At 37.0% G+C, this 60,948-nt stretch overlaps 1 protein-coding gene across 2 annotated transcripts; it reads right to left on the reverse strand.

Annotated features, from left to right (window-relative positions):
• Positions 1-2,921: 2,921 nt before the first annotated feature.
• Positions 2,922-53,420, reverse strand: UBR2 (ubiquitin protein ligase E3 component n-recognin 2). Of its 2 annotated transcripts, none has more exons than XM_032184034.1 (47): positions 53,315-53,420; positions 49,388-49,647; positions 47,504-47,582; positions 45,855-45,968; positions 42,771-42,898; positions 41,662-41,800; positions 39,320-39,382; positions 37,990-38,110; positions 35,976-36,083; positions 35,039-35,127; positions 34,109-34,207; positions 31,514-31,677; positions 31,319-31,418; positions 30,169-30,297; positions 29,398-29,581; positions 28,296-28,357; positions 27,382-27,492; positions 25,824-25,889; positions 24,995-25,117; positions 24,567-24,630; positions 24,142-24,266; positions 23,164-23,216; positions 22,816-22,918; positions 22,197-22,245; positions 21,675-21,829; positions 20,803-20,905; positions 19,912-20,021; positions 19,610-19,690; positions 18,642-18,823; positions 17,734-17,933; positions 16,774-16,867; positions 15,266-15,427; positions 14,415-14,512; positions 14,109-14,181; positions 13,184-13,332; positions 13,035-13,090; positions 12,493-12,589; positions 10,554-10,621; positions 10,160-10,295; positions 9,401-9,491; positions 9,000-9,130; positions 8,492-8,600; positions 8,178-8,234; positions 6,600-6,677; positions 6,141-6,311; positions 5,350-5,451; positions 2,922-4,573 (listed from the first exon to the last, which is right to left on the reverse strand). In XM_032184034.1, exons 1-47 carry the CDS (start codon positions 53,390-53,392, stop codon positions 4,432-4,434), a joined length of 5,256 nt encoding a protein of 1,751 aa, XP_032039925.1. In that variant the 5' UTR covers positions 53,393-53,420; the 3' UTR covers positions 2,922-4,431. The 2 variants fall into 2 exon arrangements, with proteins under 2 accessions (XP_032039925.1, XP_032039926.1); XM_032184035.1 differs by lacking the exon at positions 34,109-34,207 and adding an exon at positions 34,282-34,380.
• Positions 53,421-60,948: the final 7,528 nt, after the last annotated feature.

Genomic DNA, 60,948 nt, shown 5'->3' on the forward strand with positions numbered 1-60,948 from the left:
ATTCCTGGCCCGTTAATAGCATCAAATGGATGCCCAAACATTACTGCAGATTTTTTCTTCTAGTATACTCGTACTGAATTGCACGATCTAAAGACATCGATACGACCACTGCAACAAAATGCAGGCTCCTCAGAGCTGCCCTTATGGGGCGCAAACAGCACTTGTTATGCAGGCATCTCTTGTGAGAGGACACCAGTGAATTACATCAGCTAACATATTGCTGATCTCCCTCTCTTCGCTATTTTTAAGCAACACTTTCTCTGACTTATTAATGCATTTTACCATCCTCCACATTCAGAGTGCTGCACATACAGAAATGTTCCACACGTTACTCCTCAAAACCAGGGCTGATTTCAAAGCGACGAACCTTGTTTTCCTAAGTCACTGAAGCACCCCCAGAGGTTGCACAGATGGCCTTCTGAACCCGAGCTCAGCTGTCCCACCCTGCCTAGTGCCCGCTAGCGAGCCTGGCTTTCATTCAAGGATCCTACGCAAAGGACAGGCTGGAAAACTCACCGCCTCCAAGCTCACGCTGTCTGTAAAGAGGCTGTGGAAATGTATATTCACAAACTGATGAAAGTAACATTTAATCGTTGCTGCCATGGAGACGAAGATCAGTACTTGCCATGTCTTAGCTCCTACACCTGGTGCATTGCGGAAACTCTCCTTTTTCTCCTCCAAGAGAAGAGCGTTTGACAAATCTCTCCATTACTCTCCATTAAGACGCAAAGATAAAAGAGTTAGGCATTAACATTTGCGTGCCAGGAAAGGGGAAAAGGTGGCAGAAGAGCAGAAAAACAGGATAAATATGCAGCAGCTTCAAGATAAGAATGTGCAGTTTTTCATACAAAGATTCATAGATGAAATATTTAAATTGCTGTGAATGAAGTATGAATAGAAATGTACACATGCAGAAAGCAGAAGAAATCATCAAGCAAGGGTTAAAAGAATGACCCATAGTGATAAACAGGGATGTGACTAGCAGCAGTAAGTTGGTAAATACTGATCAATGCCTACACGTCCAGACCAGGAAGCCTGAGCTCCAAAAAGGCCACGGTGCAGTTGACTTTCAGAAGCTGATCTGCACTTCAGTTGGAAGAGGGAGAAAATGAGGTTTTAGCATGTTGTGCGTGCTCTATTGTTATATTCTAGCCATAAAATACTTCAAAACAAGTTAACTTGTTTTGAGATGCATCTCCCCTTTAGTAATCTAATCTTCAAAAGTGGAAAACAACTGAGACTTTGTGCTAGAGATACTTTCACAGCTGGTTGAGCATCCAGCTTCTCCTCTAGGCATTCAAGGCCTAGGATAAAATGGTCAGAGCGATGAAGCCTCTAAACAAAACACTAAGTCATTTAGCATAAAATAAAATATACAAAAGTGAGAGGCCAAGCCTGGAGCCTGAGCGCTGGTATGGCTTCACATTGGAAGTACAAGCACAGCAACTAGATCATCTCCCATGGCCAGACTGTTAACATCCACCCTCCTAATGACAAGAGGTTAACCATGTAGCGTGGTGACACCGAGTCCTTCAGCCCTTCCCAGCGCTGGAGTGGAAAAGGAGGCCCAAGTCTGACTTGATCAGTCAGCAGTAGGAAGACCAGGGCGGTGGACACGGACAGAAGCTGGAGGCGACTCGGGGAGAGGTGGAGACGGAAACAGGCTGAGAATCCACCTGCTCGCAGCACTGCACCTCAGCCAACAAATTCCCACTGTAATCACAGGTAAAGTAGTTGGAGAGCTGTGGGGAGCACGGGTTGTTGGCACAAGTCAGAAGGCATCAGCTGTTATCTCAGTCATGTACTTCCACCAGAGTAAGAAAGAGCCTCCTACGGCAGATTAGGGAAAATACCAAGTGTTATCTTCAAGTAAAAAATGCGAATGTGAACCTCAACCTTCATCACTTTATAAAATACAATTTACAATCCTTTAAAGAGATGATTAGACTTTTTGAAAGGTCAAGAAAGGTTTAGCTGACTGAAGCAAATGACACTAATAATATAATCATCTTAATTTTTTAGCCAGGGAATTGCAGATGTTGCACATCCAGGTATTTGTTAGCTTGTGATTAACAAGGTGACACACTTGAAGGAACAAGGTCAGCAAAATTCTAGAAACAACGTTTAAAAATAATTTATTTAATTTCAACGCCAAAAGCATTTATTTGATGCTTTCAGCTTTTTGTTTTCTGTTGTGATTATTTTCTGGTTTGGACTTTGTGTTGTTTTTGTTTTGTTTGGCTGGCTTGGTTTTGTGTTCTCCCTCCCCCAAACACACAATACATTCTAGACTGTACATGGAATCTGCAAATAAAGTTATACCCAATTTATTACAGATATTATTTCCCTGATACTGAAACAATGTTATATATAAATATTTTTACAATTAACAAACACATGCAAAACAAATCAGAAAGTAGAAGTCTTGAGTAAAGAATGACTAAGCTTACAAAAAATTACTGGTGTACTTCGTAATTATTTGCGGTCATAATTTTACCGACCTAATCAATCTCAGTCTGATTCCAAAGAAAAAAAATCCTTCTTGTTGTCACCATTTTGCTTTGCACAGAGAAATTTGTCAGTATCATCAATTATCTTTTCAATATGCTTACAGGGAAAAGGAGTTTTTCAGTGCAGTAACACATTATCTAAAACAGTGGCATACAGCGTAAGACGACTCTCTGCAAAGGAACAGTAACATCACCAAAAAAAAGTGATTTTTAAGTACCACGCGCAGAAAACTGTTGATATATTAACCAGCTTGCAGAGGGGAAGGCAAAAATGAAGCATTAACGCCGTTTTGTTTCATGCAACTTCCACGTGTCTCTTCACAAGAAGTGACAATAGATACAGGATTACATCTACAAACGGCAGTAGGGATGCGAGCAGTCTCTGCTGTTTTGAAGAAAAAGGAATCTGCATTGGCCAAATTTCTTTATTTCATATCTTCATTCAAGACTGTTAGCAAATGTTTGCCCTGTACACCATGAATATACAAAATTTATCTGAAGCATTAAATCTGTAAAAATAGAAACAATCCAGTCAGAGCAAGTGTAACTGAAGACAGAGCAGACAGTAAAGGGGTTGCTTATCTGGGCTGAAGATGTAGTCAGAAAGTGAGACTTACCTAAAAGAACCACAGATTATTAAGGAACAGGACTGTGTGAATTAAGATTTAACTAATTTGTCAGAATATAGGAGAGATAAAGGTAATGAATTTTATTTCAAATCAATAAGCATAATGTCGTCTTTTAGAGACACCTTGGTGGTCTAATTACATACAACTAGAAAACTCACTGCCTTCAGGCACCCTCATATCAAGTGCAAATCTGCGCAGTTATAGAATATATTTATAAAATATACTATATGCAAACATCTTTACAGAGCTTTAAATCAAGCCAAAAAGTAAATATACTTGATGGTACAACAGAAAAAAATGAACAAATGCAAAAATGTGGGCAGTTTGATTGTGGCCCTTCAAAGCTGGAGCAAACCATTCAGCTCATCTGCAACAAAAAGTAGATAGGATTTGCACCTTAAAAGTTGACTCTTAACAAAAGTGAAGAAAATATCCTCTGTGCTTCTGCAAATTAAAAAAATTAGCTTTCATTACATTTTTACGCATTGTCATTATCTTAAAATATCTTCTAAAGCACAATGTCAACCCTTGAATACCTAGAACCAATCACATAATTGACATGAAAGGGTTTCCAAGCTAAATTAAAATTACAAGCTACATAATTCTAAGGAGTGCAATGCTCTGGAAAAAAGCTTTAAATTAAATTATTTTACTCATAAAGCTAGTGTTAGGATCTTTTTTTTTTTGTTAAAAAACAACTGGAAGCAACAAAGCTGCGAGAGTACAAATGACAATCATTTTAGATACATCAAGTGTAAGAGTGAATTATCCATTGATGCAGACAGAAACATCCATTTGCTACATTATTTGCTTCCTTACTTCATTCCATTGCATGTACACACAGCTTAAGTATTAAAATGCAGAATAATAAATAATAAAACGGCTCAGATTACTAGCAAGGGGCAAAACACAATCTGTAATTGTGCTCTATCTAGTTTCTGTTTCAGCAGTCATTTGCTCTTGTAGTTTATAAGAAAAAACATAGTCAGACTTCCAAAAAGAGTCATTCTTTTCTATCAGAAACTCAAGTTCATTTGCCCAGGTTTTATAACCCAAGAGGTTTCTGTGAAGGAAGCACAGTGCAAATTATATGACTAATAAAACTTGCGTACATAGAAAGAAGTTTACTTGGTTAATGTTAACTGGTGTCTTTATGAAATACATTGTAAAACAAAGATTAAATAAAAGGACTGGGTTTATTTTATTTTCTCAGACCTTTTTTCCTAATCCCTCCTTTGAAAAGCTTATTGGGTTACAAAAGTCTTAAAGTTCCAGTCTTCAGCAGTTAACCATTATAAATGCTGCCAATCAATGCCAACTAGTGTTTGATTTGCTTCTTGTGCATGTCCAATTTCCTCTGTGATACTGTGCTGCTGCCAGAGTTTTTGAATCTTTTTAAATCTTTCTTTGCACAGATGTAAGGGATTTCCACGCCTGAAAAAGAGATAATACTTATCAGAAATGACAAAACACTGCAACTAAGCACAAACATTCAGGCATCACACAAAATATTGAGATAACCCTTTAACGCTACTGTCTCGACAGAACAAACCAACAGATATCTTCATTAGTGAACTGGAATGCTACCGGATCTGTTCTGCCACCCTCACTGCTCAAGGGTTCCCTCCAGCTTTTGGAAATCTCACGTACAGTTCACAGAAATCTGAACATAGGCTTTCAGCAATCTTTCCATGCTGAACCAGTTCATATTCTATTATTTTGACAAATTTCAGAAGTAGCAATGTAAACAGTATCATCCCTAAACTATTCTCATGGGAAGCAGAGACAGAAGATGAATCGATGCATTGGTATAAAGTAATCTCACAGTATTTTCACTTAGTATTAAAAGTAGCACAGATGATACAAATAAATACCCTACATATATATATATATATATATATATATATATATATATATATATATATATATATACAGTTTTCAGCTCTATTTTCTAGGCAACTTTATAGATGCTAAAAATTAATTTTTTTACACTTCAAGACAATTGTTTTTAACTTAAGAAAGATCTTCCACCTTTAATATAGAAACACACAGTAGCATTAAAATGTTTGAAAATATTATATGCAGCACATGTCAAAATATAATATCATCTGTAATATTTATTCAAATAAAAAGGTACCAGAGTATATTTTACAAGCCACTTAGCATTAAAACTCCTGTCTTTAAAAGGTATTTTTTAAAATAATATTTACCGGAGTCCCTGGTCTGTCTCTCCATAGTCATCAAGATAAGGAGGAGGATAAAAGCAGCCCTTTGTTTTTCCAGCTAAAAATAGCACCTGACATTCTCGTACTCTAGAGAGAAACACAGACAAGATTTTACCTATTGATTTTTAGGCACATAGTTACTCATACTTTCATAGATACTGTTTTTCTAATTCTCAACTACTTCCATTCTGTGTAGCCTGCATGGGAAGATTCTTAAAGGTACTTTTTTTTTTTTTTTTAAATAAAGATCTTACACTCTTCCTGTTATAACTCTTAACAGTCATGTATTATTAACAATCTGTATGAAGTACTCCACACAACCACAAGAAAACAAAGCAATTTCAATTCTCACTAAGATTTGCCAAAGTGAAAACAGTATTATCCAACCTTCCCTTGTATGCACATAATGACCTGAGACAATTACTGCAATATTACAGTCCAATGCTGCCAAGAGAACTGTAGATTAATTGTACAGGAAGACAACTAGAACAAATTTTAACAACAACAAAAAAAGGGCCAAGGAATTCACCTTGTTTAATACTTGAGTGGAAATTAACACACAGAAAACAAATCCACTTCAACATGAAATATGATTTTTCCATCTTCAAAGAAACAACCTCTGGACATACCAAAGTATAAAGAGGAAAAATATACTCCAATTTGTAGGCAACTCTGTTATTAACAAAAACCACCCCTACGATCAGGTTTATAGTACTATTAATGTCCACACACACTATCTAACCTAGCAATATAAGCAGAGGTATTTGGTTCCTTACCTAAGGAATATGCCCACTCCAGAACCACAAGTGTACGTATGTGCAGTACAGGCTCCAACATCTTCTCCTTCTAATTCAGTTTGACAACAGTAGCTCTGAGAACACAGCATGGTCCCACACACAAGGCACAATGTTGGAGCTCTGCTTTTATCACCACCTGATTTCGGACACCTTTTATTAAGCAAAAAAAAAAATAAATCCTGTTGTATGTATGATCTCTACATCGTAAAAATATTCAAAAGATTTTAAAAACATTTATACAGTTATACACATCCACCCTTGCAATTTCTATATCACTGAAATACAGCGTTTTTGCTGGAAAAGATGACACTCAGTACTTGCCATTAACTCCATGAGTCTATAAAAGCTTCAAAAAAACTGTGTAAGTTAGAGGTTTTCCAGTTCATCAAAAGGAGCAGAAGACTTTAGGGGTTCTCACTATAATTGCATACAACTTACGAGAAATTAGACGCTTGGTTAATGAGGCAGCTGTAGTCATCTGGAAGGTCTATTAACTTGTTGGATTCTCTTGCATAGCTAGAAGAAAACAATCAAATTAACCACTCAAAGTTTAAGAAGCAATACACAGTGATTTCAAGCACAATCTTGTTTTCTTAAGTCACCTAAACAGCATCTGCAATTAAATTATTATTTTTTTAAGTTTTTCTCTTCATCACCATTCAAACACTAAGTGGCATCTCAGAAAAAAGGAACCCACTTCTAATATCAGTTAGACTACCTCCAGTTTTCTTGTACTTTTTTTTTTTTTTTTCCATTTTTTTTTAATTGATTTGAGAATAAATGTAGGCAAAACATGTCATATATGTACTTTTAGGAACACCTCCTGATAAGGTCACTCCAGGTGTTAAAATATTTTTTCTGATCCCTTATCAATTTGCTTTACATTTTCCTGTCACTAATATTGAATGGAAAATAGTCTGGGTCTCCAGCTTAGGCAACTTGCATCCTGAAACATTCATGCAATGAAAAGCACCTACTTAATACCAAATATTAATATCCTTAGAAATAAAGTTCCAATGCCAATTACTTTTTTTGCAGATACTGTACATTTTAATATTCTTTGTCTCTACAAATAATACAAATTAGACTATGAAATGTAAATAGAGATTAGCAATAAGCAATGTACTAGACCATGCTGAGTAGAAAAAACACTAAGTTATATACAACCTGACTTAAGAAACATCAAAAGGAACAAGTAGAAAAAAATCTCAATCACAACAACAGAAAATTATGCAATCAAAAGTATTCTTACTGTTTAAGATATTTTGTTAACAGCCTGGTATTTAACAGCTGAAGTGATTAATTTTTGTCACTTAAACTTATCACACATACAATATTAAAAGTGACTTTATGTAATGTGTAAAATAGAGTGAAACGCAGGGGTATGTTTGTAATGACAGCACTGGGACCTTAATATTCACTTATAATTATTTGGATAACTGATGACCACTATTTTTAACCTTCAAAAATAAAATACTACAAACTCTAGTCCCACTACACTTTGAATTCAGAAAACATTTAATGTAATTGCTTAGCAAAGACATGTGCATGAAAAGCAAACTTTTTTTAAATAAGTAACTTGGTGTTAATTTTACTGAATGATTTGTATTATTTAAACAGATTGTGTAAGATGATCTTCAACAGTTAGTATTTTTCAACAGAAGTTATACACACCTGCTTGCAACAGCATACATTTTAAAATCATGTACAAATCTACTATAGAAAATGAAAGAAGAAATGCCATAGCCTCTGATTACTGTAGATCAGCCTAAATAACTAATATTTCACTTTGACATTAAAATGTACTAACGTAACCTGTATTTCACTTCCCTTACAAAATCTCAGTATTTCTTTGCTTATCCACTAACGTAGTGGATTAGTGTTTCAGCCACTCAATAAAACAGGACTGGTATTATGCTCCTAGAAACATCCTTTCAGAAAAAAAAAAAAAAAAACCACCAAGAAAACTTCAACGTTAAAGTTTCTCCCATCTGCTTAAAATTTCTCCATGTTTACCTGATAGCATGTCTCTTGCCTTCCAGATACCTTTTTACTTCATTGCTACTACACCAACTACAGGAAGAAAAAAAGAGCCTTTAAATTAAAGAGATAATACATTCTGAAAGCAAGTAAAAATTCCAGAGTACATCTATTCCATAATCTCTACAAAATGTTTTTTGTTTTTTTTTTGGTAACAGTTCTTTCACAAATGGTTTTAAAAATCTAATTCACTTCCACTTCAATATACAGACTCCTGGGAGAATACTTACAATATTATCTTGTGCAGAACTCTCTATTATGTTTAAACTAAGCATAAAATCCCACCTTACCTTTCTACCAAGGTGTTCAGAATCTCACTATTTTCTTGAAAAAGACAAGTGAGGTTGTTTGGCAAGGAAAGATAACTACACAAACGTTCAAACTGGCTTGTTCCATTCACTGTAGAAAAAAAAAAAAAAAAGGAAAAATCTCATAATCGAGTTTTTTTGAATGACATTATCTACACTAAATAAAATACAGCCCAAGATGGCACAGCTGTATTTCTTTTTTTTCTTTTTTCTTTTTTTTTTTAAACTGTATTTCTCCATGCCCAAAATGCAGTGTGAAGTATGAAAACTCTGATAATGGCACCAGACAGCAATGATGGAAAACTGCTGTCTGCTCTAACCTCTGCTGTGCACCTTTTCTTATCATACAGATACAGTTTTGCACTGGTTGCAAGCCTTCATTCAATTAGTTTTTCTCAGAAAAAGTTGAAATGTAATTCATTCTGTTAAAATTTTTTTTTGTGTCTTTTGGAAACTTGGTTTAGTACAAAGAGCGTTAAGCAGACAGTACCTTGAAGTTCCGAGGGTGCTGGGACTCCATTTAAGTAATGAAAAAACAAAGCAGAACATCTCAGAAAAGGCATGATTCCAGCTTTTAGATTCCTCCACAGGTGCCAGCCTGAGGAAACTTCTTTCAAGGCACTTAAGAGAACACAGAAAGAAAATTCTTTTATTTAATCATTTCAGTTTAACAGCCGTATTTACTAAGTCTTCAGTCATATTTCATAGTAATTTATTGACTTCAGTTCAAACAAGAATTATGTCTAGTGCTCATTTCCAAGCTGACTCTAAGAACAACGCTAAAATAGATTCATAACATTTTAAGTAACTTGAAGGGTAAATTAAGGAAAATGTTCTTGATATTTCAGATCCCAGCAAGTTTTCTCAAGCACTGAAAGACTGCCTCTTTACCTTCCTGTACACTGGCAAAGAAATTTATAAAGCGTAAGCACAGCTACTTCCTCTTCACTGCTAGTGTCTTCCTGATCCATGCCATTCTCTTCTGAAAAACAAAGGAATAACAACAAAAAAAAGTTACTTCTATAGTTCGGTCAGCAGGAACGTAAATTTTCAAGTTTTGAGAAAAAGACCAAGACTAAGCAAAACACTCCACTGGCCAACTCTTCTGCAGTACACCATAGTTATCCCAAGTTTTCTGCTGTACTTATGATGTGGTAAGTATATGCTACTGTCAACTCCATGAGGTGTTGGTTTACTTGTTCAACTGGTTGGGTTTTTAGCATATTTGCTTGGAGTTCTTGGCTTTTGGCAATCTATACCTTAGCCAGTTCCTCTTGCCAGAAGAGGCATTGATTCCTTATTCACTGCAGCTTATTAATTATGCAAAGCCTAAGCCAAGTCTCTGCAATAAAACTTCCAGGCACAGCTACATTAGCTGGAAAGCAGGACTCATGACTAGCTATGCCACAAAACAAAATAAAAACCTCCAGCATTAAGTAATAAAGAAAAAGAATGAGCTATCATCAGTACAATTAGTACAATTTATCCATACTTTATATGGACTGAACGAGACAGCACCAACGACTTTATTTTCTACAGTACACTGCATGTATTTTAATTTGCGTGCTAATAACTATTAGCACCTGAAGTGTTTTCTAAGTACAGACTCAAGTAATCATTTCAGTAAAAGATGAAAGAAAGTGGCATTACCTGTTGATGAGGTAAGTAAAATCTGTATTATGTGTGCCATTGTGACAAGATGAAACAGGTGAAGATCTCCAGTGCCAAGACTAACCCCTGAAAAATCCTGACAATGTATGGCAGGGAAAGAGAGCACCAAGCTTACCTGTAAAAATTAAAAATAAATAAATAGACAAACAAGAAAAAAAAGATATATTCCATTTCCTTTTGAATCTTTCCATTTTTGTTACTTATGCTGCAGCTATACCCTTTTAAGGCAGCATACACTCATAAGGCTAATTCTGAAGCTAAGCAGCCATTACTTAATGGAATGATCTTTTTTTTTTTTTTAAGAAGGTCCAAAGAGTATACATTTCTGTTTGTTTTAACCCTGCTTTATTAATATATATTATGGAATACTTACCAATAAATGAAACATGTCGATATCAAGTATGCATGGAAGATTTCCATTTTTTTCATTAGGCACCAGTGCTAAATATTTTAAAGAGAAAAATAAGTTTTACCAATTAAAAACTTATGTATACGAAAACATTTTAGTGTACGTCAGTTATGAGAGCCATCTCCTTGGTTAATATGCTTAAGGTACTTAATATACAGATGCATCATTTTTGTCCAGAAGTGTGAGAATTCAAGAGTCGTTCAACATTATTGAACAAGATTTCTGTCTACTTGACTACACTGTATTGAAATGAATGAAACAAAACCAAACTAACTACCATAAAGTTAGTGCTGCCATTAATAATACAACAGTGACTGTCCTTAATTGGTACTGTTTCCAGCGGGAGACAAAGTGCAATATTATTTCAAGTTCTGACCCATGAATAAGCTCAACTATGAGTGACTGAACAAAAACACGAATCACTGTCACAGAACATTAATAGCTTAAGATCTGACATATTTTTAAACTATTTCTATTAACAAACATTTCACCACTGCTCAGATTTTAAATGTCTTTACTTTCATAAGCTTATAGGCACAGACCTCAGCCCAAAATCCTGAAATGTACTTCCATAAGAAAAACATGACCGGAACAAGGGACTTCCAATAAACAAGCTTTTGTTTAGATAGGTTATCTTTATGAATAGCTCACAGAATTCTGACAGATCAAAGGATAATGATAGTTCTCCTTATTCTTAACTTTGTAAAATAAAAAACTAGAAAACATTTTCTCCATAAAAACAAAAGCAGTATCTGTACTGTATAGAGGGACTGAAGGGAAATAGAACTTCAAAGAAAAATTGGTTCAAGATTTAAATACAAAGAAAAAACACCAAACCATGCAGAATAGTGTACTACAAAGTTCCAGTCAAAGAGCTGGCAATATTTTTTGTTCAGCTATGCATACAAAATGGCTCAATCAATTATACTGCTATGAACTGATATGAAATAATTTCTCTCTCACAAAGCTGTCAACTGTTTGCTGAAGTAGGTGGTATTAATTCCACTGGTAATATCAGTGTATGCGTGCATTTTAGAAATTTTTCTGCTCTACTGATGGTAAATATTAGAAGTATCCTATTTCAGAATACTCCACTTGTTGCTCCTCTTCTCTCAACTTAACTATAATTTCCCTTTAGAAAAGCGATTCCACCATGGAACTTAACATTTTACACTAGAATCCCACTAATGTTCAAACTACTCTATTTAATTCTCAGTACTGTTATTAACCAGTAAAAAAAATTACTGTGCTATTTAGATAGCATAAGTCTGATTTCAGAAGTGTCAATCACCTGGAGCCTTTAAAAAAGACATCATGTACTGAGCCAACTTCAACATTAGGCTGAGCTTCAGACCTTTCAGCTGTGTTTATAAACAATTCAAACTTGGAACACTTTGGATGTTCTCAAAATTTTCATGCTACTGTAATAAGAACCATCTTATCACAGATCGTACATTTCAAAGGTAGAAAAGTTTGTAGATATATTACAGACCTCCACAAACATCCAATTTCCTTTCAATCCTATATTAACCTTAATTTCTTCCTTTTTAAAATTCCAGTGCATCATTTTTCATTTAAGTGTAGAAGACCACACTTTCTTTTCTTTTGTTCGAGGCACCATTCTAAAAGTAGCAATAAAAAAGCTGGGGAAAAAAATCAGTAGAATTCCTTCACAGTGAGATACCCATACTTCATCTTAGAACTACAGACTAACAGAAACGCAATTTTTTTTTATCCCACAGTACAACTAAATATACGGGTACACCTGTGAAAATTCTGGCTTTTGGTCTGTTACTTAAAACCTCTACATACAAAACAATCTTTGTGTAATAAAGACTAACAATCTTTAGGCATCTTTCTGTATCTTTCTGTTAAAAAAAATAGAATAAAGTGGTGAACTTACATGCTAAGAGAGTACAAAAGTGAGCCTGTACAGCTGAAAGAGATGAAACTGTCCAATGAGCTGCTGCAAATCTTGTTAATGATTTAAGGCAGTCATCCTTTAAACACAAAGAAAAGGAGACACTGCAACAGTTATTCAACTTCTTTAAGATGAAAACAGCCTTTTATCTTACAGCATTTTTTCAGGCCCCTCAGCTGTAGCTTATTGGAGCTGTCTGAGCATCTTTAAGCACACAGCAAAGATACCGATGTTCACGCAAATATACAAGTTCCCTTTAGTATTATTTTCGCTGCTACCATGAGAACCCTGGCCTTACTGAACAGTGCTTTTATGAAAATAGATAATAGCTTTGATAGATAATAGATTGATAATCAGATATTGATTTTGAATAGATTAATAATCAGATCACGATTGACTAAATAGTGGGATTCAACAAAGAAAACTATCAAATAACCACAACTTAGAAGTTAGACATTCTGCATTAAAGAAGCACAATTCTCTTTCTTCACTAATTCAGAGAAGAATTGCTACTTAATCCTTACCTGTCGACAAGGTAAATGACCAAACAATGGTTTATCTTCATCAGCTAAAATTCGTTCTGGAAAAGACAAGACACCAAAATATATTAGCACTATTAATCTAACTGAATTCCAAAATACATAAATAAGGAGCAGAACGAACACATTAGTACCTATGGTCTGTATCGTGTAAGCGCAGCTTCCCCAGCACATTATCGGTACACGTGGATCTTCTTCATTTGGATGAACCTTCAAACCTACTTTGTATGTTGCTGTACCAAAAGTTGTCAACATCTCTTTTATACTCTCAGAATATGGATTCCTAAGACAAAAGAAAACAGTATTACTAATTCATCATTTACCCTGCTGTCAGCATAGTATTTTTAATGATTATCGTTCATCCTGTAGATTTGTAATATTTAACTAAGAACTATGGTGTCTGTCTCTGAGTCTTTGGATTCTTTAACCTCTTTTCTGTGCTAGATACACTCCCCATTATTTTTTGATTGGACCCAGTTTCATTTTTTAGTGTTAAAAATATCCAGTGTTCAAAGATAATAGTCAAGACTAAATTGTGGGTTACTGATGACAACATCCATCATCAGCTGGGATAAGTGTCTTGCATTTTTGTGTGCAATTGGCAGATGCGTGTCCATACCATATAAATAATTAACATTTTCTTCCTAAGTCAAGAAGTGGTAGACTGAAATACAAACATAACATAATAGCTGAAATTACATATTAACATGCTTTGTTTTCCAGTCCTTCTTAATGTTTTACTTCTTGTGCTGAGCTATAACAATGACTCCTGTGTTACACGTAATACAGAAAAAAACACTAATCCTTGTGCTGAAATTTATACAAGTACAGGGTCTTCTCTGCACACTCGCACTTCACATCAAATTCTAATAAGTCATCTACTACTTGTGATTTGAAGTCCAATACCATCATAATAATAGGATCAACTTTACTAACTGGAGCAAAATTACTATTTTCACCTCAATTATCGAGCTCATAGCTTACACAAGTCACATACTATTTTCACTTTATCATTTTGAGAGGAAACTTTAATGTTTTTTTAAGACATAAAATACATACTTCGGTTTGTAATCTGGTCTAAAACCTTCAGGCAATTGCAGTTGATCCATTTTTTCTGAACTACTAGAATTACCTGTCCAAAAAAAAAAAAAAAAGAAAGAAAACACTGATTATTCATCTATATGTAGTTTGCACATTATAAGAAGTTGCAGAAGCACATCACCGGAAACTGAAATTCCAGGCTATTCTTGCCACTTTTCTAGCATCTCTCAACTCCACAGTGGTAGAACTGTACGTAATACTGGGTCTTTTTCATGAGTATAGTAACATTTTCACATATAGATATACACAGTTCTTCAGACTTACTTGAATGGTCTTCATCTCGAAGTAAATACAGTGCTTTCATTTGCTGGGATATTGTTTTGATCCACTGAGAGAGGTTTGGTTGGCCTGAAAAGTCTAACCTGTCCAAAAATATATATAAACAGAACACACATTATTTAAAGACAAATTATATATAGAATATTTCATAGGTATTCCACAATTTTGTTTCTAAAAGATTTGTCCACATTTTTTTTCTTTTTTTTATCTTCAGTTGTTTTCCTGCAGGTCCTACACTTTTTTTTGTCCTCTCATACCATTACAAATCATAAAATAACCAAGAATGATCCATAAACCAAAAGAAGGGAAGCAATCCACTTGAGATGATTAAAAAAAATGAAACACTAAACATTTTGGAAGACAAAAGTAACTGAAAGAGAATTTGCTATTCCTGAGATTATAACAGCCTTTGGTTCAGGTAGGAGGGTTTGGGGGTTGCTGGTTTTGGTCTTAAACTGTGCAGAATCCTAGAAATTGCTCTAACAGTGAAAGACTCAATCTGTACTTTATAGTGTTTGTGACTCCTGTTACAGTTTCCACTAGTGCTAAATTTGTTAAAAATTACAATATTCGCATCTCAAACGTAAAAGCCGATGCCACAACATAAAAGCAGAACTCATGAAATAAGTTTACAACAAATAAGAATTAATTTTGAAGGTAACTTTCATAGACAAAATACTGAATTTAGTTAGGGATTGTCTGGAGTTTTGGGATTCTTAAGTGGTTTGGGAAGTTTGTGTTCCTGTGTTTTTTTTGTTTGTTGGTTGTTTTTTGTATGTGTTTTTTTTTTTTTCCCTTTTTTATTCTTCGTGAAGACATTTATAAAGCAAACAGACCTGTTAAACAAAACTCTTGGTGGAGGAAGCAGAGGAATAACGGTGTTGCTTAAACATTCACAAAGTGGGCAAAGAAATTCACCATTTTCTACATCATAACTTGTATGTACTCGTAATCTTTGTTGTCTTCGTTGCTCTTTTGCTTGAACAGCATCAAAATATCTATAGAGAACAGCAAGATATTAATGACATCAATAAGATAGTACTTTAACATAAAAACATACAAATACTTAAAGACACTGGTTTGCTTTTTCCCAAACCATAACTAAGAGAATTATCTAAAGGAGAAAGCTCTACCCTCTGGCTGATCACTTATTACTGAGTGCAAGCTATCCCCAGTTTTTGGTATCCAAAATCCCCCCAGATCCTGAAGTTTGTTGGACCATCACAATTACATTTTATCCAGAACTTTAGCAATATCCCTTTATGAGAAAGCTGGGGGAGAAAGTCAGAAAGAATGTTGAACAATTAAACAAAAAAAATCCTGTTTCACGCAAAATTAAGGGAGACACCATGAGCATTACTCATGTGCATATTCCACTGAAGACCACAACAGAGCAGCACCTGGAACAACTGGTGGTTTATCTCTGAATCTTCTATGAAAATGAACTGAATATACTACTTTGATATTCAGCTCTGGGGTCCCCAGCACAAGAAGGACACAGAAGTATTAGAACAAGGTCAGAGGAGGGCCATGAGGCTGATCAGAGGGCTGGAGCACCCCTCCTATGAAGACAGGTTAAGAAAATTGGGGTTGTTCAACCTGGAGAAGAGAAGACACCTGGGAGACCTCACTGTGGCCTTCCAGTGCCTAACAGGCCACAGAACAGAACCTCTGCAAGCTCCTAACAGTCCTCACATGAAAGGTAAAACTTGAGATTGGGCACTTCAGAAGCCATGCCAAGGACCAAAGCAAGGACCTAACTGAAGTCAGTGGCATGAATATCTTGCATTAACCACATAGCATCAGCACCACATAGCACAAAGCACCTTTTTATCTTTATCCCCTCCCCTCAAAAGGATAAAAATAACTGAAAAAGGTTAAAAACACAGAGCAAGGCATAACAATGACTTTATGTCAAGGATGAGATTGAACTAGGTCACATATGCTTCTTGTTCTAATGAAACATGATGAACTTAAAATTTCAGTACAGAGCACAAGGAGCAGGAAGATGTCTATTACTGAGTAGCAAAAAAACTAAAACATTTGAACACTGAAGCTCAGATTAGCATGCACCATAGGGGATTATGCACATGGATAAATACCCAAAGGGAATGGAAGCTGTCATGTGCAGCTTCAGATTCTCCATCATTGTGATGTCAGATAGAAAATGAAACTTTTTTTAAAAAATGTTTATAATATTTAATTTTAAAGCAGAAAGCTGCTTTCATTCCTTTAAGACATTCCTTTTTAAGCTTACTATTATGGTATTAGCTTTGCAATTAAACTTAATGCATGCAAATAACATGACATGCTATTTGGACTAAACTTAAACATAGCTTTTTACCTTTGCCAACAATGAGCATGCATGATGTGTCCACAGCTACCTGTGTGTGTTCCACAGGACAGATCTGGGTGCATGAATAGTGGGTCGTATTTTTCTGTATTCAGAATAAAAACAAATAACTTTTAAATTGACATTTATCAAAAAGACTTAACTGCAGATGTTACTCCCTTCACATTAAAGTTTATCACAAAAGTATAGTATATTTGATGAACCATGATGGATATTACTAATTCACAACTGAAACTGTTGATCTCATTTTGAATCTGTGTCATTTTGTTTTGAGTGTGTGTCATGTACTTAGACTTCAAACCAGGTTTTGGGAGCTTCTGGGCCCTGGTAGAAGTGAAAGATTTATCAGCGGTTTTGGTGGTTCAGTACCATTAAATAAGGAGACTGAGAACATTAAACTTCGGGATCAGAATGCAGGATTATTCAGTATTTTTTGCATGTGTTTGCATATATAGAATCCAGAGAAAGCTTTGTAACAATGGCATTAATCAAGAAGTAAGCTGTTTCACAAAGATACCTAAATCCAAGCATTTTTTAAATTATCATTGCTAAAAGGCATTACAGATGATAAACCTTCGAGGAAAGAAAGGTACCATCTTTGTGCTTTTACAGCCATACATCAGTGCTTCTTTCCTCTATAATGCGGTAAGTGTAGTTTAAGAACAAACTTCTGAACTTGGATGTGTTTGTTTTTTTTTAATAGTTACAAATAGTTTGTCATAAATGGCTGCCACAACTTTTTTTAGATAATGTTTTGCAGTTATTTCATATTAAGACTTAGAACACGTACTTCCACATCACTACAAATATGGGAGTTTTGCCACTGATTACAATGAAGTCTTTCACAATTACACATTCAAGAAGATGATACTACTGCCTTAAGAGACAACACGGTCATTACAGTGACTCTGACATTCATTAATATTAAAGAAGACTCTGAATACTACTTACCAGGATCTGGAATAATTCTGTTTCTGTTTTTAGACAACACAGTTGATCTCTGAATAAATGCTGCCAAGACCATAGCTCTGCTGTCCACTTTAACTTCTTGTTCTTCCTGACACAGTATACACATAACAACTTGCCTGTGTTCAGCTACTCTAGTTTGCTCTGGACCCAAGGCTGTGAGTTTTGCATCTGAAATTACAGGGCTAGAACGTTCAAAGAAAACTAGTGAGCACATGATTTGGAAAAGAAAATACAATCAGATTATGCTTTAAATGTGATTAGTAAGCATTCAAAATTTATGTTAAATGCTCTGACAAAACATAGCTTTTTGGAGACATAAGAATACATGCCAAAAAGTTATACAAGAACACTTTTCCAGAAAAAAAAATTACATCCTCTCAATGGTGTATTACCCATTCCAATATAACCAAGAAACTATATTTGTGACCCTCCATTACCATTATATGGTAATCGCCTGACATAAATTCTGAAAGCAGTTTCCACTTCCCCACAAAATCACTAACATGCTTCAGTTTGTATTTCCACCTACAAGCAAATTTTCTTCCAGATCCTCAGAGGCATAATGATCATCTAGTTCCAATTTACTATGTTTAATAACACAGCCTTTTCAGTATTATCAACAAATTATTGGATGACTTTATACAAAACAAAATTATTTGCTTGTTTATGTTGAGTACTGTGAGGATGGGAGAGAAGGGAGAAATCAACATTTTTTCACCATCTTGTCAGTACCTGCAAGGAAAGTGTTCCACTTACTGCTCTTTTTGGTCTCAAAAAACACTTTTGAATAATTTTCCATCAAGACTAAAATAGGCACTTTTTAGTACAGTAACAATAGACCAAGCTGATGTAAAAGTTAAAAGGAAAAAGTTCAAGTAAGATTTCATTACCTATTATCATGTCCTCCAGAAGCTGAAGTATCGAGCTCCTCCAAAGTTTGCTGAAAGAGTTCTTTGTTTTCATTAATGAAGTGCCGTTGCATCTCCGACATCTGAGCCATTATCTTCTCCCTACGCAGTCTGGCAATCTCAGCTTTTCGTTTCCTCTCAGCTTTGTCTTTATCACGTGAACTCTGAAATTGTATCGTTAGATCAGTCATTTAAAAAATCATGTTAAAACGGACTATTTATGTTAACTACTGCTATATGTATCTTACACTAACATGTAAGCAATTAGAATCTGATAGAGACAAGAGAGACTATTGAAGTTTTTGCACCCTCTTTTCTTAGGCTTATAAGCATAAAACAGCTTGGGTTGGAAGGGACCTTAAAGACCATCTAGTTCCAACCCCCATGCCGTGGGCAGGGATGCCACCTACTAGATTAGGATGCCAAAGGCCTCGTCCAACCTGATCTTGAAAACCTCCAGGGATGAGGCATCCACAGCTTCTCTGGGCAACCTGTACCAGTGCCTCGCCACCTCCTGAATGAAGAATTTCCTCCTAATATCTAACCTAAATCTTCCCTTTTTTAGTTTAAGGGCATTCCCCCTTCTCCTATCATTATCTGACTGAGTAAAAAGTTGCTATCTTTTCTATAAGCCCCCTTCAAGAACTGGAAGGCTGCTGTAAGATTTCCCCAGAGGGACCTTTCTCTTCTCCAGGCTGAACATCCCCAGCTCTCCAGCCTTCCTTCATAGGAGAGGTGCTCCAGCCTTCTGATCATCTTTGTGGCCTTCTCTGAGGAGAATCCACATCCTCCTTGCAAACTGGTTTGCCTGATCTACAAGCTGTAAGATAGACTTAAAGATTCCAAAGTGACATTTCCCATATTTGATTCAAAACAGCAATCAGAAGCATAGTCCATGGCTAGTCACAACCTAGACATGTTTCAGATCAGCTGTTACAGCTTGTTTTTACCTCCTCCATAACATTTCCTTCTGTCTCAGCCACAGGACTCGTAGAAGAGCTCTCTCTTAGTTTCTTAATGGTATTAAAAGTCTGTAGAAGAAAAACAAAACCTCAGTTTGCAACATGAATATAACAACTATGCATACTATAATGCTGGCCAGATAATACCTAGTGTTAGATTTCAAAAGAAGAAAAAAAAGAGGTAGGTACAACAAATCAACATGGGAAATAAGGAAACCATTGCAGTACAAATAGGAAAGTTTTAACAAATCTTCTTTCCATAGTTTTGAGGAATTATACAAAAGTTTTACCTTCAATATCCACCTGATCATGTCCTTGTGCACTTCCAGATGAGGTGCATTTTGCAGTGTTTCTAGCATTGCTAGTATACTAGGGGAATTATTGGGTGCCTCTCCTGGTCCTGAGAAAAATGAGAATGACGATTTTATTTTTACCTGACAAACTAATCACTTGCTACTATTAAAGAAAACAGAATACAACCAACACTTGCATATACTCAACACCTAAAGAATTCCTTCAACAAACAGACAAACATGTAAGTTTCATTCCTCCCAATCTTTTTAATTAATACCCTCTACTTCCTGAAAGATTACAGGAATATGCTTTAGAAGCCTTGCCCACTTTTTTTTTTTTTTTTTTTAACAAGGCAGAATGCACTTTATGTACTCCTTGAATGTTTACAACTTGGGAGTTGCCATGTCAAATTCTTGCATCTCCCACCTTTTTCCAATGGAAGCAGCTTTCATATCTTAACTACAGGCACTAATTAGAAGATACAAAGGACAGTAAAGATTAAATGATTAAGAATGCAACTTCTATTTTTGTAGTTGTGACATCTGACCACATACAGCAATCTTTGTTAAGAAATTAATGATGATATTAAGAAGTAAATTTCATGGGAATTACTCTACTTCTGGATTTCTCTTCTCTACTACAGAAGAGATTAGGTATTGCTGCTACCATATCTACCATCACTGCTACAGATATGTGAAGAATATGTATATACTCAACTTCTGTTAAATTTAAGAATTGTTTTGTGTACTTATCTACAATATTGGAAACACTTTTTGATGGATTAACAGACATACTCCTCTCGTAAACACCATTCCAGAAGAAGAGAATATAAGGTACGAGCATTTTCAGTTGCTTAAAATTTGCTATGGAAATGAAGAGAGACATACTTGATATTTTCTGAGTAAAGGTGAATGTTACAACATTCTCCTCACTGAGATTCTCCAGATGTTGTTTTTCTTCTTGTAGTGCCATTCCAATCAAATGCAAAACCTAGAGAAAAGTTAGCAATTTCAGTCCTTTTCTTAAAGCATTCATATAATCTCTTTACATTGTTCGGGTAATTCATTAAAAGACAGGGAAGGCATACAGTAAAATTATATAAGAACACCATAGCTGAAGTTATTTCTATATATGTAGTTTCAAAGCTACATTACACGGGATTAACAGTATGTGTCTACAAATTCTTGAAACTTCGCCAGATATAAACACTTCATACCACTGGTGTCTTTCTGTTTGCTGTGCTGTCTAATCAGTGGGAATTCAGTGGCTTGGGATACGTTTCAGTATTTTCTCATATTCCTTAAGCTTTCTTCCTAACAATTGCACATTACTATTGCAAGTTTCTGGACAGAAGCACGAAGCACTTTTTAAATCCTTTTTATCACGTACAAAATTTAACTGACAAAAAGTTAAAAATTATTTATTTATTTATTTATTTATTCTAAGACTCTAGAAACACTATAAAAATAACAACTTTTAGGTCAATAAAAAGGCGCAATCTACTACAGCTGATCTAAGCAGCATTATTCCCCCATGTGAATTTTGCTAGAAGTTTAGCCTTCTTCCATTCATTCTAGGAACTGAATCAGAGACAGAGGGGTTTTCTCCTAGTCTTCTGTATCACAAAACACCATTTATTTCTCATTCATAGTACTTTGAATACGTTAGTAAGCAACCCAAATCTACAAACCTATGTTAAAATGCTGAAATCCATGTTCCTCTTTTAGCACATGCATAGTTTTAAAACAAGGAAACATACCCTTTGCAGCATGGACTCTGACCAGGCATAGCCATTGTGCTCTACTGCCCACTGTAGTATAGTTCCCATAATACACAGCATGACATCGGACTGCAGAATATTAATCAGACTTGCAAAAAGTGGGCAGAAAGGAGGCAAAGCTGGTGGTGGAAGTGCTGAAAGGGAAATTCATGTTTCGCACTTAGGCATTTAAAATTTGCAACACCCATATAAAACATGAGACCTGCAAAGAGCTTAACATTTTAACCCAGGAAGCCATACAGTTGCTTGATAAATAATACTGCAGGTAACAGGCTGTAACATTCAACATTGCTTGAATGTAACAACAGCTGAAGGAATAAGTGCTTCATTAGGCTGTTTCTACTATGGATCAGATTCCTCTCTGTGACCAGGAAGATAGAAAGGAAACTGCTACATTTTCACAAATTCCTGGCTAACTCAAGAACAGAACGTTAGTCTTAAAATTTCAGGGCAATAAACGGTTTGACAGGTAATTCCTCCCATCTTCTCTCAAAGAAATACCTGTATCTTCTCTGTTCTGTCTTTTCAGCTTTCTCTGTGCTTCTTCAGCCTGAAAGAGAATGATGCCAATACTACTCAAGAACAGTAGAAACATAAAACTAATAAAATAATTTATATTGTCCTTATTATATTGTTGCTGTTTCTTTCCTCTTTTCCGTAGCCTTAAACAAAAGGAACAAGTTTCCATGTCTTTTGAGTTTGTATTACTTTCTACTTGTGAACATTATATAATATCTGCATCTTTGAAATTAATCTTTCATCTTGAAATGGTCTGCATTCTTTATCAGCATAAAGATCATAAGACAAATTTGAACTAGAATGGTAAATGTCCATAAAGGTAAAGTGAAAATATAGACAGTTAAATTCCTTTTAGTTAAATACCATGTAAGAGATCCTGCAGACCAACTCCTAAAGCCCCACTGACTGATTTCAAAAGCTCTGTATAGGACATAAGACCCGATGGCACAGAAATCACTGCAGCATCTCAAATTTTGACAATGCTCTCAAGTAAGTTATCTTTAAAAAAATACCATCTGATAATACGTCCTCACACAGTAAAGCTCCAGGGGAAAAAAAAAATGAAAGGAAACAAATACAAAAGGTTCAAATTGTTAGTTACCTTTGATTGCTCTGCCCTTGAAAAGTGGTAGAAATACAGATTGAAGTTCTTGGTACATTCTGGTTTTAGTTCATACAGCCCTCTGCCAGTTAATCCAGGTTTCCTACCAAGAAAAAGTATTAAAAAAATATGGTTCATTGGTTACTACCATTTGAGCATAAATGGTTAAATAAAACAGCTAGAATACATTGCTCAATAGGCACTCTAAAATGAGTACTAAATTATGCACTTGAGAAAATCATGGGAAAAACACCATAGCCCAGACCTCTCTTTTTTCTTTTCTCTCACTCTCACTAACGTATGTATTTAATTTTAAGAAATAAACCATTAGAATAAAGGGAAACATACTTGAAACAGGCCACTTCTTCAATCACACTTTCCATTCCCGTCTCTCTGTTCTCCTGTGTTGAGTGGAAATACAAGACTGTGTTACTATAGCTCTTGGATTAAACCCATTCAAATACCATATGACACTAGATGAGCGTGCAAAACATATCTAGTACAAGCAATTTTACTGACACTCCAGAGAACACTAAAATATGTAATAAAAGAAATGTTCATGAATGCCGTATTTGCAAAAAGTATTTTGAAAAAGCATCCCAAATTAAGTATTGAATTTTTACTACTTTTCCTTGTCATAATAAACTTAAGATAGAAGAAAATCTTAAATGTTCCTTAAAATTATACTGCTCCTCTAAATTTTGACTTTTCAAATTAAAGTATTTAGAACAATGAACAATATTTCAGAATTTATCATTAAGAGTAGTACCAATATAGTAAAAGAATATTTTTTGAATTTTGACTACGCCCTGAAATATGTTTAAAGATTACTTAATAAATATCCTAAAGCACATTAGACTGCTATCCTACAAAAGCACTCATATTGGAATTCAAGTAAATGAATGTCCATGCAAATGAAGCATTTATGTTACACAAGTCATTACACTGCTCCTGATTTCATGAATTCTCAATTATTGTCAGGCTCTAAACTAACAGTTTACATTTCTGGATAGTTCCAGCAACCCAATTGCATGCATCTATTTAGAGTTTACAAGCAGACTGCAGATACTACTGGCCAGATGGCCTGATTAAGAAACAGTATTAAAAAGAGAAAAGAGCTGAAGAAGCCCTCAGGCTCCTGCCTCTTTCATACAGTTTCATCTTCTCCAGCCCTCACCTACCTTCTCCATGACAACTATTACTCTGTACTCATGTTAACTTTACTCTGCATAATCACACTGCTCCCATTAAGGGACATTAACTCACGTAAAAAAATTCACTAATTCACCTTATAAAATTGAAGGTTTTGTTTTTCAAGCTACTTACATCTTCAGGTAATGCCTTTACTAATTCACTGTGAGCCATTGGCCTGATGCTCAGCTGATGGATGATCTCTCGTTTGATTTCATCTGTTGCATTTACCTGTCCTATTCCAGGACTGAATCTTTCTCCTGTAAACAAAATGTAATAGTGCTTTATTATCATTATTTTACTATTTTAAAACTTTTTTTCTTTTGTAATTTAAAAGGAAAAGACTGGAAAATAAGTCTCTTGTGAAATCTTGTGTTCATCCACCCATGTTCAAAAGTTAAGATTATGTTAATGTAAGCTAGTTTCAAGTCTTTCCTCACCAGAAAATCAGAACAACAGCATGTTCAAAACAGAACTGAACTTGAGATAACAAGGAAGAATGCTCATTCCAGACCATTAAACAGACATGAAAAAATGTATTAAATGTATTGGGAACTTACCAACAATCATTATAATGAGGTAAAGCATCTCTTCTATAAGAGTATTATTTTGTTGAACAACATCCTGGTTTAAAATAAAGAAAAACAATTGAATTTACATGTTTCAATTAAAGGTAACGAGTTATTCCATATGCTGAAAGCATTTTCCTGCGCTTCAAAACATTATCTTTTTTCACTCTTAATAATCCCAAATTAAGCTCTACTGTAATGAAGCCACAACTGCCTTAAACTTCTTGAACAATGCAAAAATTATGCAGCAGTTTCTGACATTTATCATTTTGACATGTAAAATATTTGTGGATTTCAGAAATGGTCAAAATAACTCTCAAATTTTTAGCAAGAAACTGAACAGAAGTAGCACAAAAGCCTTCAGCATATTTTTGAAAACAATTTTGTAGATTTTTCCATAAAAAGTGTACATAAAATACCTTGTTAGTATTTTCTGTGCTAAATCTTTTGCCATAGTCTGGAGTACTAAATATCTGATAAAGTTCAAAGCGACTCAGCATTATCATCAGGAAGTGATTTGGATCCATCATAGACACACCTGTCTATTAAAGAAAAAATGATTATAAACACAAACCAGACTGGGTGTTATTTTAGAATGTATTTTATATTCACATACAGTTCACAGTACATTCTTTGTAAGATTCATTCCTCTTTATCCTGGGCATGGAGATTTAAGCAAGGTACTCTCTTATGACTCCAGTAACGCAACTGACAGCTCACATTTGACTATGCAGGGTGATATGCTTTATTAATTTTTGATTAAGCCTTTTAAATGTAAAATATTCAGGGTTATTCCTTCCATATCAATCTAAATAAAAATCAGATCAAGACTTCTGTTTAATTCAGTTTTGTCTCTACTATTCTGTTCCTGCTGATCCAACTTTTAGAAGGCATAATGAGAAGTAGTATATAGCACAAAGACTTAAAATAAAAAAAAATAAAAGTATTCCAATCATCATTAGAAGGGATGGAAGATTTAAACAAGCATTTCCAAGCATTCTGGCAGAGAAGAATATTAATGTTTCAATACAGTCATACATACTTATTTCCATTTATTTGCGAAGGACTATAACAGTACTTCCTCCACAAATTTTTCCATAAATACACAGATACAGTAAGTACAAGTCCTTGCACACACACAAAAAAAAAATCCTTGCCATTAAAAGGTTTTGATGAAGGATAAGCAGATGTACACAAAGCCTGCGTCAAAAGACACTAGATAAAATGCAAACTGGTATACATGGTTACCTGAAGCATTACTATGTCCTTGTCAAACATCTCTCTCCTGCATTTCACATTATGGTAGTAATAAATCTGAAAAAAAAAACAAAGATTTACAACCATTATACTCCATCTTCATGTATTTTTCATCTAGAAAAATAAACTTTGTTATACAGTATTAGTAAATAAAAAGCTGAAACAGTAATTTGAAAAAATATACAAATGTATTTGGAAGCAGAAAGTGTTTTTATATAGCTGGGTATTGGCAATGTCTAGATTGCATGTGCCTAGAATGAAAAGTCACGTGGAGCTGTAAGTTTTTATATGTGTGTGTGTGTATAAACACTTCAGAGACAGCCTATGTGCTGTCCAACCTTCTATGTGCTAAACTTCCCTCTAGGGGGACACCATTTTTCACCAGAATTACATAGAGCAGACAGGCATGCCCTTCCTTCTCTTCACCAAACCAATCAATACAAATGCCATAAAATCTTCTCAGAAAATATCCTGAAGTAGTTGTCTGAACTTGAGCTCTCCATAATCAAAAAAGAAAGGAATTCTAGATTGTGGGAGCCACAGTACCTAAGCTAAATTCATCTCTTTACTTCATGATGGGATTGTGGAATCCCACAACCAGCGGGATTAAATAGATTCTTTACATTCCTCTATGAAAAGCTATACTGAAATTTCAGATTTGGTGCACGTCTGTAGTAGGTTGAGTGCCGTTATTAATTGTACATGAGTAGAGCTTCAATAATGGTAATCACCTTACACTAGTTTTTGTTTGTTTGTTTGTTTTTTGTTTGTTTGTTTTTTTTGTTTGTTTGTTGTTGTTGTTTTTTTTTTGTTTGTTTGTTTGTTTTTAAGGCAAGAAGCATCAGCAGGAGGAGCAGCTTAAGTCAAGTACTCCTAGCACTAAAGTACACTTTAGATCATGACCCTGGTGGGTGGCACTGACACTACAGAACCCATTTTATAGTAGTTGTGCTTTAACCACCTCAGGATCTACTTTGTAAAAACATTAAAATTAGAGATGGACAGAGACTTTCTCCAGAATCATGAAAGAAATAAGAAATGAGAAAGAACCCAAGAAACACAGCGCTCTGTGCTGGTTCTAATGCTTCTGCACAGCCTTTAGATTTCACTTACCTTATAGACATTTAGGATTATTACTATTTCTGTTTTTATTTTAATATTTGAGACAAATATTTATGTGAAGGCGATGAAAGTGTTATCAAAGATGCATAAATTAATTCTGCACATCTTGCTATTATTGGACAGTATACAGCAAAAAGGCTAGGGGACATTAACTGCGCTATACTTACACACAGAGCACTAAATTCAGTAAGAACTGTGGCAATCCTGAGACCACAAAAAGCGGCTTCTGACTGAGATGTCAAAGATCAGTTTAAAAACAAATATTCAAATGATTCAAGTGCTGATTTAAGTAGTTACCTCACACAGATCTTACTGAAGTTAAGGCAAGTAAAGTTCCAAACCAATTTAAAAATGAGAGTTTTTGAGGTCTGAAGTTACCTTGGGGAGCTATCAGAAAACAGTGACTACACAGCTACTATGTACTTACCTGATTAACAAGAGAGAAGCCATTTCTTCTCCACATCCCTGCATGTACTTGGGCACACAGCACCAGGCATCGGAGAGGATGTTCTATCAACATAGGTGGGCTAAGTTCACTCTGTATTAAAGTAAAATGCAATATTTTGATATATAAGGAGAAAAAAGGAAATGGGACTTGAAAGGGTGAAGAATTATATTTCTTATCATTAAATGGTATGGGAAAACAGAAGAGAAGTAAATCCAAAGCACATATTACAAAGACTTTACAAATTTGTTTACAATGTACCCAATCAGCTTTAACCAGCCTTACACAGTCACTGCTCCATAGAAGTATTCCACAAGGGCTTTAGTTTATTCCTAAGGACAGTAAGTTTTGTATTTTAAAACAACATCATCAATAATAACACTGTCATTTTATTTCATTCAAAGGCTAAACATTTCTTCTGTTAAAAGGCAGAGATTTCCTCTGCTAGTTACCTTTTCCCCTCTTTTAATTTATCCTGTTCTTTTTAACTTCCTATTAAAGAGACAGTGGATCAGTAAGAACATGCAGGAAACAAGAAACAAGAAGGGAAGTAAATTACAACCTATACCAAGGAGAAGGAAATCAGGTCCTGACAGTAGTTTCTAAAAACAATTTCTACTATAAAAAGAAGGTAGTGAATGAAGAACCAAATACAAACCTTAAACCTGAGTCTTGAATTACTCAAGAGAGCAAAGCTAATTGTGTATGCTCCAGTCACGAGTATCTAAATATTAATCTCTTAAGAGATAAAATTACCTACCAAAGATAGTCTCTGTAAACAGCATGCGTAGCAAAAACAGTCCTTTGTTTTATTTAATAATATCCTATGCTCATAAAAGCAACTTCACCTTCAGTATTAATTACATTTAATTAATATATTACATTTAATTACATACCAGGGGTAGCAGCTCTGGAAACTTATATGCCACTTCAGTTTTACTCAGCAAAACATGCAAGCCTGTATGAATAAATAAAACACATACATATTGTGTACAGTATTTACTATAATTCAGAAAGGACAAAAAAAATCACCTAATTTTCTATCAGACCATTTTCTGGACATAACCACAAGCAAGTCTGCAAATGATCACCCTACAGTTACACAACTATTTCCTAAGGAGACTTGTTACAAAACATACATTTTATGGAAAATTTTTCCCACTGCATATGTATAAAACTTGCAGTGAAAGAGTTTTGCCTTTCTTTTCTGTGTCATATCCCCTCAGTGATAGCCAAGTATCCTTGGTCTATCAAGACAAGTTATCAACAACAGATATGTCATCCTTCCTACCAATCTTTAAGTTTATAAAATACTGTAACGAGGCCCCTATAAAAGGCTTTCTGCTTTGCTTTAAAGCTATGAGAGTTTTGCTTATAAATTCAAAAATTCGAAGTTATTCAAGTTTGAGCTGCATAATATTTTACTTAAGAACTATCTTTTTCACTTCATTACCTGTGAATTTATTATTATCTGATTCAGTTTAAAATACAATTTTACTTTTTTTCCTCCCTATACATAACCATTCAGCAATTTAGGCCAGTAAATTAGTAGAAAAATTAGGCCAGTAAAGTAGAAAAAAGACATGGCTTACTTTTCTGGTGACACATCTGATTAATCTGTTCTCTAACAGACTGTTGATTAGTCTATTCAATCTGACAGCTAACCATATTTCAAAAACAGTCATCTACAGACCGTATTTTGTTGCATTTCTTTTGCATCATGTAAGTTACAAAAGCAGCTGTAACTTCCTACAACACCCACTGCTGACAAATGCAGAGGCATGAGACAATCTTCCCCAGGCCTGAAACCATAACAACTTCTCCATCACTTGGGAACATTTTGCCTTAAGGAAGGCTATCAAACAGTTAGGAAAAGGCTGAAATGCACCCTATTCAGACTCTCAACAGCTGTTGTGTGGTTCATTATGTACATACAAATGCAAATTATATTTATGCAACATTTTTCATTTCCTGAAATATTTTTAAACTAGTTCATACCTGCAAGTAAACGAGAAACTGGGAGATGAATGCTAACTTTTTCCTGAGAAACACAGTATCTGATGGTCTCAACTGAATGTCCACACATACTGAGAACAATAGGCTGTTCTCCGTCCGTAAAACCACTATGACACTGCATCAACACAGTCAAGCATTTCTTGTAAGCTTCAATTAACACTTTTTCCTAAAAGGAAGATCACAGTTTACAAAGATTATAAACAACACAGAGCTCTGTGCAGTAATACAGCTAACAACAACAAGCAGGTTTTGATTTATTTTTTTTTAATCTTTATAACAGTCCTACAAAACTAAAATAAGGAATCTGACATACTGATCTGAATTATTAAAGGGAACACAGACCATGAAACTCATCCAGATATGCCTGACAAAACTGACTATTGCTAAAACTTGCAACACAGATGCAGTAAAAACCTGATTTACAACCAGGCAGCATTAGGTAGATCCAGAGCATGCTCCTCTAACTCCCTCTTCTCTGATAATACTAATTATGGCCCAAATGTTGTGATGATCAGGTTTTTTTTGTTTTTTTTTAAGGCTTAACCACATGCTTACATATTGGTCAGTTTAAGCCCTAAAAGATGTGTTTAAATAGAAAAAATGTGTACCTGCTCACAGAATGTTTTGGCTTATTGTGCAGTTACATTGTTTTGTTCAACTGTTACACATATTAATGGTTCATTCCCTCCTCTTGCCACCACCACCCCCATAGCCACATATTTGCATGGAAAAAACAATTCAGAAGAAACTTACATCTAAAGCACACCAGTCCTGCATCATTGAAATAACAAGTGTTAATTTCATCTGCAGTGTAAATGCTGCTTCCCATTCTGGTTCCATTTCAATGTGCTGTCCTACTTGACGAGTTATTGGATCCATACCCTTAAACAAAAAGAGTTGTGCATTTCAACAATATATCACTGTAATAACTTCGTTAGCTTTAAGTGTGGGACAGTGGTTAGCTGACCTTATAAATATATTGCTAATACGAGAAAAACTCGGGACCATCTTGAAAGGAATTATAAACATCTAAATAACAATAAAATGAAACAAGAAGTGGAGAAGAATACCGGGACAGGTTTTTCAGGTATTAGCTCTGTTATTACCACCTTGAGTTTTCTTTACAAAGAACATATTCATACATCAATCATCTTACACACCCATTTTGCTTTTTAAATGTGGTTTCTAGGGATACATTAAATGTAGGTAAATACTAATTAAAGATCAAGTACTCAAGTACCTAATCAGATCTCAGTATAAGTAGTAAAAACAGCACGGTCATATACCAGCATGACCATATTAAAAATTTATCAGACTAACACAAGCTAAATATCAAGAAAAGCATGCCACTGAAGTATAGAAAACGGGGAGTGATTCTGATTTACACCTCACTGATCACACGGTCAGTTTGTCTTTGTAAAAGCCACACTGGTTTTAAAATACTCCTCAACCGAGCAGATGAAAAGGTTAAAAAAATTCACAGTGAAGGTATCTACTTGTATGGCACAGACTATATATTCTCTAATAAAAGCAGCAGCTCTGCTGACCCCAAAGTAGTATATGGATCTTTCACTAAGAGGGAATATTAGTTAAAATGGGATAGATCTCATTCATACAATTGTCTTATCTGCCTGTACACCTGCAAAATATGCCCAAAATGACACTTTTCCTTTTGAACCACTTTTTTTTTTTTTTACTGCCTTCTACAACAAACAAAAAAAATCAGGAAAAGTTTGGTGAGACATGTTTCAGGAAAACATGACAATTCCAGAAGTTAGTAAAACATACTGCATTGTGTTTACAATATAGTACATTAATTTCCTCAGTTTTTACATCATAATAGACAGCTTCCTGCTTTAATCTTCAACACAGTGCAAATTTTGTAATTCACAGATTTACATACCTGCATACACTTGAGTAATTCTAAGAATGCATCAAAACCCTCTAGGAACTTGTGTCTCAGGTCTTCTGACCACTCTGTTGGTTTGCTTATCAACACATACCTGAGTACATTAACAGATACAAGTGTTAATTTTAATCTTCCCTCCTCCCCCGCCACCCCAAATTGATCAAATCAGCACGTAGTTAGTATACTTACTTGAGATCCAAAATAAGGCTCTGAACACGCCTGAATTTGAAAGCCTGCAGAGCAGTGTAACGTTCAAACTGAAACCTGCCTTGGATGTCACGGTGTCTTAGATGGTCCATAAAAGTTTTGATGATAGTGGTCATAAGATTTTCTTCTGTTATTAGCATTCGAGCCTACACCAAAGTATATTGAAATTTGCTGTAATTAACAGACACAACTAACAAGAGGTTCACACTGCACCATCAAGTTTATAAAATACATGACATTTTATCCAAAGTAGTTACATTAATAATTAAAACCAAGGAACATAGTAAAAGTAAGTCTTCCAAATATTCACAGGAGAAAAATGTAATCTAGCCAGAAATTATCATAATTCAGATCTCTCCCTCTTCAGATCCCTTCTGTACAGAGATTTGACGATGGTAAGGCTCCTGCTAACCTATGTAATTATGACATAAAACATATTATTATGTGTCTTATAATTAACTTGTACCTCCCTTTAAGTATCTGTTGTGTCTTCTCATGTAATTTAAGTATGAACCCTTTAGGGCAGTGACAGGTCTTCTGTTTTTCTCTTTACAAACTGTTAAGCACTGTGAACAGCAAGTCTTTTGAACTGCTAAGGACCTGTACAGTGCAATTTCCACATGGAAATTATGTGCAATGACCTTTAATTCCCATCAGGGGTTGTCGCATGTATCCATGTGTAGCACAAAACAAATCAACAGGCATCACAAATTCCGATGCTGCCACATTGTCTTCCACACCCAGCCAAACCTAACCCAACCCACAACAGAGTAGGGGGCACTAAAACGTTACTGCCATCTCCTACTTGTGAACTCTTCCAGAACTTCCTCATTCTGCTGGCTCTCCTAGGTAAATAGTATGAGTCATGGGACCAGAGAGCTGCGATGTGTGGCTGGGATATTCAGGAAGATCAGCCCCTCTGGTCTACCACAAAGACACTGCAGCTGTTGTCTAGAGCTTCTGGGTTCTACAGCTCATAATGATACTACAAATTCAGTTTTTAAAATGCTACTGCAGGGGAAAAATCTAATAGTTACCATTTAAAAAAAATTACTGTAAACAGAACCACCCATCATCCCTCAAACCAAACAACCGCAGCTACTTGAGAGCTCAAATTCAAATTACTAATGTAAGTTTGAAAATGTTACTGGGGTGTGGTGGGTGGTATTACATTCTTCAACATTTTCATTCAGTTGAGAATGACTGTAAAACAGGCCTAAACCTAGGAAAAAAATCATTCTTACTTTGTATGGGAGGAGCTTATCATAATTATCATATCATTCGTCTATTCTGTCTTCTGTAAAATTAGTCAATAACAATTTTGTTCTACTTTATTTTTTGCATGTTTTTGAAATAAAAAGGAAATGTTTGAAATTACTAAAAAAAAGATATACGTGTATACACACACATTTTATTATTCCATCTGTCAAACAAAAAAGTAACACATGAGCATTTGAATAATCCTAGTTGGATAAATCTACCTGTAAGTTTGAGTAATGGCAACATTCTTATTGTTAGCATCAAAATTAAGAGGTAACACAATATTGCCCTGACCCATGGAAACAGAACCCTGAAATCCTGTCAGATTTCCATGAACATCTGCTGCCTAGGAAATTAAAAAAAAAACTTTGCACAGTATCATAAATACTACACTAGTATTGAATTTTAGAGCTGAATTGAATTTCAAAAGATTCAGAAGCATTCATTGTCAAAGCAAATCTGGCTATGTAAAGTCAAACTTTTATTTTCAGTACAGCTCCACAAAATTATTTTGTACTACAAGGAAAGACAGACTTATCTGAAGACTGAAGCAAAAAAAGGTTATTTTCCCCAAACAAGCGTAAGCTGGTGAAAGACCAGCAGTATTAGTGAACTGGGTGAAACATAGACTCAAGCACTGTAAAAAGAATTAACTGGAAATCTGAAAGAAGGCATAGAGTCTAGAAGTACCAAAGGAAGTAGTGAATATCATGAGACAATTCTTGCCTGCAGTTAGGTTGACTGGAAAACTATGATAAACAAAGAGGATCATTTATTGAACTGCACCCAAATGGTATGCTCTGAAACTGCAGTACGCAAATCACAACATAGATTTCTACAAACAGAAACCATGGCTTGGTATGATGAGAAACGTAAATGTTATGTGTGTGCCTCTAAATAAACATTCAAGTATATTAAAGTGTGTATATATATATATATATATATATATATATATATATATATATAAAATATATAAACATATATATATATATACACACATATACACACACACACTTAAAAAAAACAAAAACAAAACAAAAAAAAAAAAAACAACAAAACAAAGCCAACCCTAAAATAAAAAAAAGAGAAATCAAAAATACCCAGCCCATTCTGGGAAGTCAGATCCAAACTTTGCAAGGGTGAACTGCTTTAACTTCTCAACCCATTGCAACATATGTAAACAGTCTGACTCCTGCGCAGCAAGCAGTGCCCTGCATTTCCACAGTAATGTTAAAGAAATCTGCGGTCTGGATTCACGAACCTCTTAGTGGCTTTTAACAAAAAAAGGTTTCCTTTTTTTGGTCTTTCAGTACTTACAAGAGAAGGCACTGTGAATATCTGTATCGAGAGGTCAGCAATTGAGAACTCTCTGTCGTGGTCATCTTTCATAAAATCACTCTGCAATCGCTCATAGTTCTATTAAGAAGGAGGCAAAAAGAGGCAAGGAGTGCCAACTATCAGTTTTTAAAAGAAAGACAGGCACTACTCACCAGAGTAGGTACAGTGAAGAGTTGGACAGACAGAGCAGCCACCGATACTGCCCGGTCGTGATCATCCTCCATATAATCTCTCTGCAACTGCCGGTAATTCTAAACAACAAGGGGAAATTCACCTCTAATCCACACTGACCTGATTTTTTTTATTTAAATGTCTGCTCTGGGAAACTTTTAATTCCACGATAAAGGGAAGAATAGCTCTCACAGATTATTATACAGATACCTTGTACAAAGAACATGACAATTTATCTGCTCACGTGTGAGGTCTACTCACTCATTTTCACAATAAAGGCTAATATTTTATTTGTTATTCAAAAAATTATTTATCTGCAGCAGTGTGAGCAGAATTTCGCTGTGCTGATTTCAGGCATTTTAAGTACTAGTTAATGCAGAAATGCTAATCTGCATAACAGAATTTCAGCACAATTTCCAAGTAGTGCTTTAACAGCTTACACCTCAAGAATGAGATGCAATTAGCTCTCAAGAAGAAATAGCCTGCATAGTTGACGGTGAAGACAAAAAACATCTGAACTGCTTTAATTCTCTGGAACGTGGAAAGCTCATTTTCTTCCCAGCAGATGAGATGCCATTATAACTAATATTTTGAAGACAGAAATAAAGTAGTCAGCATTTCATTTCAACTTTCCACATCCAAATAATACTTCTGCATCATTTGAAGCTCTATATGCTAACTAAACTCTTCACTAGACAGTTTAGGTATTTAATAGTTCTTTATAATAAAAATACTTACTCTTGCAAAGCGGATAGCAAAAAGTTTCTTGCATTTCAAATCCATCAGGAGACTACTCATGAATAACTGGTGATATACATTTCTAGCTCCTGTCAAGAAAAATGAACAACACATTACATATCACTACTTTCTATCAATGTATTATGGAAACATTTAGAAAAGAAAACTTTTACAGGGTGAAGTAAGTCTACATTTCAGAGCAGAAACTGCTTTGATCAAGTCTGTCAGGTTGTAGCAAAGAATGAAGATGAGCACATAAAACAAAATGCTTCAAGCGGCATTATTTATTTCTCCTGTGTCAAGTAATATTCAGCTGTTGAATAACCTAAACCTTCAAATATTAGGCAAGTCAGTCAAACAAGAACTAAACTCTGCTCCTCAGAACAGAGGATTTGGATGGACCAGGAAAGGGACAAGGGGAAGCAGCTACATGGAAAATCCTGGGAACTGCAATAATTTTTTCTTTGTTGTGAACAACTCTGCAAATAATCAGCTTATCTAACTCTGAACATGTAGTCTGCCTGAGCAGCATTTCAGAAAATACTGCCAATACAAATAAGAATTGACCATACATAGCTTGAAAATAGACATCTGTACCATTTCTTTCTGAAGATCAGTTAAGTCAAAAGCCAAAAAAGGTGCCATTTTGATAAATATGATATAGGTACTGAGATCCAACAAAGCAGACAAACCCCAAATCAGTCTCTTGTTTATTAGCCTTGGCTTCAGACTACTCTGAAAAATAAGACCTAAAAAACCTGTCTCCAAACAATCTTTGTGCTCTTGTCTTCTATATAAGTGCACCATGGAGAGATATTATAACAAACTAAGCAATTATATATTATGGTAAAAGTGATCATGAATTAGCAGATATAGTAAGGGAAAAATGTCATGCCTAACATTCGTCAGTATTTTCCAAAAGCTGAACAAAACTTACCCTTCCACAGTTTAGAATCGTACAGCATCAGCTTGTCCACAAGGGAAGAATTTTCACCATCTGGCCCCTCCTGTAGACCAACCTGACACAATATTCGACGAAGGCCATCTTAATGAAGAGAACAGGTGGAAGTTAGTAATAGCTTAAAAACTGATTTTGTGTATTATTTTGATACCTGGAAGTTGTTAAGACACAATAGAAGCCGCATATCCATCTTTTCCTAGACAACTGAGTAACACTGCATGCTTTGCTGGCAGACACACAAATATTTTATATTTTGCAAGTCTTATGCTAGCTTTAGAGAACATTAATGAACCTTACAAAAACTGCCAAAACAATGATTTGTTTCGAAGTTATGCAAAATGTCCCTCCTTAGAACTGCTGCTGGCTTACTAACCTAAGTAGTTACACATCAGGCTAATTTTCTGGGTCATATTTTTCCTGTTTACCAGTTCTGTCAAAAGGAAAATATAATTCATATATGACTGTAATTTTTTTAAATATACTTACTAGCTGTTATTATTGTAAAACTTCTCTACGTTTTCTTTTTCTTAATGGTAAGCAGTAATAACTGCTATGAAAAGAACATACAAGTTCTACGCTTGCAGTCAAGCCTGCATCTGCAACACAACGCTCATGTGAACAGTGCTCAACCTGGCTTTGGACTGCAGGTAATATATATTTACTAACAAAATTATGACTTACAAGCATTAGACACTATCTCTGCAACCTGCTTAGCCACTTCAGCTTCCCAGCTAGCGTGAGCTGGCAGTGGCTTGGTGCCATGCGTCCCGTATCACTGCAAAGTACAGTTCCATGAAGTCTGTCAGCCCCCATAACAGGGTCGTGTCCCCTGCCCCCACAGAGTTCAGCTCTACCTCCAATCTCCATCTGGCCAGGGAGATTTTAGATGAAACCACCAAAGCATTGCAATTCTGTCATCTCACATTGCAGATTGAATGGTAACAGGCTACTTAAAAAACGGAGCAGAATGTATATGTTTGGGTGCATTTGTTAAGAAGCTATGGGAAACCAAATACTTGAACAAACTGCTACCGTAACTTTTCAATAGTTTGACATGTGTGTTTTAAAACTAAATTCATACAAATAAACTACTCATCTATCATAAATAAAATGATATAGAGCACCCATGCCTGAAATCTTGGCAACTTTTTCAAGTATCAATCTAATCATACATATAATCTCTGAACAAATCCTGCACCTATACAGAAGAATGTATACATGGCATTACAGTGGCAGAGAGAGCTCTGCTAGTAATTCTTGTTAAAATTTACAGGTGCATAGCACACATGAACTGCATTGGGTGCACTTAATTAAGTCCAAGTATCTGCTTCTCTACCTATTGGCAGTTTGATGTATTTTCCTTTTACTTCAGCTCACGCTCAACATCTTCACAACTTTGACTCAAGACAAAGGAGGAAGCACACCAGAACAAACACTGAGCCTTCCCATAAAAGTGATACCATGCATCTTGATTCCTTTGAAGAAGCCTCTTTCTAAATATCTGATTAATACTTCATTGGTTTCTATACTTATCCCAGAGCAGTCCCCACATCCTTGCATTCTCTCTGTTGTTCTGCTTGCACAGCAACAAACCATAAGTAATCACTTTCATCATCATTCATCAAGTGACTTGTGATTAATTTTGTTTTGTCTAAGCAGACAGGTTATTTTCAGCTTACTGCATTCATTTAAAAAGAACTAGGGACTGAAAAATAGCTTCTTGGCATACAACGTTTGACAGTGATTCTCAGCTCAAAGTTCAACATCAACTAAACAGAAAACAATATCTGAGAAGACTAACTAAAACTGGTAGTGCTTTTACACAGAAGTCAGAACTGCACTTCAGTATCAGAAAACAGCATCAACTCCAACAAGATATTGTTTAGCCTTATATATTGCATATGTGAAAGAAGTAGACAACATTGTGAAGCAAGCTGAATTCCTGAAGCAAATAATCTCTAGCTTCTCAAAAAAGTTCAAGTTTGCCCACCTGAATATCCAATAACACTGCCAAGCCAAGTTAGTAGCTTCAGACCAAAGCTCTGATGAGCAACAATGGATGAATGCATAACTTGTACTTTCAATGGCTTCGTCTGACGACTGGTATTTCTCTTTAAAATGGGGAAAAAAAGAAGGTAATGCTTATTTAATGAGGGCTCGCATACATCACCATACAGAAATACAACATGCCTATGATTAATTTCAGTAATTTATAATTTTAATACATATTTAAATGACTGCTATCTGCATGGAGAAGAAGCTAAATCAAAAATCTGAAGTTTGCTTATCCTATTAATATTTTAATGACATTATTATGCAATAGCAGTGTATTTAGGCCAATCCATTTTCCACTCTTCTGCTCTTATCAACAGAAACACTGATCTGCTGCATTTTACTGATAAGCAGCCCCACACATAGCCTAAGACAACCACGCACATTCATTCTCCACAACATGACATGCAAGTCACACAGCAGCACACCAAGAAGAGAATTTTACCGTTCACAGACAATTTCCGAAAATGAAAAACAAACACAGAATTAAAACAAGAATGAAACAGTGTCCTTTCATCTCTGTACTAGTAATGCCTGATTGATAAGGTTACACATAGAAGTCATTTGTTCTTTGACTGCATAGGGGGCAAGCTAGGTATACGGCACAACTTCATCTCCAAGGATACATTCCTGTTTTCAAACTACTTTAAATAGTACAGTACAGTAACTGTAGTTACAGCATTTCTTTCCTAGTGGTAGCAGCATTGTACACAAATTCTTTCATGTAACTAAGTACTGCACTGCAGCAGTTAAATGAAAATTAAAGAAAAATAATAATCCCGTGTTCTTACATGGAAGAACCTTATAATATAGAGTACAACTATACACACATGCATTCATATATACAAGAAACGCACTTGTAGCTTAGCACTTGGATTTAATCACTCAGTTGCAATTTCAGTGGTTGGGGCTATCACAAAAAGGCAAACAATTTGATATTATAGGAAAAAAATAGTTTAGCTTCACTGATCTGAACTGACATGCGATTAAAAGATTACATTTGAACTTCCTGATCTCTTTTCTGAAGACAGATGCAGTCTAGGAAAAATTTCTTAGGAAATTAGTTAGGGTGCAAGTTAAATTATAGGTATAAAAACAAAGAAAAACAGAGCATAAACCTGTGTTTTTGATACATCTCCTTTGTATATCCTAGTATCTCCAACATTTTCTGTTACTGTAAAGAGCCGTGACAGTAACAGTATCACAAAACTATGTAGCAATACCTCCTTTTGGAAACATGCGGCAAGTAAGTAGGTCATGTTACTTACCACTATTACTGATTTTGCTTGATCACAGTACTGGAAGTCTCCGTATCGCACAGATCTACGTCCCTTGAATTTAGTAAAAAAGGTAATGTTAATACTAGGTTCTGACCAAGAAAGTCAAATGCTGTGGTTTACATTGGTATAAAAGATACAGTAAAGGTTTCAGATGCAAGTTGATTGCGCTTGCTTTCATGCAAATTTCTTTTTTTTTTTTTTTTTTTTTTTAAAGTACTGCATGTAGCTAGATATTTGGGTTTCCAATATGCAACTTGTAGTTTTAAAAAGAAAATAAAACCATGCCATTGTCCTGGTTTCAGTTAGAACAGAATTAATTTTCTTCCTAGTAGCTGGTAGAATGCTATGTTTTGGCTTAGGATGAGAAGAGTGCCAATAACACCCCGATGTTTTAATTGTTGCAGAGCAGTGCTTATACCAAGCCAAGGACATCTCAGCCTTTCGCTCTGTCCTGCCAACGGGCAGGCTGGGGGTGCAGTAAGAGCTGTGAGGGGACAGACCCAGGACAGGTGACCCAAACCAGCCAGAGGGGTATTCCATAGCATCTGACGTCATGATAAACAATATATAGGGGTGGCTAGCCAGGGGAAGCCAGGGGAGGGGGGCCGGACTGCTTGGGGTTAGGCTGGGCATCGGTCAGCGGGTGGTGAGCAATTGCATTGTGCATCACTTGTTTGTACACATTATTATTAGTAGTACTATTATCATCATTGTATTATTATTATTATTGTTATTATTATTTTCCTGTCTTATTAAACTGTCTTTATCTCAACTCACGGGCTTCACTTTCCATTTCTCTCCCCTGTCCCAGAAAGGGAGGGGGGAGGGTGAGTGAACGGCTGCGTGGTGTTTAGCTGCCGGCCGGGTTAAACCACGACAGCCATATATGCAGTTACCTGCTAAACAAAATCTTGTGTGTACAATAATTCGTGATTTTAAGACACAGCCACTACATTTCAATGCCTTTAAAGTAGATATTAAAGCTAATTGACCTTCTAAACAAATGTTACTAAGGCACGTAGTTTATTTCAAAACTGTAAGGTTTCCACATTCTATGCTGCCATTACGTAAATTAAAATAGAGATAGTTGGTTTAATTTTTGCTGTATTACAGACAGGACAGCTTACTCAAACTTTAGACCTTGTCTGATGCCAAAACATTGTTTCAGGCATTGACTTTTTTTGTATACATACACGCATGTGTGCAGACACATGAATTCCTGAAGCAAATAATCCCTAGCTTCTCAAAAAAGTTCAAGTTTGCCCACCTGAATATTCAATAACACTGCCAAGCCAATACATACAAAAATTTGTATGTATTTAAAAGTAGGACAGATGAGCAGCAGGGAAAAATCTCCAAAGTCCATCCAACAATAAAGTGCATGTGTTTAAGTCAAAGGAATCTTTATATAGGTACTGATATTACAGAAATAGGGTACTGGTAATACAAAAATTAAATGTAGTTCAGCATTACATAATATAAAGCAGTTGAATTTCCTTTTCCACTGCCTTTCTTCCAGTCTAACCACTTCAACACCCGAAAGTGATGTTCTCATTGCCATTTTGAAAGAGATGCTCCTTGTTGTGTTGTCCATCCCCTGTGTCGGCCCCAACCCCCCAAAAATGCATGAGGAAACAAAACATAAAAGGACACTTTTTCAAAGCAACAGTCTTAGAAGACAAACAAAAAGATGCAGCTGTCCCTAGAAAGTTAGCCAGAGGAAAAGAAGCCCTTTTGTAAAAAAATTCACACAAGCCAGAAGACGCACACAACTGGCAGTGTTTCTGAGACCTATGTACTAGTTAAAATCATATTCAGTATGTAATGATTCTGAACTCATTGTTCTCTCTAAATGCTGTATAGAACGCTTTACCTTTTCCTGCCGTTTTTCATCTAACCATTACAAAAAAGAAACATTTAAAAACCACAAATAATTCTGTAAGCACAGGAACAAAAGCAGCCAATTACGGATTTTATCCCTCACAGTGGACAGCTGTTACTCTCTTCCCTTGCTTGGAGCAAGTACAATGGATCTTACAATGAAAATTCCCTGGTGTATAGGAAGCCATGAGCTAAAGCTGCTGCCTGCCTTTTGCAGAGGGGCTAAGAAGCATTCTGGTATCTACACTCGTAAGAGTTACTAGAATACAGGGATGCTGAAATATATATTCAATCTTAAATGCAGTTTGGGTTGGTCAATAAGTTAGTGACCTAACACATGTGGCTCAATCACATTAACCATACTCTTTGGGAAAACAAATTAAGTAAGTGTGGACATATAAAATAAACACTAGGGTAAGCATAAAATTTCTAGAAAGGAATTTACTTACATCTCTATCTACTGTCGTTGCAAAACCAATAGCTTCCTTCTGTGTGCAGTTGACAGCTTTCTGAAGAGTATAAATAACTTGTTCATAGGTGTGGACTTCATCATTAAAGAGCATGCAGTAGTAGGTATCATTCTTCTCACTTCAAAAGCAAGCATTGGATTTATGTAATTCAAAGTAATACAGTTTAAAAGATCAACTTGTAATTTAACAACGTTTTCCACTAAGCAGACAACCCAAGCCTGGGCTTCCTTTGCTACAGAGTTATATTCCAAAAGGACTGACCCTCTCTAACTTGTATAGGAACATGCAACTTTCCTGAAGAATTAAATCCAAAATGAGCAAAACCTTAAGACAAAACTTAGGTCTGAGTAATACTTTTGAGAATTCGTTGATTCTGAATCAGCAGTTTCCTAAGGAAAACATATTTCCTTCCAGTGCAGCTGTGCTCAGTACATTCTCCCATAACTTCCTAGAGGTTTCACTGGTCTGGCATTATTTTAACACACCTGTTTCCCCAGTAGTACCACAAATTTCTGTTATTCAACAAAAGCTTGGCAGTCTCTGAAAGAGAACTCCACAATCCTCAAAGCCACAACTTTTTAAGATTACATAGATTCAGTACAATCTTTTGACCCCCATCATTTTGTTAAATAGCAGTCTTCTTCATACAGCACAAAGTTACTAATAGGCCAACACACAAAAAAAACTTACATATCTATGACTATACTTTGTTATCCTATATTACAATATTATGTAACGTTTCAAAATTTGTAATAAATGGCTCACAAAAAGCACAAAATGCTTTTGCCATTAGAACTCAACTTCAGTGCCACCACTTGTTTTAGGGTATTGTACTGTAGTAATATTTCCTTTACAATATTAGGAAAATTAAGTTATCACAGACACATTGCTTCATCAACTCCATGGAAAGAAATGGGATGTACCCAGAAATAAAAAATAGAGGAAAAATAAATCCATTAAAACTTAGTCTATAGCCTACAAAATATTCCTGATAGAATTTTAGGAAAGACAGAAAATAGGCTTAAAGTAAGAATTCACATTTTTTCATTTGAAATACCTGCAGGCCTTTAAAAGGCCTATATACTTACATCATTTCTAGGCCAGGCAGTTCATTTTCTTTTTCCCATGTTAATATATCTACTGCATATTTAAATGTGATAGCAAAAATATTATAAGCTCTTGCTACCATATCTTCCGGTAAGTGCACAAGAGGATCCTGAAAAATAAGTATAAATAGCAATTGAGAAATTAAATGGCATTCAGAATAGGGAATTTTGTCAAATTCAAACTTCTTTGTGTCAAAGATGATGTAAGCATCTTTAAGGGTGCCTTTCTTTAAATAACTTTGCATTTGAAAGGAACAGAGTCAATAATCAGCCTGTTTTCTTTTTTGTGTTCTTCACTGAAAATCACCAAACTGGGAATCTAGCATTCAATGCCCAAACGCTAACTTGCCTATGATCACCCACTTAAATTTTCACACTTCTGTGTTTTCACTTTCCTTCTCACTTCTGCATACCTTCTAATATAACCAACCCACTTTCAACCTCAGCCGTATCAGAACCTGCTTTTTCCATAACGTCTTCAAAAAATTTTATTTGAAATCACTGTATTTTGTTCCACTTACCAGTATTAGTAACTGCAGAACATGAATAAATATACATTTGTTGCCTTCTTTTATAAGTACCAGGCTTTTAGAGGCAGAAGTCTTATCTGCCCAAGAATGTACAACCACCAGCACACTGAGATCACAAGTTATGATGGAAGTCTCTCACACTATGGAATCTGCCCACATGTCCATCTTGTTCAGGGACACCCGTTCCCTTCTGCATGGGAACACACCTCCACTTGTGCCTGTTCTGCACTCTCCAGGGTGCCCCCATTTGACATCTGCAGCAGGCACTATAAACTCAGCCTCCCTTCTCTGCCAGAAGGGAAGGGAAGGGCTGCTGCTGCTAAGGGAACTGAAAAGGGGAGGAGAAGTCCTCCTCAGTCTGCAAACTCAAAGGAACTTCTTTCTGGAGCAGAAAAAGAGATCCACTGCCATGTTACACACCTGTAGTTAGTTTGCTTTCCCACAACAGCAGAAGCTGATATGTCAGTCCCCTGTCAGCTAGCAGATAACACTACAATTTCCTTCCAATCCATTTCATGGGATTTGTGTACAAATAGAAAACATTAAAAGCCTCTTCAGTGAAGGGCTTCTGCTTCTCCTACTGCTTTACAAATAAAAGTGTATCAAGACACAACCATCAATTCTCAAAGTTTTGATGCTCAAATCAACTCCTGCCTTTTCTACAAACCTGGAAAGGGAAAACTGCATGGCCTGCAAGCCACCTGTTGGACCACATGGACTGATACTGGGTCACTGACTCAATTCAGAATACTATAGAAATCTGTGTAATAGTTAACAGAGAAAGATATGGAGCGGTAGCACAACTTCTGTTGTAGGATTACAGTGTACCACCAAGTTCTATTTCAGTACAGTTTACACTGTATCAAAATGGCCACAATAAACTTTTCAGAATAAGTCTGCATTATTTACAGCAGGCCCTCAGCAGTCAGCAATTCACCTGTACTGTGAATTGTTGTAAACTCCAGTCATTCTGTACATTGTATTCATACTCTAAAAAAAAAAAAAAAAGTTTACTTATACTGTATGCTGTTTATTCAACCACCCACCCCAACATACTCTGGGGATATTTGGAAGTTTTACAGAAATGCTAATAACCACCATTCCTCTTTTTTGATTAATTTAAAACTTATTTAGGATATGCAGAGTTATCAGTCACCAACAGCAAAGGCAAACCTTAAACAGCTGCACTGCCTCTGTTCCTAACACCTTCAGCAAAGACACATCTCTGGGCAAGGAGAAAGCAGGCTACCAGTGAACTCAAACAATCCTTGATCTACCTCAAACACAACGCTCCACAGGAGGATCTCAATCCCCATCACTTACGGGAAAGAAGCACAAAACCTGCCCAGTACCTAAAGTTTTTCCATCAATCAAATTACTGCCATCTTTCATTGCCACCATAAGTATCATTGCACACTGCAGTAGCAGCCAACCCAAGATCGCAGAACACGTTTTCTGAGGCTGCCCAGTAATGTAACCTGGCAGGCAGGCCAAGCGGTGAGTCCATGCAGAAATTGCTAAGGGTTGAGACAGTGAGGACAGATTTTACAAGGACTACTGTTACTGCAAATATGGTTAGAGTAGCTTCACTTAAAGCATCAGATCAGAAAAATTCGTGTGAAATTTTTTCTCATATATTCCCTTCAAAAAATGTCACAAATTCTATTGCATAAGAACAGCTTTAAGTGGTCAGACCAGAAGTCCAACTGGACACTATCATTCCTGAAGCATAACAACAGATACTAAGGAAAGAATATAAGAGCAGAATGCACCTCTGGTCTTTGCTACCTTAAGACGAAGAGACTTCCCAAGTCAAAGATGGTAACTGCACTTTTACATAGCCATCAATTATTTTTTCCTCCACAAATAGGTTAAATTGCCTTCTGTACATACATAGACTTTTAGCAAGTACAGTGCTTTCTATGTGGCATTAATTTCAACAGCTTGAATTCATACTCTAAATAGTGAAACTTTTTTTTTTTTTTGCTAGCTTCATTTAATATATCTAAGTCATTATGCTATAAGAAATTGTGAAGAGATGTTCTCTTATTTACCTTCTCCATAGGAAACAAGCTTTTATAGACGTTTATCTTAACTGTAAGGCATTTTTGTAATAGCAAGGTATTTTGACTCAAAATATTTGTGTGCTTTATTTTGTGAGAATCAGAACATATGTTACACAGATAGTTTAATTTGGCTTATTCACACAATTACATACAATTTTTTTTCATCTGGAAGACTGCCTCTCAGAATAAGAGAGAAAAACAAAGAAACTGAACTAAAGCTGCACAGGCAACCAACAACATACAAAATAAAGCCTTCAAGTAGAAAATGTCATTCTAAGTAACTCTAAGTTTGGTAAGACTTTGTCTAATTCATAGTACGGTTGAATATTTCTATTAAATTTACTCTAGTCTCCTGTGAACGCGCATGTTTTGGCATAGAAGACTAAATATCAGCTCATTTGAATGGTTTCTTATACACACACGTGAACAGTTAATAGTGTTTTGAAACAGGATGTCTTAACTGTTACTACCTCTTCTTCTGCAGTCTCTGAAGTGTTAAGTTCATGCTTTTGACAGTAAGGACCTTCTTTCCAAGCCTCTGTATCACCACAGTCACAGAAACCTCCTCCACCCGATGTTGTCATCTGAAATGATTTTTAAAACAAAGTCATGTGAACACACATATAAGCCATGCATGCACATTAACACAAGTAGTCACAGCTAAACTACAAAAGCATGACCACAACACCTGATAGCTTTTTCCAGTACCCTCTTCAAAAAAGTAAAATCGTGTCTGTTCCTATGATGGCTGAAAGCTTATATACTTCAACCTGTCTATGCCACAAGGAAAGAAAAAAAAAGGTCCAAAGACTCCTATTCTACCCACGTCCAAGGCTGTGTATTAATGTACACAGTTTACAACAGGACAACATGGTAGTAATGTGCAGCTTTCCTGAATTTTCTACTTGTAATGCCACCTTTGCTACTTCAGATTCTCACATTTTTCATCTGAGCAAAGCTTTATCATTTCATGTAACATTATTAAAAGGAACAGATGCACTGTTTGCAATAACAGGAGTTCCTGGACAAAACTTACAAACTGTTTGCATCATAAATCTTCATAAGCATGGTAAGCAGTAGCTGAATACTGTAACGATGTACCGTTCACATTGTTTTAATAAACTTTTACTTAAAGCAAAGATAAGCTCAAATTAATAAACGTAACAGTTTTTGAACCACAACTATTAAATAATTCATAGAATAATTCTTTCTTCATCTATTTGTGTCAGGAAGGTATATTGTATACATACAAATACACCCTACAGTATCAATAGAGTTGGATGGACATTTGAAATATTTGCTTACACTTTCAGATGTCATCTAATTCCCTAAGCAAGCTTGCAGGCTAAAAACCTCCTAGAAGCATGCTGACAGCAGCAATTGGGTTGGGTTTCCTGAAGCAGGTTTTGTGTTGTTTTTTTTTCCCCTTCTAAATTCTAGCACTCAATGTAAATCAAATCAATGCATAGTTACACTAACAGCAGTGCAGTGAAGCATTGTCAAAAAACGATTTACGGAAAGGCTGCAATTTGCGTCCTGGTCTAAAAACACACCAAGGACTTCTAGTTCAAAAAAAAAAAAAAACCACAAAAATAAATCTACACTATTAGTAGCAGTAGACATAGGCATCTACAGTTTCATTTTGTTACTTTCACATTATATTTAAAAACAACCAAAATTGCTGATGTTGTAAAGAATTTAATATTAGACATTTAAAGGAAATAATTTTAAAACAATAGTAGTTTCATGGTAAAGGTTTTTCAATACCGTCTAAAAATCATCGTATTCAAAACAAGCAAAAAGCAAGTTTAATGCTGTAAAGCACACTCAAGGGCATATATTAAAAATAAACACATTCGTAAGTTTAGTTGTTGTACATAAAATGTCCTTGCTCAGCATTTAAAAATACTAAACTTCAGAATGTACACTCAAATTCAAACACTCAAGTTCATACAAGATTATTGCACAGACCAACTCCATATGTCATATGCACCCAATGTTTTGAAATTAGGGATATATTCTATAAATACACATTTATAGTTTGAACTATAAAGAAGGAGTTTCATACACATACAAAGACATTAATGACTACACCACATACTCCAGCAGTATTACTAACCCTGTATCGGTGCTCTCTGTGAATACTTCCAAGAAAGCACTCCATGCACAACACACAAGTTGGGTCAACTGCACAGTCTCTGACAACAGGAGAGAGGGAAAAAAAGCATTAAACAAATTTTTAGACTTTTATTACACATTCTACAACAGGTAATGGTCAAATATCACCAATATCAGCCTTCTGACTACTATATACGTTATTCTGAAAGATGAAAGGGATAGGGTGCAAGGAGGGGGAAACAATTGAAATGGAAATGGAGAAAAAAAATATCTGCTCTCAAAACAGAAGAGGCTATAGCAAGTTTGTTTGGGTAACGTTTATACTTGGTTAACTTAGCCACTGTCTTCCAAGAGGTGAGACAAGCATATATGCAAGTAAACAGGTGGATTACAGCTTACAGTGCAGACAGGTACACAGTATAAACCTAAGCAAGTTCTCTTGAGTACAGAGTACTAGCACTAACAACCTTCAGCCATCAAAGACTTTTTTTTTTTTTTTTTTTTTACTGAACACTGGAAAGAAAGACAGTACACAACAGATTACATCAAACGTCTGCTTCCAAGTTTAGACCTACAAGCTCACTGAACAGGTCCAAGAATGCAATTTCCTCAACCAGAAGACTGGAGAGCATAATTAAGTCCTGTTTACAAGCATGGCTGCATTAGACAGAAGTAATATTTCTATGAAAAAAAGGACTAGAAGAATGAAGGAAACAGTTATGCATTATTTTTAATTACCTCCCTGAAAAAAGCAACACTGAAAATACATGAACTTATATAAGGCAACTGCTTTCAAGCCACCTCAGAATAAAGGGACCCAGGTTATGCAATGTAAAAGTGACCACCAGGAAAATCAGTGTCTTATGATGGTTATTTTAAAAACAACAATTCAGAGAAATAACTTATTTTGTTCAAAAGATGACACTATAGATACTATGGAATGTTATTATCAAGAATTTTCTTAATTTCATTTCACTAAATAAATCTGACCAGTTAATCACTGGAAGATAATCAGGCAGCCACAACTTAATATGCATGAAGTACCAAGTCATTTTCATGTTTCTTTCCTCCAGAGGAACCGCTGAAAGTAAAAATGTCAACGCAGAAATATAGGAAGCTCTTCTGTTTTACAGTAATTTCTGTTTGTGGAACACTGCATTTTTAAAAAATACTAAAGGAAACCACTTATTGCAACAATTTGGAGTAGATTAGTTCTACAAAATTGGGTATCAATCCTTCAGAGCGCTAAACTTATGACAAACTCAGTACCATTGGCAAAGTAATTTCTCAAACAAGTAAGGGGGCTTGATAAACTAAAGCAGAAGCAGAACTGTAAATTTCACAACTGGAAAGCTGCTGCTTTTAACAATTTTTGTTAACTCATAAAACATTTATTCTCTATCTTCAACAAAAGTTTCATTTAAACTCTCACTGTTGCTCATTACCAGCTATAAACCAAAGCAATTTCTTAAAACACAACAGGAAACAGTAACAGGGATCTAAGGAACCCACAAATTTCACCTCCTCCACCTCAAGATGAGAGGCCTGAAAACCCTTCTTAAACACCTCAACTCCATGATATGCACCTGCTCAATTATTTCTGATTAATGCCATGAAATCACTCAGAGTTCACCTGAATTACTTTTTTTGTCTTGCATTACTTCTGTACAGAAATCAGTCCACAATATACTAATTAATATTTTAACATTTATAATCCCATCGTGTGTTAAATTTTCCTGGTCCAACCCATCACAAAACACAACCACAAATTTACTTTAAAAAGATATTTGAGGTATTACCTTTTCATTAGGACAGTACATTTCTATCTAAACTTGTTCTGTAACTTCACAAACGAGACATGCTTTGAAATTGCATTTTGAACTACCTGCAAGAATATGTCGGCTCTCCCACTTTAAAAACACGGCCGCAGAGATGGGAAGGCTTGTTCGCTTGCTCAAGCTTTGGAAAACCAAATGCAGGATCTTCGCCACAAAGATACCATTCCATTGGTCCCAGCAAAACGTGTTGTGCCAGCATGTCTTCTCTTTGCGGAGCAGGGTTGGGACCCCTACAGTAAATTTTTGGTACATAATAGGCCAGATGCCGATACACTTCTTTCTGAAGCTCACTTCCTTGCAGCCATTTCTTTTAAAATAAAAGGAAACAGTAAAAAAGTAATGTTAATAAAAATACCAACCATAGTTCTATCCATCAGGAAGCCTTTTTTTATTTCTAACTTGAAAACCTAAAATGGCATTACAAAACCAGAAAGCCTTGCTTCCTTCTAAGTGTTAAACCTAGCAGATTACATAAGACAGACATTAGGAAAGGAATCATCTGTTCACCAGCCTGCACATTTTATCCGTTTGACACAAAGCAGTTTGTTGTTGTTGTTTTCCAAAACACAAGATCTAAGAGTTCAAACTCTTCAAGGTTTTCCACCAGGATGCGTGACCAGTGAAACGTCCCAGCGCTCACCGTGACTTTTAAGGGTATGCTGGCTGCATTTACGCGGCGTGCAGACTGATGCTGCCAGCTGGGGACACAGAGGCGCAGCGGAAGCCTGGAGTTGGCACGGAGCAGGCAAAGACAAAAAGCACAAGGAGACTGGCAAGCACAACATTAGGTAACCATCCACCTCATTTAATTTCAACAAATTAACTAAGAAAATAAGGGGATCTATTTTTGTTTCTCCTACCACCAAAATAATAACTCATCTGAATTACTATTTCAAGTATGTTTCATGCATGAATTCTCTCGGTCAATCAGTTAAAATCTGTTCTGACAGAGATTTTAAAAGCCAAACTGCTGTATAACCTGCCAACAAACAGCTTTCTATTTTTTTCCCCCCTGTACTTCACAGCTCTTTCTAGGTGTGTCATAGTGTGTCCCCCGTATACACGCACACCAGAGGAGTATACAATAATCCTCAAAGCCAACACTTGTTTTACTCCAGCCTTGTGGATTACATTTTTATAAAGGTCTAAACTGCAAATTAAGGCTGCAAGGCTTTTATAATAAATAAATGGGAGCAAGCATTTACTGCGAGTGTGCACTTTATACCCTGTATGATATAAACAGCTGTAGCACGCCACTTCTCATCGTCATGCCATTTCTCACTCTAAGTATGACAACCAGATACCCCCAGGCAACTCCAGATAAAGAATCCAGAATCAACCTGAAACTGCACATGAAAAGCAAGAATTAATTATACCAAAATAAACAGGTTTGATAATCAAATGTTTTAGCTTGGTTTACTCTGAATTGCATACAATGAACTCTTAAGAACTTATGCTTGAGCTAACACAGTTGTGGTAAGTTCTTCACAAAACAAAGAGTTAGCAAAGCATTTACGCCATTCAGGGGTAGTAGTTTGTGGTGTGTCTCGTTTGTTTGCTTGTTTGAGTTTGTGCTTTTTGTTTTTAATGCACTGCAATGCTTTCGTTTACTATTTTTTTCTAATGGAGGACTTCATATAAAAAAATTTATTTGTCAATACAGCTCTTAGTATAAAATTATGCTTTCCTCACTTCTCCTTCCCTCAGTTTGACTCCTTAAAATCAAAACCAACCGACTAAATCTTTCTGTGTTCATCTTGCTTTGACGGTCAATGCCAGGATTTTTTCCAACGAAGCCCATGGGAAAAGATCCCCCAAGCCCCCATCCACCTAAAAGTTTAGAGATAATCTCACCATTGCCACCAGGATGCAGACAATATTGCACCAAAAAAAGAAAAAAGTCATTGTTAAGAATTTAATAATTTGATTTTGTCCCCCCTGCTCATGAATCTTTTCATCCTCTTTGATCATACCTACTACTGCCAGGAAATGACCCAATCACAGTGGAACTGACATTGCCTCTCCCATGATTCCTATTAAATAAGAACATTTTTAGATGATTTTCCAGAGGATACGTTAGTAATTACACCTGCACTTTTCTCAGCAAAGTGCCTTTAATTTCCACCTTTTAAATCAGTAGCACATCACTAATTTCTGCCTAGAAAACAGACAGTGCCTATTAGCTGCACTGCAAGCTCAGGCAAATACCTGGCCAGAGAAAATTCTTGTTCCTCAAGTAAATGGCTTTCCCATCCCCAAAATTCTGGGAGTAATTGCCTGAAAGTTAGGCGTGGCAACTCCGAGTGTCATCACACCTAACTCTCTTTGTGGATCCAGTTCTACACACAACTGCTCTCACAGTTCTGAATCCTGGCTAGGAGAGTATCGGAAGGCAGGAGGCATGGGCTGCTAGGACAAGGAAACAAATGTCACACCAAGAGCCACCAGGAAGGCAACTCAACACGCTGTTGTGCATGTGGAATTGCTATTAAACAATATATATGTATGCACATATAGGTCATGCTGCTTTTCGAAATCACTGCCTTAGAGGTACTGAAGTGCAGTAAAACTACTCAAAACTTTGGCATATATTCTTCAAGGAAAACAACTTATATTGAGGCAAACTTTCTTTGTCTTCGATCCTGAAGTCACATGTAAGAAAAGCCAATGTTCTGTTCTCCCAAGAAAGCTTTTTCTGAGAAAGGGAAGCGTATTTCTCATTTCCTCCCCCCTTAGACTTATTACTCCCTGGCAGTAACTTTTGACAGCCTTGAAATAACCCAAAAAGCGTTTTTCAAATAACATTTATGTAAGCAAATATCTAATGGTCCACCAAGTGTTCCTACTAAACCCCTATCTCTGTAAGAGATACTAGAAGAACAATACAGGTAATACAAACAAGTCGTGAAACAATTCAATTTACTCTTTTCAAAAGCTAAAAGGTGTAATTTAAATTATTTATGTTTTTGCTAGCTACATAATAGCTAAATAGCTAAGTAATAGCTAAAAATGCACCTGCACTCCAGGTTCATGTGCTGCTACAGATACCGGTAATTTATCATTTTTGATTGTTATTCTGTGGAAATTCATAGTTAAGTTGCTGCAACGAGAAATTGAAATGCAAAGTGCTGTAACTTGCTGTGGACTAGTGTTTGTTTTCTTGGGATTGTGTTAGCAGCAAAGTAATGCCAGCAGCAAAGGAGGGCAAAGGAAGTGAAGAGGAGAAAAACAGTGCTAGAAGCCAAGTACCCTGGTCACTTATACAATCAGGCAGCACTGGTTGTGCTTAACTCCTAACACAGAGCAGAACTGGCAGCTATAGGTCTACAAAGCGTAGCTTGTGCTGGAGAATAAAACCGAGAAAGCACAGACTGAGGTTACGATGGCGCCTGTACCTACGCAGCAATTCTGCCAATGCGCTCCACTTGGTGGACCTCGGGTTTATCAGCAGCGTGACCCAGAAAAGCAGCCACCGCTCACAGCGATAAGGCCGCCTGGGCTGCGTTTGTGCTAACTGCGCACATTTGCCCATTTCATCATCCCCCTGCCTGCGCTGTAGGTACACCACAGCCGGGGGGTGAGCCGGGCTGTAACGCTGCCTTTTGTTTCCGAAGGGGCCGACGCGGGTCAGCCCCTCGAGGCCCATCCTAGGGGCGCACAGAGGCAGCCCCGCTGTTCTGACACACGGAGCCAACCCCACGGGAAAAGCAATGCCTCAGACCGGGCACCCACACCACAGCGAAAACAAAACGCGTCCCCGCACAGCCTGCCCGCACGGCTCGGACTCACGAAGGGCTTTGTACAAAGCCGGGAACCGAGGCAGCAGCAGAACCGAGGCTCGGGCCCCCGGGTTCCGTCCCCATCCCCCCTCAGGGCCCCCCCTCCCCCAGCGCCCCCACCTCCCCCGGGCAGACCCCCACGGCCGGCTCGACCCGGCCGCCACCGTCCCTCTGCCGGCCGCTGCCCGCCCTCACCGCGGCGATCTCCTCGGCGGAGCACTCCAGCAGGCCCCTGTCGAAGGCCGGCACCTCGGCCTCCAGCTCCGCCGCCATCTTCTGCCGCCGCCGCCGCCGCCGCCGTCACGGAAGCGACCCCCGGAACCGGGCCCTGCCGGCCGCTCGGCCCCGAGAGCCCACTTCCGGTATGCTGCGTCACGGCGCCGCGCCGCGGGGCATGCTGGGGGTTGTAGGCTCGGCCCCCGGCGCCGCGCTGGTTGCCAGGGGGACGGCGCGCGTTGCTAGGGGCGGGGGGGGGGGAGAGAGGGGTCTGGCGCCTCAAGGGGGCCGCTGTGGGCAGGCGTGTAGGGACGTGTACAGACACACTGACACCAATAAACACAAGTATGTGCGCACATGTGTGAGCACACGTGTCCGCGCATATACACGGGGACACACACGTACACATACATGTACATACACAGCCATGTGTGCACCCACATGCACACACATACCCCTAAACACACACACCCCTACACACACACACACACACACACACACACACCCCTATACACACACACATCTACACACACACACACACACACAGGCATATGCACACACAGACATGCAAACGGACACACAAAATGCACACCAAGATCTACACACACACGTAAATACACACAACCGTGCAGATGTACACACATGTGCACACCCACAGACACACACGCACGCACACGGACGTACACACAGAACCACAGAATGACAGATTGTTAGGGATTACTAACATTAGGGAATGTTAGGGACCTTGAAAGATCACCTAGTCCGATCCCCCTGCCGGAGCAGGAACACCTAGATCAGGTCACACAGGAACACATCCAGGAGGGTTTTGAAGTCTCTCCGGAGAAGGAGACTCCACAGCCCTTATGGACAGCCAGTTCCAGGGCTCTGTCACCCTCACAGTAAAGAAGTTTATCTTTAAGTGGAACCCACTATGTTCCAGCTTGCACCCATTACAGATGAATGCACAGACATCTACAGGGACATACGTACGCATGTACATATCCACTCAGAAACACACGTGGACACACAGATACGTACAGACACACATACCCATACAGATGTACAGACTTACAGCTGTACACACACATATACAGACGTACACACATGTACAGCCCCACACGCATACACACGGGCACATACAAATGCACACACACACACAGATGCATGTACTTGCACATGCTTGCACATGCATGTACACACACACACACACACACACACCCTCTGGTTAAGGCTTTGGGACACACTTTGATCACCCTGACGGCTGACCATGAAAGCAAAAAAAAGGTTCCACCCACAAAAGAAACAAAAATCTGTAAATGAGGCCAACGTGGTGACTATGGCTTTAAGACACATGTTACCAAGAGCAAAAATTGCAGAAGCTCTAAATCCTCTTCTTCAGCCCTCATGGGTGCCACGCAGCGCCCAAGCGGCAGTGCTGCTCATTAAGGAAGAGTTCCACATCTGCAACTTAAAAAACAGTCACCACTACCAAAAACGACAAGCAAACATCCCCCTCAAGCCTATTTAGTTTCAGATAATGTGTCCCTGCTTTACACAAGTTTTTCCTGAAAAATGTATCGCTGTTGTACTCGCAGGCTCGTCTGCATGTTGGCACCTCAGCGTTGGGCACAAAGTGGGTCTTGCTTCCATCCAGCACTCTCCATAAACTTAAGCGGAGATGAGGAACCTACACCAGCAAGTAGTGCTGGGGAAGTCTCTGCTCCCAACAGTTTACACTCCCAAATTTACACAATGTGGAAGAGGTGAATAAACAGGTAGGAAGTGGAAAGACAAACAGAGTTATAATTGCCCAAAGTGCTAGCCAGAGATGGCCATACATGTTGCCATTGCCAAATTGTACTCATTTACAACAAAACTATGCATTAAAAGTGAGTTCCAGTTAGCAGCTTATATTCCTTAACATTTTTTTAACATTCTCATAGTGCACATGCATAGCTGCTTTTCCCCTTTTATGTCTTACTTCTACTTTCTCCTCACGCTCCTTTCAACTAATAATTTAAATACGAAGTTACCCAAGGGAGAGACATTATCTTCTGTCTGTCTGAACAGTGATAAATGCATCTATGGCCATATATTAATAAAAGAAAGAGGGTGGGCTGCGTGCCATTGTCCAGCTACTCCCAAACAGATTTAACGCTCCTTGCGTCAGGGGGCAGCAGTGCACGCTAGCGCATTACTCATACTATATAAGCACTTGTTCCTGAAACCTCAAGGGTTTATAAATCATCACATTTACTTACATATTTTGTTTGTGAGTTCTGGTGAATTTTGAGATGAAGGAAACATACACGTCTGGAAAGGCTGATGGCAAAAAAAAAAAAAAAAAAAAAAAAAAAAAAGATGCTTTTAGCCAGTGCTATGAGAAAATCATAAAAGGATTTAGAATACTAATTGTATTTAGAATATTAACTTAACCTCCCAGTATTCTACGAATAAGCTTAATTTCCTTTTGTCTGATTGTACCCTTACTACACATAGAGTTCATCTTTTTACTGCATTTATTTTAAAATCATTTGCCACTTTTTGAATGATTTTTCTTAGAATATGTAAAATAATTATCTATTCCTCAGAAGATCAGCAAAGCCCACACTGCTTCTTATTCATGCACTGTTGATGCCTAAGGAATACAGAAGATGACACATCTCTGGAAGAAGGCAGAAGGTGAAAGAAAGCTGTGATTTAATGGTTTCTCCTGCAAGGTGTATAGAAAATGTGGAAAAATCCTGGGGTTTAGTAACATGAAAGGAATTTTATTTTGTCCAGAAAGGTGCAGGACCCAAAAAGACAGCAGGCTGTAAAGCTGTTAATTCAATATGAGTCTAACTAGTTCCTGGCTATAATTTTTTATAACTTTGGGTAGATTTCATAACTTCTAGTCTCTGCCACTAACTTCATAATAAATGATGTTATTCAAATTCAAGAACAATAATTAAGGTTGAGGACACACACCACCTCTATCTGCTGCCAAAAAGTCTAACTTATTCCAGGTTTATTACCAAATAGAAATTGAAGAAAATAAATCTATAGAATGCGATGTTTTAACAAGGATAATATTAAACCTTCATGGCATTTCTCTGCTCTAGCTGCTATGTTTCTGGGTTTCACCTTGCTGCCAGCATAAAACACAGTGCACACAGTGCCGTAGACGATGTTTACGAAAGATGCAGATACTGGCTCTCTTTCACATTCTGGCCTGCCTGTTTAAGCACCCGCTTGCCTCTGCCATAAGAAAAACAACAACAACTGAAAGAAAAATGCAAAACAGAACCTAAATGTCACTTTGACTGGAGGTCAATTCATTTGATTAGATTCCATTATTTTTAATAAATGCTGCATCCTTTAAAAACAATGTAAATATAAGCGTAATTGAGCAAATATTAATTATGGCAGTGGAGACTGGCAGTTCCTGTCTAAAAACTATTTTAGAAGCTACTAATGAAACAGGATCTTCCATACTAGAAGACTGCCTCTCGACACAAGCGCGACAGATGTCATCTGCAGCAGCCAAGCTGAAGTCTTCAACTACGTTGAAGCTTCAACTATGTTGAAGCTTCAACTATGTTGAAGGAGAAAGGGACTCCAGCAGTGCGTGCTTCAGAAAGGTGCTCTGGTTACAGAAATGGTCTTCTTGGCTGAATACTACTTGTGTGGGATCATCTTCAGGGCCAGTTGCAGAGTCCTCCACAGTATTTGAGAGTAGGAGAGGATGAAATCATAAGATAAAGGGACACTGGAGGGCATTCTAAGTGTCTGGATTTCTGGCGTGTTCACTGTACCTTAAATGCAGTCAGTTTAGCATTGCTGTATTAATTTGAATGCAAATAGAAAACTACTGCATATCTAGACTGCAGGGACAGTCTTCTTACAGACTCAGATAGAAAAAAAAAAGAAAAATTAAAAAGAGCTACTTATTTTTTCCCACGTCTATGGGGTCTTCTGGCAATCATTAGGAAAGGTAAGTCTTAAGAGGATTCAGAATTGCATTCACCGGGAAAAGGTTCATCTCCTGGTAGAATTAAAAAACAAACAAACAGAAAACATCATTTTAAAAGCATTTCCTTCCATGTCTGCTCTCTAAAACAATGATGTAGTTGTAACTTAATTTCAAAGTTTAACTGTTAAAGCAAATGATCAGCATTTTACTGCACGAAGTTGATGCTACATACCTATATCTAAGATCATAACCCTGCAAAGACATTTCTCTTTAATTTTCCCAAAGTCAGCAATCCTTTCGACTAAATAAAGCATGCGTCTAAGTGTTGACTCAGATTTATATTTTTAATAACAGTAATTTTGATAGAACAGTTTACTTAGTAGATACTGAAAGGCCAAAGTAGTGATTTTTACACTGCAAATATGTTTTTTAAAGCCATTATCATTCCCTCCCTTCTTCCTCAGTGCCGGATGAGGTAGGCTTGTAGTCACCATCTCCTACATTGTCTTTAGATAAATTCAGATAGTAATTCTTTTATTTCTGTGCTGCCAATTCCAATGACAAATTATGCTGACCAAAATAGAATTTTGCCTGTGATAATCTTAATTAAAAGATGAATTGTGAATGAGGTGAACAATGACACCCAGTACTTGGTGGATTGATAAGACATAGTTCACTAAGCAAGACATTATTCAGAACAAAAGAGCACACGGTAATCTGCAAACACAGGTTATTTTAAGAATTTGGTTCAGAATTAGAGTATTAAAAATACTATCTGACAAACCGTAGGTGATGCTTTGTTCTTTTGCAGCAAAAATGCTGTAATATCAACCCTTTTAGTAATAAATCAGAATAAGCATATTTATTTTCCCTCCTTTGCCTTTGCATGATCTTAGGCTATGGGTATGTATTTTAAACATGAAAAACATGATAACAGAAAATTTTTCAAGAGCAGAGTATATTGCATAATAACAGTGAAAAGAAGGCATAGTGGAAAGCACAAAGATACCGTGGCCATCTTCCCCTCTGGTGAGTATTCTGTGCAAGTCTAGCAAAGGCTGTTACATAACTGATTTTTATTGCATTAGGCAACAGCAATATTGCTAAGCAAACTGATGTGCAGAATTAGAAAGCTTCTTCCACAGCGAAAATGAAGAAAAAAGACAGTGAAAGGGTTCTCACTTAACATCCAGTAAGAGGGTAGGGCAAGAGGGTGTGCATCTTCATTAATGTCTCATGTCAGGGCGACAACATGATTTATTCTCATCACGCAGCATCTTAGAAAAAAAAAATACAGTGCAAATTCAGTCCATGATAATCTTGCTGCTTTCTGCAGTGTAATGTGTCAACTGTATAGAACTGAAGCGGGTGAGTTAAAATGCTAGCCTCTGAAAGAGAATTTGTGGGAGCTAAGATAACAGTCAGCTAATGAGTTATACGGAGAGGAAAAATGAAAACAGGAGTGAAGGAAAAAACATACACACAGAAAATTTCCCTGACTTCATGTGTTTTCACTGTAAATTCAGAACGCTGCTGGTGTATATTTAGACACACCGGTAACACAAACAGCTCTGTGAGCTGGTGCTAAGAAAGCCTATACGTGGTCAACGTTGACACCCAGGAAGGTGGAAGAACCACTTGAAATGTTTGCTGCAGCTAACACCCTTTCCCCCTGCTTATTCTCCGATGCCTATGAATGTGCAGGCTTATGCAGTGACCTTCCCCTTAACTGGCCTTTCCTTCATGGGGCTCACTATAGCCAAATTTAAGGGACCTAATGTTGTATAACAAGGCATAGGGCATGGTGAGGTGGTTAGGACGAGCGGAGAGGTCAGGATTAAAGACATGGTGTAAGAGCCCAAGTGCTGCTCGCTTCCTCTCCAGATGGTCCTCACCAGAAGTAGACCTTCAAAGCCACGACCACTTTAATGGCCACCTCAGAAGAGCCTCAGCCTCCAGCAGAAGAAAAATGTTGCTTTTTCATATTCGTAGCACTAGGTGGCAACACGCTGCACAGGCATGGCAGCGCAGAAGTCCTCTGCAGCGGCTTCCACTCCAAGCCCTCGGCAGCTCCCACTCGCTCCAGTCTGCAACCGGAAGGGTGTGGGCGGTGGGACTGGAGGAGCCGTACAACTTCAGATTTTTTTCCTCTCAAATCAGGCTTTAACCTCTTGGTGGCTGCTACTGAGGAAATGAAGGGCACTTTCGGAGCGAGCCAGGTGTTAGAAGAGGGGAAACGTGTGGTGAAATTCCTGGGAGCAGCGGGTAGGGCCTTGGGCATGAGGAGCCACCTGTAGAGGTGGCTTGTAGGACCACCTGTAGAGGTGCCCAGTAAGACCACCTGCAGAAGTGACTTGTAGGACAAGCAGTGGGCCCCTGGCAGAAGAAACCAGAGCACGCAGCTCCTCCTCCTTCAAGGCCCCGGCCTACAGCTTGGCAGAGGAGCTTCTGGGCGTCAGGAGGAGCCGGACACACGAGGGTGGCTGACGCTCAATGATGTTGTTTGCTCCCAGCTTGTGTGGACGAGAACCGATACCCAGCTGCTGGAGGAAGAGTCCCTGGCTCAAGCTGAAACTGCGTTTTTATTCAGTTATGCGGTGGATACGCAGAGGAAATGGGAGCCCACGAGCAGAGACAGGGTGGATGAAAGATTTATCTGGGAATATGAAAATGCTTTGAACAAGTGAACTAACTCTTCATTTTTCCCCCTCGTTCGCATAACAGCAGTTTTAAATTAGAACAGGTTGTAACAGATTTAATTTAGATCACCATGGTGCTTAGTGCAATGTTACAGCGTTTTTGAGTTTATCTTTCTCCCCGATTTTTAAGGGCTGAACACTTTTTAAGTTGTGAATTTGTTAGGAATGCATTGCTGCTTGGCAGTCCTAACCAATTAGATTTTTTATTTTTTTTTATTTTTTTTTTACCACAACATGATTAATTTTGTTAGATAAAACTACCAAAATACAACCGAAGGTAAAAATAAAAAACATTTAAGTGCTGTACGTCCACGATTTACTCTTCAGAGATGCATTTAACGCTGTCTCCAGCAGAACGGCTTCATCCATTTTCCAAACATTCATTTGTTTATTTCAAGATCAGTCTCAGTTATAAACAGACATTAAATCACCTCCAGGCCCTAATACGTTGTAATGAAGTATTGTAAACCATGTAGTATGTTGGTTTAAACAATGTAATCAAAAAGCAACAAAACCATTCTCTCCTCCGCCCCGCTGCCTGGCTGACTTGTGCTGTCTGCTCAAAGAAAACTTCTTTTGAGTTTGTAAATGTCAAGGTCAACCAGAGGTCAAGTTTGTGCTTTTGAGCCGTGGTTCCTTTCAGGTTATTGGCTTTGTTTTATTACTGAAAGGAGCCATCCATTTTGGCATCTAGAGCAAAGAAGTCATGTAATCCTATTAAACACAAAACCAACACGTACAAATAGCGGGGAGGGGCTGACAATCACACAAAAGCCCCCTTTTTCTGCCCATGGTTAAGCCTGCACCGAGCAATTAGTGGCCCTTCTGTGCGCCCATCCGTCTGTCTGCAGAGGGAAAAGCGCCCAGCCAGCTCCCAGACCACTCGCCCAAAGGCTGGCCATGAGCCCCACGGAGCCACCAGCAGGCAAGGGCTGCCTGTGGCCGTGGGGCCAGGACCA

The sequence above is a fragment of the Aythya fuligula genome, chromosome 3, assembly GCF_009819795.1.
Source record: "Aythya fuligula isolate bAytFul2 chromosome 3, bAytFul2.pri, whole genome shotgun sequence".
NCBI classification, from domain to species: domain Eukaryota; kingdom Metazoa; phylum Chordata; class Aves; order Anseriformes; family Anatidae; genus Aythya; species Aythya fuligula.

Coding starts and splice junctions, on each gene's coding strand:
- UBR2 (XM_032184034.1), bottom strand. CDS start 53,392: ATGGCGGCGGAGCTGGAGGCCGAGGTGCCGGCCTTCGACAGGGGCCTG. Junction 28,358..29,397: donor AGTTTCTCGTTTACTTGCAG/GTATGAACTAGT, acceptor TTATTCATACAG/GCTTGCATGTTTTGCTGAGT. Junction 5,452..6,140: donor GGAGTGGGCATATTCCTTAG/GTAAGGAACCAA, acceptor GTTTCTCTCTAG/AGTACGAGAATGTCAGGTGC.